The 71,706-nt window shown below is 44.0% G+C and overlaps 2 protein-coding genes across 9 annotated transcripts in view; one reads left to right on the forward strand and one right to left on the reverse strand.

The window, feature by feature from the left end:
* Window positions 1-5,045: 5,045 nt before the first annotated feature.
* Mael (maelstrom spermatogenic transposon silencer) lies at window positions 5,046-29,615 on the reverse strand. 2 transcript variants are annotated; one of them, XM_076831982.1, is made up of 12 exons: window positions 29,484-29,615; window positions 29,249-29,341; window positions 28,173-28,272; window positions 26,799-26,954; window positions 25,667-25,708; window positions 17,906-18,030; window positions 17,112-17,166; window positions 16,870-17,011; window positions 8,410-8,472; window positions 7,549-7,681; window positions 5,773-5,848; window positions 5,046-5,233 (listed from the first exon to the last, which is right to left on the reverse strand). In XM_076831982.1, the coding sequence occupies exons 1-12, from the start codon at window positions 29,613-29,615 to the stop codon at window positions 5,046-5,048; spliced, it is 1,305 nt and encodes a 434-aa protein (XP_076688097.1). The 2 variants fall into 2 exon arrangements, with proteins under 2 accessions (XP_076688097.1, XP_076688098.1); XM_076831983.1 differs by lacking the exon at window positions 29,249-29,341.
* A 13,203-nt stretch (window positions 29,616-42,818) lies between these two features.
* Ildr2 (immunoglobulin like domain containing receptor 2) overlaps window positions 42,819-71,706 on the forward strand; it is a 56,200-nt gene continuing 27,312 nt past the window's right edge. For 6 of the 7 annotated variants that reach the window (XM_076832447.2, XM_076832451.2, XM_076832448.2 and 3 more), the window contains exons 1-3: window positions 42,819-42,955; window positions 57,954-58,286; window positions 59,110-59,229. In XM_076832447.2, the coding sequence (XP_076688562.2) occupies window positions 42,910-42,955; window positions 57,954-58,286; window positions 59,110-59,229 (499 nt within the window). In that variant the 5' untranslated portion in view covers window positions 42,819-42,909. Of the gene's footprint in view, window positions 42,956-47,167; window positions 47,226-57,953; window positions 58,287-59,109; window positions 59,230-71,706 lie in introns of those variants that run through there. The other variant, XM_076832449.2, reaches the window with a different exon arrangement.

A 71,706-nucleotide genomic window follows, 5' to 3' on the forward strand; every position in this document is an offset into this window, starting at 1 on the left:
TCTACGATGTTCACACAGGGACAAAACTGTGTACTGACACTTTCCTTTAAGTGAAAAGACAACCCCAAAATGGCAGAAAATATTCCCACATCATTTTTCTGCCAAGAGTCAGATTCCATACAGAACTCTCAATGGTGAAAGCAGCAGCAACATCTCCACAGCATGATAGAGCAAGTGCTGGTGTGCAAGTGGCACTGAGTTACCCACCAGGTCCAGCCACACTCACAGCAGGTTTCAACAGATAAGAGCCATGTTTTGGAAGATGATGCCATCTAGGATTTTCATAGCTAGAGAATTCAAGGCCTGGTTTCAAAGAACAGACTGACTCTTTTAAGTTAGGAGATAGTGTTGCTGATGACAAGTTGAAGCCAGTGCTCACTGAAAATCCTTGGCCATTAATCCTCCTCTGCCTGTGCCCCATAAATGGGACAACACTGGGATGACAGTACATCTGTTTACAACATGGTTTACTCAACACTTTAAGATCTACTGCTCAGGAGGAAAGAAATTCCTGACAATGCATCTGGTCATGCAAGACCTCTGAGAGGTTCAAGACTAACGCTGTTTTGATGCCTACTAACACCACATCTGCTCTACAGCCCATGGGTCAGAGTAACTTTTACTTTCAAGTCTTAGGAAGTCCCTTTTATAAGGTTAAAGCTGCCACACAAAGTGATTCCTCTGATGAAAAATCTTCTGGGAAGGATTCACTATTCTAGATGACCCTAAAATACCAACACCCAGGAAGTTTGGAAGGAGTTGGTTGCAACCCTTGTGGTTGACTTTCAGTGAGGAAGTAACCTGATGTGGCAAAAACAGCAAAAGAACTAGAATCAGAAGTGGAGCCTGCATATGTGACATAATTCTACAATTTCATGATAAAATTTTAATGGACAGGGGTTGCTTCTTAAGAACAAAGACAGTGTTTCTTGAGATGGAATCTACTCCTGGTGAAGATACCGGGAAACACCAGAGATAACCAAAGACTAAGACTATCAACTTAGAGGACAAGGCAGTGGCAGTGTTTCAGAGAATCAACTCCAGTTATGAAAGGAGTTCTACTGTGTTAGAATCTGAATCTGAAATGTCCCCCAAGAGCTAATGTGTTGATGGCTTTGTCCCACTGCAGCAGTGTTCAGAGGTGGGGTCTCTGGAGGTGACAGTATCACGAAGGCTTTGGCCTCATGAATGAACTGTTTCCATTATAGCTTGATGGCCTGCTGGATGGTGGTACAACCATAAGAGGTGGGCCTAGTTGGAGGTGGTAGATCATTTGGGGCATACCTTTGAATGGAATATCCTGGTTTTGGCCCCCTTTTGCTCTTTGCTTCCTGGCTGCCATAAGATAAGCAGCTGCACTACAGCAATGCTCCCTGCCACAATGTTCTGCCTCACCACAGTCCCCACAGAAAAATAGCCTGAAACCTATGAAACTATGATCCAAAATAACCTTTCCTTCTTTGATCTTCTCAGGTACTTTGTCACAGTGACAGAAAGTGAACACGGTGGGTGGGTAAAGGGGTAACAGCATCCCATGAGAGTTCTTTCATGAAAGGACCAACTGATGTGCCAAATTTTTAAGAAATTGCTATATCCAACTTAACCTTCAGCAGTCATCACACTCATCAATCAGCAGCCTTCAACATCGAGGCAAGACCCTCCACTAGCAAAAGACAGACTCCCTGAAGGCTCAAATGATACTGGCATTTTTAAAAAATATTTATTTTTTTAGTTCTCGGCGGACACAACATCTTTATTTGTGTGTGGTGGTGAGGATCGAACCCGGGCCGCCCGCAAGACAAGCAAGCGCGCTACCGCTTGAGCCCCATCCCCAGCCTGATACTGGCATTTTTAAGTAATCAAGTATTTTTTTTTTTTTAACACCCAAATGCTATCACACATTTAGTCTAGTATAAGCATAAGTTTATATGGACTGGGAAACCAAAGTCCATGTAATTTGCAATATGGCCACATATTTACTTTATGCAGTGATCTAGAACCAAACAAAGAACATCTCTAAAGTTTGCCTGCAGACTTCTAACTTCCTTAAACTTCTGAAGATATTACTGCTTTGTCTTCTTACAACCAGTTTGGCTGACAAGAATCCTGAGGTCAATCTGATTATCAACTGCCTTTTGTAGGCAATTTACTCCCGTCTCTAATAATTTTCAAGGATCTTCTCCTGAAGATCTTCTTTATCCTGAAAAAGATAAAGCTACAGACAGCAGGTCCTTGTTAAGGTTTTTCTCTTTCTTATGCCACTTGAATTTCTCAATCTACTTTGTTCCTCAGTGTGGGCTGTACTGTCGTATGTATTATTTTCAGTTATTTTGGAAGAGGAAAAGTAGACAGTGCTTGTGACTTTTTTCATTTTTGGGGGGTGGGTGGGAAGGTTATTGGGAATTGAACCCAAGGGTGTTCTACCACTGAACTCAATTCTCCAGACCTTTAAAATTTTTTTATTTTGATACAAGTCTCAAAAGGCTGCTCAGGCTGGAGTGGAACTTGTGCTCCTCCTTCTGCAGCCTCCTGAGTGGCTGGGATTACAGGAATGCAGCAGCATCCAGCTTTAGTACTCTACCTTGAAACCTGTTTCTGGGCTTTGTTTTATCAGCACAAAGGCAAACAGTTTGGCTTGATGTACTTTTTCTCTTTCACCTCTCCTGCACAAGCATTCAGGTTTCAATCAGGGAAAAATTCTTAAAATTCTTCAAATGTACTACTTCATTTCAAATACATATTTTAACAAGTGCTATTCTTTAAATTCCCCTCTCCTCACTTCGTCTATTCTGAAACTTTCTCACTCTTGTAATTTTAATCTCTATAAAATTGTTCCAGATTGACCTGGGATTCTGTCCATCACAAATGGGGAATCTTTCTCTGTCCCACTACTCTGACTTCCACATAGCACCTTTCCTGAGCATTCACATACTTTACAACTCACTAAGAATACAACGACGTGGTTTCAATACAATGGCAAGGTTTTAGAACCATCATCGTTATTTAATTCCAAAAAATTACCACCATACTCCAAAGAAACCCTGTATCCAGTCACTCCTCATCATCCCCTGGCAATCATAAATCTATAGTCTTCATGAATTTGTCCTTTCTGGAAAATTCATATGTACACAGAATCATACAGTATGTGGTCATGTGTGTCTGGCTTCTTTCACTTATCATAATGTCTCCAAGGTTCATCCACGTTGTACATGTAGCACTCCATTTTCACAGCTGAATGATGATTCCCTTGTATAAATATACCACATTTTCTTTACCAATTTATCAGTTAATGGGCACTGGGGTCATATCCATTTGGGGGCTATCATGTCCAAGGTTCTGCAGGAAAACACTTTCAGTTCTCCTGGGTATAAACCTAGGAATGGACTTGCTGAATATATGGTTACTGCATGTTTAAATTTTTCTTAAGGAACTGCCAAATTGGTTTCCATAGCAACAGTATCATTTTTACATTCCTATCAGCAATATTTGAGGATTCAAATTTCTCCACATTCTTATTTTCCATTTTTTGATGATACCATCCCAGTAGTATCCTTGTAATTTGTGTTAAGCATATTTTAAATTTTTTTTCATGGTACATAATAATGCATCATAGTGGGATTTACACACGTGCATAACAATTTGGTCAAGTTCACTCCCCAGTTCCTCCTCTCCTTCCTCTTCAGATCCCCTTCCTCTACCCAACTTGTCTCCCTTCTACTTTCATGAGATCCCTTTTTATCCTTTTTTCTCTCTACAAATGAAAGAAAACATGGCTAGGGGGCTGAATTATAATGTTAGACCTTCCTTCCTCTTCCTCAGGAAACCCAATTATTATTATGCTTTTTTAAATTGATAAAATGATTCCAAAGCTTGAATATGAAGTTTTTAGAGAAAAAAAAAAACCCTGTTATTAGAAACATACAGTCTACTGTTTCTTATTCAAACCTCTGGTATTAGTCATGGGGGGGGGGGGAAGGGAGTTAGAGGGCAGGATGCTATGTCAGGAGCATGGTATCTGGAATCAGAATGACCCGGGTTAGGAACAACTTTCATTTCCTTAACAGCTGTGCAACTTGAGGGCTGCTGATAGTGCTATTGTTTTGTATCTCCTTCAGAGTGGTTGATAAGGATTTCACAAGATGATAAACATAAAACATCCACTAAGTCGGTACTCAATAGTTAGTAAAGGAGATTTATATGTATAAAGAAAAACCTTTTCCCTTCAGAGTCTCATGACACACCTTAAGTGATTCTGCGTAATCAGAGGGACCAAGGTCTCAGGTTGGACAGTCCTAAGTAAGAATGCTGTTTCTGCCTATGTTGAGTATAGTCTTGGCTCTGGTTCCAAAGGAAACAAAATTCTGTGTTCCTCCTCTGGGACTACTTAATACTCCACACTAGGTTAAGAATATCAGCCAGTGGGGGTCAGTCACTGGGTAGACACCTGATACAGTATGATATTTCCTTGAGTTCTGTGGTCCCAAATCCTAGAATTCAGTCATTATCCAGCCAGGTGATTAACTTACATAATTTTTCTCCTTTTGAATTCTCATCTTCAAATGACTCCTTTTGCCAGAGTAAGCTTATTTCAAAAACTTTTTAAAGTAGCACAACTTTATTTTTTGTTAAAGGCTAAATTTCTTAGGTATCTGCAATGCAAATAGCCTCAAGATCTCCAGTATAAGGTTCTTATATTTCATAATAGGAAGAAACAGATTAATACTCAAAATACCTTTATTGCAGGGGAGAGAATTACTAATTTATAACAGTCCCTAAAGCACAGTTCTTATAGAATACTGAAGTTCAACGGCATGCCCATCACACCATCAGAAAACAGAATAAGCTTCAAAAGGAAAAAAGCAGGAATGCCAAGATCTTCTCCCACCACAATTATTTTTAATCTATGAAACAGAGTTTCCTTACAAATTACATAGTCTTTAGAGTAGTGACATTTATCATTGATGTGATCTATGTGTTTAATACGACTGTAGTCAGAAGGGAAGTTGGGCCTGTTATTTTTCCAGAAATTGAAAAAAGTACCATCATTAAGACAAAGAAGAGAAAGATTTATACCCGTCTTTTTGGGACATGTAAGGTGAGAGTGAGGTCTCACAGTTGGAAAATTTGTGGATATTGCTGGAGGAATTGGAGATGCTTTCTAGTAAGCGGGTAATCCCTCTTCCTCGAACACTGCTGTTTTGGCCTGAAATTTTCACCCCAGATGGGTAATCACCTAGGATATTGAAAATATAATAAAAGGAAATGTAGTGATTTTTCTCTAAAGACTACTTTAATTGCTGACTCTCATTCTACTGTAGGCCTCTAAGCCTTATTTACATAGATAATGAAAAGAAAAATTCTATGTAAAGGCAAAGGCAGAAAAATGTTCCCTTTTGTTTTTAGAGCAGAAAATCCTAATTGAAGTTCTTCAAGCACCACTTGAAATTTCATGTTACTAGTTTTTAAAGTTTCTCATCTCCCAAAAGATATATCACCACATCAAAATTATACAACCATAGTGGCTACAATCTTTTTTTCTAATACCCTGAACAAAAGTCTGAGGAATAAGTTATACTCCATGAAAGTGATAAAAAAATGCACATATCAAATTGTATAAGGTGCTAATGCCAAGCAAAACACCTAATTCAACAAGCTTCCTATATCCTAAAGCTTATCTGGGAGCATCTGATGCTTAGTAAGCTAGGATCTTAGTAAGCTTTAAGGCCCTAAAACCTCTGTAATGTACTTTCTTATAAAATTTAAGATGCTTACCAGTGGCTGTGTTTGACCTTTGTTCCTGATTAGAAGAGTTGAAATGAGAGAATCCTGGACTCTCAACCCTTAGCTTCTGTAAAGTAACAGGAAAATACCAGGGGTGGGGGGAAATGTTTATTTCTTATCAAATATTGGATGGTCTACTTCAAATTACTCTTTACAAATGCAAACTAAGACTTCAAATAGTTTTCCTGTGTCTATCAGCTTTTGCTGCAAAGGGAAGGAGAGATATAGGGTACTCTGGAGGGACATCAGAAATTACAGGGTCCTTTTTTTTTGGTACTGGTGATTGAACTTAGGGGTACTTAACCACTGAGCCACATCCCCAGCCTTTTTTTTTTTTTTTTTTTTTTGTATTTTAATTTAGAGACAGGGTCTCCTTGAGTTTCTAAGTGCTCCACTAAGTTGCTAAGGCTGGCTTTGTAGTCAAGATCCTCCTGTCTCAGCCTCCAGAGTCACTGGATTGCAGGCATGAGCCACTGTGCCCAGTATTTTTTTTTTTTTTTTTTTTTTTTAAAAAGATGAGGTTGTTGGCCAATAAGATTCAGAACAGAGTGAAACCCTCACGATACAAGAAATAAGAATAAGTTACTGTGTTATGTATGTCCTTGATTAGTAAGAGAATGAGATCTAATATATAAACAGATTGGTTTTAGATAGAAAACAGACAATCCACTCATTAATACAGGAATGAAAGCAGAGGACGTGGTGGGTGCAGTGGTAGGAATAGGTGGAAAATTTCTCCCGATTGCTTCTATTTTCTTAGAGTTAAAGAGGAGTCATCAGGGTCAGCTAGAGCAGAGGTGATGGAAGATACAAGAATGTCAAGGAGAGTGAGAGAGCAACCAAACTAGAGGCATGGGTAATAGCCAGGCAACATCAATGGCCCTCTTGAGGTTGGTGGTAATGAAAATGAAGAAAGACCAGTCAGCATACTGGTTTATTTCCAGTCTCATGTAGCTCCACAGGGCAGGAAGAGTTAATCAGGGTTGTTTCTGTCAACCAAGTATGATTAAGAAAAGAGGCCTAATGGAGCTGACAATGTATGCAAGGAACAAGTGACAGACCAGGGAACCTAAGGTGGGACAGAAGGAGGTAATGAGGCTGCATCTTCATATGTGTGAAAGGTGCCCTGGGGTTGTGCAATGCATGGTCCAAAGGAGTGTAAAACAGTGGAGGCATAAGTAATTGTATAAGTAACTACATATGTCAAATAATCATTGGCACTAGAGTACCAGAGGAAGATAGTCATAGAGGATCATGTCTGAAATTGAGATTATGAAGAAAATACCTTTGGGGTCTAGGGTCTGATCCCAGGAATGGAAACTTCCATGGTGGAAGACACTGGAGGAAGGGAAGTTCAGAAATTCAGAGGTCAGGTAGCTGAAAAGATTACCTATGGGGAAACTCAAAGAAGTTTGACAGGAAAACTGTTTTCCCAAACCAGTGTTGCTCTAAGAATGAGGACCAACTTAAGTGTATATTAAATCCAAAAAGGGTTGTCAGGTACTCTTGCCTAGACAGCATGAGAGTCAAAGGCCTATAGGTTTTAGGGAGAAGGAATGAAGAAGTCTGGAAGCTGAAATCAAGGTCAACTACTTCAAATGCAAGCCCATGATGAAGGAAGGGGAGGATGATGTCATCATTTGAGAAGACTAACAGAAGCAGCATCCGGAGAGGAAAGTCAGTTTATTTACAAACAAAAGGGTAAACAGACTTTCCTCAAAGAACTGTCAAAAGATCTAGGTTTTTCTGGTAGCCTAGGGTCCTTACCTGGTAACGCCCTGCATCCAACACAACCATTTTGGGTGTCACACTATTGCTGGCCTCATAATCTTGTAGTGGTACATGAGCTCCTGTAAGCTGGATTCCAAAGAGAGTGGCCAGGGAATTGCTGATGCAGTACCTTTAAAATGAAGACAAAAAGCCCACTATATTACTCTCATCCAATTCACTATGAAAGCATTCATATTTTAAAATTCTCAAAAAGCAAGCATCTGAGAGACACTGCTTTTAATTGCACAGGGGAAAAAGAAAATTTAGAGATTTAGAAATAAGTTGGAAATAGGCAGTAAAATTCATATCATAAAAGATTATTACTGGGTAAGCAATCTTCTGATTGCCAGGTTCTATTTTAGGTATGTTATAAAGGAATGGGAATGAGGTTAAAGATGACCAGGATTCTCTAATGTTTAAGGCAATGAGAGGGCAGAAGCAGATATAAAACTAAAACCATGAACAGTTAATCCTCAGAACTCACGACTGCCTGCTAAGTGAAGAGACTAGCAGAACCCCCAGAGATCCGGGACTCACTATAAGGTGCTTTCACTACAAGAAGAGAGGAAAGGTCTATGCTTTTGGAGCACCTCCACAAGGAAGTGCTGTCCTTAAGCACTCAGGACTCCGAGGAGGAAAGGTTTCAGTGCAGGCTTCTGAAGATTTACTAAAATGCGTCGGTGAATAGTGACATGGGCGGTAGGCCAGAAGTAACATGAACAACCACCTTTTCTTTTTAACAAAAATATAGTAAGGTGGGTGAACAGACCCACCCACCTGCCCAAGAGTAAGCAAAATGGACACCAAGGAACTCAGCACAAAAAGCAGCATTATGAAGAAACTCCTTCCCCAACTTACGCCATCCTCTTGCAAACAGCTAAAGCACAGAAGAGAATGTCATTTTCTTCATGCCACTTGCACCTGTACAAAAAAATGGACCTTAATATCCTCACTGAAGCAGCACTGCTGAAGGGTCTTCACATGCCAGACTTCTAGCTTGCCTAGCTGAAATAATTTAAGAAAAACTCACACTATTACTCAAAGATTAAGGTTTCTAAATTTAATACACAATAGATTTTTTTTAAAAAACCCAGATTTTATGTTATCTCATTTGATGCAGAGTCATGATACTACACAAATTACACATAACCCTAAACAGAAATAAAATGGGTGTTCCAGAGGCACAGCAGTGACTAAAGATAACACGTATTCATTTAACATTTATTGAGAGCATGCTATTTGCCAGTCATTATTCTAGGCACTAGGGATACAGTGTTGAAAGAAACAGATAACACAAAATTTATTTTTTAGTGGGGAGAATAACCAAAATATGCAAGCATAATACATAGTAAATTAGATATTAAGTTATAATGATACAGCCTAAGGAGGAAAAAGTAAGAAGGGATGATATAAACATTAGGAAGGGGCTCACTGAGGTGGCGATGTTTGAGTGGAGACCTCAGGAGGTAATGCTGGAGAGGAAATGAATAAATAAGTTGTGTGGTTCAACACAATGTTACTTGATGAGTACCACTACAAAACCTGTGGGTCTTTTCATTGAGTACACAGTCTTTTGAGATTCAGAACAGCATTATTTGCATAATGCAAAACTGGAGTAAACTTAGCAAGAATATTCATCTCAAATTGCAAACATGCTCTGCAGTAAATATAAAGTGTCAGTGATATGCATTCACACTGATGAGTTATTTAACAGAATGAAAGTCTTATCTAAAATAAGGTTAAAACTCCCCCACTATTTCCAAAGAAACGTGATCCAGGAAATGTTCTTCATAAACCTCCAAATCCTAAACTTAAATAAAAAACTAAACCTAAGTTGTATGCAACCATACAGAATTACGTAACTTTTAATTTCTAACTGGTTTTGATCCTTGTCTAGAACTTGAGGCCCAAGAGTATCTACCTCATAAACACATTTTTAGGCAATGAGAGGGCAGAACTGAAATGAAGGATTAGAACTGGAGATCAGAACTGAAATGAAATTGAAAAACTAACAACATATTCAAGGATTAAAACCAACCAACCAAACCTACAAAATACTGACCCCAGGGGAAAACATCTTCAATCTGATATTGTACTGCTACTAAAAATAGCATTGTTGGGGCTGGAGTTATGGCTCAGTGGTAGACCGCTCACCTAGTATGGGCGAGGCCCTGGGTTCAATCCTCAGCACCACATAAAAAATAAATTAATTAATTAAAAAGATATCCAACTACAACTGAAAAAATAAGTATTTAAAAACATAGCATTGTTGTGATCTGTGATTTCCTACTTCCAAATCATACCCATTCCCTAAAAATGAGTGTTCTTCTAATAAAGTTCACTCTATAAATCTGTTGAAAATCAGATTGGCTATGTACTTTGTTAAGCTATTAATACTTGCTGTGCAGCCTCCAATCTAGCTCCTATTGTAACCTGTCTCAGATGTTTCCTTTATGAATGTCCACTCCAAAATTCTAACATCAGGCCCAGTGTCTCACATTTTCTGAGTAGGCTCACAGCTTTCTCCTAAATCCCCCATACTGTTTCCCTCCACCAGAGCCGTTGACAGTCCTGGTGTTCTCTTGCCCTCCTGTTTCAGGGTTATGATTCCTTCCGCTTTTCAAGGCCAATCCTGCCTTCAGAACCATCCAGCTATAGCTACGTAATGCTCTAGTCAAACGGACACACTGGTTTTTCTTCAACCATCTCTGTGCTTCACTCTGAAGTCACTGTTCAGGTAATTTCTGAACCTTATGGAAAAATCTTCCTTTTAACTGAAATCTCTGCTCATAAAAATTTTACCCATCTTTCCAGAGGAACCAAATCAAACATTAATTCCATATAACATTTCAGAGTTTTTAAACTCATATAAAGTGATTTCTCTCTCATTTCTATCATCATCTTTTGAACCTCTCTCATCACCTGAAAATGGGGCATCCGAATGGTGTCTTCACATGCCTACTGCTCCCACGAGGCAAAAGGCAGAGGGCAGGGATGCTCATGTCACTTCTCCACACTTCCCTCAGAATTTAGTTTAATGCATTATGTACAAAGAACTACTCAAATTTTTGTTAAATATAAAAACTGGACTAAAGTCATTAAACTGGACTAAAGAAAACAACGTCAAAACATAAACTACTTCTCTGAATACTACTATTGCTGGGGCTTCTAGTTTAAGGTTGTGAATTAAATACATGTACAAAATTATTTCCTATTGTTTCTGAGACCCTCTGAAAATGACAATGAATACAAATGGTAAGCTGGGTGCATTGGCACATGCCTGTACTTCCAGCTACTTGGGAGGTTGAGGCAGGAGGATCACAAGTTCAAGGGCAGCTTAGACAACTCATGGAGACCATGTCTAAAAATAAAAAGAACTGGGAATGTTTATAAGTGGTAGAGCATCCCCGGGTTTAATCCCCAATACCTACCAATCTAAATAAGGTAAAAGATAAATAAGACAAATAGATACATAAACAATACATAAATATAAAAAAGGGCAGGGAATGTAGCTCAGTGGTAGAGCACTCCTAGGTTCAATTACCAGTCCAAAAAAAGGTAACATGTATTCATTTAACAAAAAAGGGGAAAAAATCTCCATGGAAGAGATGAAGAGATTTAACAAATTCATGAAAAATGAAGAACAGTAACTGATATCCTTCAGTGCTAACAGAGAAAGCAACAGGAGAAGATCTATCTATTAGAGGCACTGGACTCTCAAGAGGACATGTCCCTCTCCACAGAACAGAGGTAAGAACTGAGGCTGAACTTCTGTACGAAGAACAGAGGACCTCTCCAACTCCAGGCAAAGGGGTGAACAAACTAAACTTGGAGAACCAGGCAGCAAAAGTGGTTGCTGAAACCCTAAAGCAAAGTCTCTATATTCTGGCAACTAGGATTCTACCTCTAATTTATTATCAAGCTTGCTTGTCTAATTTCCTAACAGCCAAGCCTAGTCAGTTGATATCCCTACTGAACACAATGGATACTTACTTGGCTTTGAAGCCTCATTTCTAATAATGAACATAACCAGGAACAATCACACTTGAAGGAAAGCCTGCAACATGAAAACATCCAGAACAGACTGCAATTTACAACTCCCCCCCCCCCAAATGAATTAATCCAGGGAACGAAAACAAATAGAGGGCTCAAAGAGTAACTCAAGGAAATCTGCAGTTACTGCATTCAGGATCCCCTCAATTAACACTGATGATGGCTATGAGAACTTTCCTAACATCACAACAACTGTACACTGAGAGATACTACAGTCTCAAAAACTCAGCTTCTGCCCACTTTAACATGTCAAAACTGGTTAGAGCTGTGCTGAATCATCTTCTCTTTCTGCCTTCTGTCTAGGTGATCTCATCTGCATGCTGCAGGGTCCATCTGATCCTCACCAGTGTCTCCGAATGTATTAAATGTGCTCCTCTCTATGTCATCTGCCATTTTCTTTCCATTCTCTCTCCCTGTGCCCAGGCCACCAGGAAGGCCTACTTTTAAACAATGTGAAATCAACCTATTCCCCTCCATCTCTGATGTCACCTATCTATAAGCCAAGTCACTGCTTGCCTGGTTATCTAACCATCACAGGCTCCATATTTCATTTGTGTCCTTCCAATACAATCATGAAATACTCTGACATCTTTTAGAAACCTAACCTACCACCCTTCACTATTTGATAAAATTCCTTCCTAACAAGGCCTTGAGCCCCTCCTCATTTCATCTTTCTCTTGCTTCAGTTCTCAGCTTTTTTTGACCATTTTATAAAGCAGTCCAAACACCTGTTAAAAGTATCCTGTTGATTTTTTTAGCACTTACCATAAGCTAAAATTACCATTTCAAAACCACTAACCCATGTCCTTTTCCCATTTAACTGGTAGCTTCACAAAGGCAGGGATCACATTAATTTCCTTTTTTGGGTGACAGGGATTGAACTTGGGGGTACTCAACCACTGAGTCACATCTCTAGCCCTATTTTGAATTTTTTGTTGAGGCTGGCTTTGAACTCATGATCCTCCTGTCTCAGACTCTCGAGCTGCGGGATTACAAGTGTGCATATTACTTTTTGCACCGTAAGCACAGTGAGTAGCATAACTGTCTGGCACCAAGGATATGCTCAATAAATATCAGTTAAGTAAAGGATACACCTGTTTTCATCAGTAGGTTAGACAGTGAATTAACCCAACAGGAATTCTTACAGGAAGCATAAAGATAATAACATAAAGATAATAATAAATACTTGCTTTGTCTAGCTGCATTCATTTCACCAATATAAACTTGCCCCTTAGTCCTAGAGTTAAGAGACATTTTTCAAAATTTTACTACCAACTACAGTCTTCTTAACATATGTCTCAGAGCAGCGTTTGAAATGAGTCCTCTTCATTTATATTAGCAGGTTTGAATCAGTTACTAGAGTTCACTGCAACCCAAACTCCCTTGTAAAATATCATACATTAGAATCTTACTATGTTATGGAGCTCCGTGACAGGCCCCTCCTATGCAAAGCATTTCCTTACTAATGTGCCTAAAGTATCATAGGAAACAGTTTCCCCTTACTATTCCTGTGAGCCTTTCATCAATCCACTAATACCAAAGTTCAGCAAACTTTTTATGTACAGGCACCAAAAAACATAGCAGCTAGCCCAAACTGCAAAAGATATAATGACACAGAAACACAGTAATTACATGAGACTGTAAAAATGCCACTCTCAGTACAAGATAGAGCAATTGGATAAGTCAAAGTAAAGCAACAAGAAAATCCAAACAACATAACTGCTATAGTTTGGATCTGGAACATTCCCACAAAGGTCTCTGTACTAATGAAGTCCTGATGTCCAGTGGGGTACTCGAGAGGTAGAGTCTAGAGGGAGGTCACCAAGTTCCTGGGGGTGTGGCCTCCAAGGACTGTGAGCCAAGTTTCTTCCCCTCTCACTTCCCCACTACTTACTCCCACCACGATTCACTTTCAACACAGGTTCAAAAGCCCTCATGGATTGGAGTCCCCCAAACTGTGAGCCAAAATAAAGCTTTACTCTTTATAAGTTGATCATTTCAGGTATTTCACAGTAACAGAAAGCTGACTAACACAATAATCAATGCAGACCTTATGAACATACAGCAATGCTGTGACCTCAAAAATAAACATATTCTCACATGCCCATACAACAAGCCACATAAATTGATTATATACTAAGCAAAAACAAAATAAAACAAACTCCCCAAACCTAAGGCCAAGTGACTCCATAAAATTACTAATGTTACAGAAAACACTCTTTGATCATAATGCAAAAGCAACATAATTTACTAACAGAAACAAAACTCAGGAAGGCTTACCTGGACATTTAAAAGCTTTGTCATGAAAATTAAAGAACTTATTAAAAATGACCCATGAAAATACTGCATTTCAGAATCAATAGGATCCACTGAAAACAATGATGAAATACAATAAAAACCAAACAAGAGGAGTGAATTAAAGTTTGACCCCCAAAGTAGAAAAAGAACTACAGAGTACAGAGAACAAAAGCTGAAAATGAGAAAAAACAAAAAAACAGATCTAGACCACACACACTGGCTTAAGTAAAAACAAGATGGCACAGATATACAAGAAATAAGATAACCAATGAAACAAGAGAAATTTAAAATTTTTTAAAGAATACCTTCTTTGCAAACCTGTAAACAAATACACCTAGAATTCCACATAAAATGCATAATTTCCTACAAAAATACAATTCATCAAAATTTATTCCATTAGAATTAGAAAGCCTAAACAAACTCACTTTCATAGCAAAAACAGTTATCAAGAAACTGCTCCCCCGTCCCCCCCCCAAAAAATTTGCCAATTCCAGATATACACAATCTGTGTGGGAAAAATTTCAAATGTATCTGAAAGACACAAAAGTAGATTTGACCAATGGCAAGATATCCCTGTCCTTGGATACAACTCAGCACTATAAAGAGTCCAGTTTTAAGTTATGGAGATGGCCTGAAGGGACACATCTGCATATATCTTGTTTGAAAAATGATCATACTTCACAATTTCAAACAATAACTAAATCAACAAAAACACAGAATATAAACAAGCAAATGAACTTATTTTAAACACATAAAACTTATTTTAAACACTTATTTTAACTACACTGAAGTAGAAAACAAAATAACTCAAATAACTTTTGAACATTACTTTGACTCCATGCCATCTGACAATTATAAACAAATCATAATTGCCATTTCTTTTGTTTTATAACAGTGCCCCATTTAACTCTGAACCTACTTTCAATGCATTCTAGGATCGAACAAGGAAGTAAAAATATGAGATCCAGGTTTCTCACTTTCAAGAGAAAGGAAGTACAAAAATAAGAAAATGCAACACAACTCTATTGTACTGCATTGGAACTTAGGTTCAGTACAAACTCATAGCAAGATACAGAGAAAAAAGAGAAGAGATACATGTACATGGAGGGTGTGTGTGAACACACACACACATTTCCTGACTGTCTGCACTAAGACCTAGAATCAATGACATTCTAGTAAGGAATCAACAGCACGCCTAGCACCCAGATCCTAACCCTCAATGCCATCATTAGTGAATAAGGAACCACAGATGGCTGGAATCATAGCTAATTCAGGGTGGAGCAGATTACAAAGTGAGCTGGAAAATAAGGTGCCAGAAATCAAAAACACCTGAAGAATGAAGAGTCAATGTCAGGACACAGAAACCACTGCTTGAAGCTGGGCGCAATGGCACATGCCTGTAATCCCCGTGGCTTGGGAAGCTGAGGCAGGAGGACTCCAAGTTCAAAGCAAGCCTCAGCAATTTAGTGAGACTCCATCTCCAAAAGGAAAAAGGTGAGGAGGGGTTGGGGATGTGGCTCATTCTAAGTGCCATAAACAAAAACAAAAATAAAAAACAAAACCACTGCTTTAAAGGACTTCCCACTGGCCATATATAGAACAATCTGAGCATAAAAATAAATTACTGTAATAACAGATTAGATTCCACTGAATAAAACAGGAATCCATGAGTCCATGCTAATGTCAATATATTAAAAAAAAAAAAAGTGAAAAAGAAAAGCTCTTTCTTACAGAATTTCAACTAAAAAATGCAAAAGAAATAATCAAATTAGAAAAACCACTATTTCACATAGTAGTAAATGATTTAGACTAAATCATCAATGGATATGAAAATTCAAGCAGCAAAATAGTGATCTAATCTCACAGCATTTCCTGGCAAAATATTTATTAATAAGGTACAAAATAGTAACTTTTCAAGAAAGAATTCTGACTGACACTATTTTAAAGAAATAACAAAGTTATCATGATCATCAGGAATGAGACAAACTGGCATCATACTGCCACATAATGGCACACTGAGAAGACACACCACCATTTTTGTAGTATTCCTGCCTGAAATGCATAACCTTAAACTAACAATGAAGAAAAACAGACCAACTCAAACTGGGAGACATTCTATAAAACAACTGGATTGTACTCTCAAAAAATGTCAAGATCATGAAAGTTAAAGAAAAACTAAGGAATTGTTTTTGAAAGCTTTGAAAGAGACAAAGTACTATTTGTGTTCTTGGATTGTACTCTGGCTTGATTTTTGGTTTTTTGCTCCAGACACTATGGAAACCTAACTCTCTAAACCACTGAGACCATGAATATGGTCTTCAGATTAGGCAGTGTCATTGGCGATATCCTGATTGTGTAACTGTACTATGGTAATGTAAGAGAAATGTTCTTATTCTTAGGAAACACATGGAAGTATTTAGGTGAAATAATCATGATGACAGCAACTTACTCTCAAGTGGTTTACGAAAAGTGTGCAGAGACAAAACTGTAATGAGAATGTACTAAAATGTTAACTAGGAAATCGAAGAATGGTGTGTGTAACTATTCTTGCAACTTCTCAGTGAATCTGAGATTATTTCAAAATAAAAAAATGCTTCAGACAATGTATTCATTTTACATGTTCCTTTATCAGTAAGCACAAAAATGTTTCATGCAGTAAAAAAGAAATCTAATAAATTTAAAAACACTCTTTTCATTGTACAGAAACTCTAAGTGATAAGAGAGAACAGTCAGTTTATTTGGCAGTTCCATTTGTTTTTAGTGGTACACAAAGTAACAATTTATCTTATAATCAATGGAGTCTTATGTTCAAAAAAATACAATACAAAGTCTAATAGAAAAAACTGCTCAAAAAGGCAAAAACAACTAGCCCTACCATATGTTCTCAGAAAAAAAATACCAATTCTAAGAAAATATAATTCAGTAAAAAAGCCAAAGTAACTTTCTTATCAAAATCACTATTAATACCTTGTGTTGCTAGAATAATCCCACATGGCCACATCTAGGAGGCTTCGAACCCAGGTCTTTGAGGGCTCCTTGAGAAATTTTTGCTGGTAGATCCCTACTACAAGATCCTCTACAGTGAGAAGTTCTAGATCTTGCCTGAATTCTTCCATATGTAAAGAAAAAAACACAATTAGTGAAGGTGTGTATCAAAATGGAAACAGGTACTATAACACACTTCTGCAGTGACCCATAGTTTTACTTACCTAATGCTCGTGCCATTCGTTTCAAACACCAATTGACTCTGGCTCTATCATCAGACTGGACAAGGGGAAAAAAATTATTTGTATTGTATGCCTACCTTAAGTTGCTTTTAATTAATTAATGCTGTCCTCTCAAATGGGTGGAGGGAGATATAGGGAATAAAGACTGAAAAATTTGATAACTAAATGAGAACTATTAAAAAAAAGTGACATACATTAGAAAAAAACTATTGTTACTACTCACCAGTTACATTTACATAGCAATGCTAACAAAGTGAGACTTAGGATACGCAAACGCATAAAACTATTAAGAAGGAAAATATTATATAATCTGCTCATGATTAATAAGTACAAAAGTTAAAACCCAATTTCTCTGACTCCTAGCCTAGAAGAATTCAGATAAAATAAATAACATAGTTTTCTCTCAGTATTACAAAAAATGGGGGGATGCTATGTTAGACTTTCTGTAAAAGACAATTTTGTGTGGAATAATAGATGTTCAGAATACAGCATCCATTCTTCAGGTTAAAAAGACACTGCAGATATTTCAAAAGGAAGAGCTCAGAAAATATGTTATCTATCCAAGTGAAAATATATTCAGCTTTATAGTCTTCAAAATCTCTCCCAAATCAGTGAAATTTAAAAGAAAAGAAATTATATATTAATCACTCTGAAACTACTCAGAATTAATTTCACAAACAGAGTTAATACACAGACAAGAATTCTTTTTCTAGGTGCTTTCTGTGGATGTTCCGGTATCTAAATGGATACCTTAAGAACTATTAACTGGAAATTACCTTGCAGTAGATAGGTGGCCAGTTCCCTGGGTTTGGATGAATAAATCTATACAAGTTTTGTAATACAGTTGCTTGATCATGCCCCAATTCAAAGTTTGAAATAGGAATCTTGTGACTAGAATCACCTGAAGGAAATAAAAAGGAGGTAGAAGTTCAAACTTTGAACAATATAAATATTAGGGTGTAGTCTAGAAGTAGGAGTAAGAGAAGAGAATAGTGGGTAGTTCATATTTAAGCACTTGTACCATGTGCTGGTATGCTTAGGTACTTAACATTTTAATTCATAGTCTTAGTCACTTTAGGAGATTGATGATATACAAAAGTAAAGGCCACTGAGAATCCCAGAAATGGGTAGAGAAAGATAACAGTTGGTAAATGTGGGGTCAGGACCCAAAACACAGGCTTAAGTGAGTAAGCCTGCAGTGTTTTCACTATTCCCATGTTGCCTCTTGGGAATATTTTATTAGTAGGGCTGGGGAACACTGTAGTAATGACTACTTTTTAAGAGGTTGTATGATGAAGACTTTCATTTCCAGAATAGACCAAATAATTTGAATTATCCAGGAAAAAAAATAAAATCCCTTGGGAATATTAAGAGCATATGACAAGAGTAAAGAATTACTAAGTCAAGGTACACAAGAATACAGAAATCCAGAGAAGCAAGGCTAATTTTGGAAAAGTTTTCCCTTGGGATATTTTACCAGTTCCAAAAGAGAAAGCAAGTGGCTGAGCAGTGTGCTTTTGCAGTTTTGGGGTTTCAAACTTTTAGAAGCACAGTTTCTAGAAGCCCAGCTAAGATAACAATATTACAGGTCCCAAATTACTCTGGAGGAAGATTACAATATTACAGGTCCCAAATTACTTACTTTTTCAAATACTTTATAATCAAGTACAAAAAGACAAGAATGAGAATCAAAATAAAGTTGATAAAGATCCACAGGTACTCCAGATAAATAATTATGCTTATGTTTGACAAGTTCAAATTATGAATTTCAATGTAAAATTAAGAACTATAAGAAGAGAATGCAGGGGGCTGGGATTATGGCTCAGTGGAAGAGTGCTTGCCTTGCACATATGAGGCACTGAGTTTAATCCTCAGCACCACATAAAGTAAATAAATAAGCAAAATAAAGGTATTGTGTCCATGTTCAACTAAAACAATTTAAAAAAAAAGAGAATGCAGGATGAATTCAGCCTAAGAAGATAAACAAGACTGATCATCCCCTAGCAAAACCAAAAGAAAGAAGATCCAAATTAATAAAATTAGAGATAAAAAAGGAGAAATCACAGAGACATCACAGAAATCTTGAGGAACATTAGAAACTATTTATTCTCCAATAAACTGGGTAGCCTAGAAGAATTGGATATATATAGATATATACAACCTGCCAAAACTGAATCAAGAAGACAGAAAACTCAAAAGACCAATAACTAGCAATGAGAGAGAAGTAGTAGTAAAAGACTTCCAAAAAGAAAGGTCCAAGACCAGATGGATTCTTAGCTGAATTCTACAAAATTTTTAAAGAAAAATGAATGCCAATGAACCTCAAATAATTCTATGAGGTAGAAAGGGATGGAACACTTAAATTCATTCCATCAAGCTAGTATCACACTCATACTAAAACCAGATAAGAACACATCAAGGAAAGAAAACTACATATAAATATCACTGATAACTTAGATGCAAAAATCCTTAATAAAATATTAGCAAATAATTTTCAACGACAAAGTAAGAAGACTGTACATCATAACCAAGCTGGTTTTATCCCAGAGATGCAACTATGACTTAACATAAACAAATCAATAAATTAAATTCATCATGTAAAAAGAAATACTTAGTCATCTTGATAGGTGCATAGAAAGCCTTCAGTACCCATTCACAATTAAAACAAACAAACAAACAAACAAAAAAAAAAACACTGAAGAAACTAGGGATAAAAAGAACCTACCTCAACACCATAAAAGCTATCTACAAAAAAAAAAAAGCCAACATTATAGCAAATGGGGGAAAACTGAAAACATTTATTGAAAATCAGGGACCAAAGATGTCCATTCTCACCACTCCTATTTAATACAGGAGTATAAATTCTAGTCAGAACAATTAAATGACAGAAGAAAATAAAAGGGATACAAATAGGAAAGGAAGAAGCCAAATTATTACTGTTTGCAGATGCTCTAATTCTATATTTAGAAGATCCAGAAAGCTCAACCAAAAAGACTGCTAGAGTTAATAAACAAATTCACCAAAGAGCAGATTACAAAATCAAAACACAAAAATGAGTAGCTTTCCTACATAACAATATTGAATCTGCTGAAAGAAATCAGAAATAAAGTCCCATTCATAATAGCCTTTAAAAAAAAAAAAACCCTAGGAATAAATCTATTCAAGAACATGAAAGACCTCTACGACAAAAACTATAGAACACTGAAGAAAGAAACTGAAGACAACCCAAGATAGAAGACTTCTCCTGTTCACAGATAGGCATAATTAATACTGTCAAAAAGGCCATACTACCAAAAGCAATATACAGAGTCAGTGCAATCCCCTCAAAAGATACCATGAAGTTCTTGACAGAACTCAACAGTCCTAAAATTCATTCTGAAGAATAAAAGACCCAGCTGGGCACAGTGGCAAACACCCTTACTCCCAATGGCTTGGGAGGCTGAGACAGGAGGGCATCGCAAGTTTAAGAACAGCGCAGTAACTTAGTGAGACGCTCTCAAAATAAAAAATGAAAAGGGCTGGGGATGTAATGTAGCTCAGTGGTACAGACTCTCTGGGTTCAATCGTCCATTCAAAAAAAAAAAAAAAAGGCATCAAAAGACCCAGAATAGCCAAAGCAATTCTAAGCCAAAAAAGCAATGCAGAAGGCATCCTAATTCTTGACTTCAAATTATACTACAGAGCTACAGTAACAAGAGAAGAGTTAACCAGGCTGGGTGCCGTGGCACATGCCTGTAATCCCAGCAGCTGAGGAGGCTGAGATAGGAGAATCACAAGTTCAAAGCCAGCCTCAGCAAAAACAAGGCACTAAGCAACTCAGTGAGAACCTGTCTCTAAATAAAACACAAAATAGGGCTAGGGATGCAGCTCAGTGGTCAAGTGCCCCTTAGTTCAATCCCCAGTACCCCCTCAAAAAAAAAAAAAAAAAAAGATTTAATGGGACAGCACCAAATTAAAAAGCTTCTGCACAGCAAAGGAAACATTAAGAATATGAAGAGAATCTACAGAATGGGAGAAAAATCTTTGCTAGCTATTCTTCTGGCAGGATTAATATCCAGAATAAAGAACTCAAAAAACTTAGAAATAACCCAATTAATAAATGGGCAAATAACTAAACAAACACTTCTCAAAAGAAGAAATACAAATTGCCAACATGAAAAAATGTTCATTGTCATTAGCAATTAGGGAAGTGCAAATCAAAACTACCCTGAGATTTCACCTTACTCCCGTCAGAGTACATAGCCATCAAGAATACAAATAATGCTAAGTGCTAGAGACGATGTGGAGTAAAAGGAACACTTTTTCACAGTTGGTATAAATTAGTACAACTACAATGCAAGTCAGTATGGAGGGTCCTCATCTAGCAATGGAACCACCGTTATGATCCAGCTGTACCAGTGGTTCCATTTCTAGATGAGGAATATTTATCCTAAAGAGTTAAAGTCTTCATACTATAGAGGATACATGCATACCCATGTTTATGGCAGCAAAATTCTTAACAGCCATACTATGGAACCAGCATAGGTGTCCATCAGTGGAGGAGTAAATAAAGAAAATGTGGTGTATATACACAACGAAGTTTTATTCAGTCATCAAGAAAAATCAATTTATGTCACTGACAGAAAATGGATGAAACTGAAATAAGTCAAACTCAGAAGGGTGGTATGTTTCTTTCATATGCAGAAGCAAGAGGGGAGAAAGGGATGGGAGGTTCTCATGAAAATCAAGGGGACATCAGTAGAGTAAAGGGAGCAGCAAGAGGGAGGAGGGGCAAGAGAGGAGAACTACTGGGGAATGACATTGGATAAATTATATTGTTATACTGTGTGCATGTATGAATATTAACAAATCCCACCATTATGTATAACTATAATGCACCAATAAAAATGCAGCAAAAATTAGTAAGTCGGGCTGGGGATGTGGCTCAAGAGGTAGCGTGCTTGCCTGGCATGCATGCGGCCCGGGTTCAATCCTCAGCACCACATACAAAACAAAGATGTTGTGTCCACCGAGAACAAAAATAAATAAATATTAAAATATTAAAAAAAAATTAGTAAGTCACCATATGAACAAAGGACACAAATCACTGGAGATGCAGAGAGCATTCATTAAAACACTGAGCTGACATAACCCTAGGCAAAATGGGAAGAGAAGGAAATTTCTCTTGATAAAAGTAAAACAAACAAAAAAAGGAGATAGGCTGAGAGAGGAAAAAAAAAAGGAAACTACAGCAAATGGCATCCTCAGTCCTTACTGGTGAAACATCATCAATTAGAGGTCCTAGCCAACATACTAAAACAAAACAGATTAGAAAAAAAGTGACTTCACAGATAAGGAATTCACAAAAACTCAAAAGTTTAGTGTTAGGCAGCAAAAAAAATATAAACAATTAGAAAATGTAATTTCAGATGATATCACTTATAATGTAGTAAAAAGGTAAGACAAAATATAAATTTAACAGAGGTATTAAGACTACTATAATTATAAAATTGAAAGACATTACAGGCCTCAAAATTAAGAATGTGCTGCATATTCATATAAATATTATAATGATAGCATTTTTCTCCACAATGAGCTAAAGATTTAAAGGTGATTCCAATTTAAATCCAACAGGCTTTTTTGTGAAAATGAATACCTAATTATAAAACTGAACATGGAAGAATAAAGAGTCAAAAATAGCCATAATATTCCAGGACAACAAGGTGTTGGGGATTGATCTGAAGTATTGCCAAACTATTATGTTTAAGAGTATGACAGTGGCACCAAAAACAACAGAATAAAAAGAATAGAAGACATGTGTGTCAACAGAAGCCTTATAGGATACAGGTGGTACTGCTTATTGATGAACCAACTGATTACTCAATGAACCAACTGATTACTCAATGATTCTGAAACTACTGATGAACCACATGGAGGAAAATGAAACTGAATCTCTACCTCAAACCTACACAAGTCAATTACAGATGGAAAGGACTTGGATACAAAAAACAAAACTCTATAATTTTTGGATTAAGATGAAAACTGACTATATAACCTTCAGGTACAGGAGAATTATTAAACAGGACCTAAAACTCACAACTGATAAGATTAATACATTTGGCAAACTGAAAACAAAAACTTTTCTTCCTTAACAGACCAAAAAGAATGAAACACACAAAACATGAACTGAAAATAGGTATCTACACGAAAATAGGTATCTATACAATCATAAAATCAGTAAGCAGGTAAAATACACAATAAACCTTAAAGAAAAATACTACAATAGAAAAATGGGTAAAAGACAACTTGCAATCAAATGCAGGTACAGAAACATGCACACAATCTGTTTCACCTCTAAACTATATCCCCAACCATTTTTATAAATATTATTTTTGAGACAAGGTTTTATTAACTTGCCATCCTTCTGCCTCAGTCTTCTGAGGAGCTGGGATTATGGGTATCACCACCATGCGTGGCTGTCCATTAATACTCTTTACCCTTTAAATGAATGTTATATTTTTGTGTGTGTGTTATGAAGCTTCATTTGAAAAGCTGATGGAGTTTTAAGGTTGAAAGCTAACATCAGTATTCAAATTCAAAGCTTTGTTTCTTTCAAAGTAAAGCTTGTAAAAAGACAAGTTTTAATATTAACCAGTAAAATGAACAAAAGCAGAGATGGTCTGGTTGAAGTGAAGAAGAGCCAAGACCCTATGCTCACACAGAGCCTGCAGTACCTCTCCAGAGGAAAACAGTAGTGGGCAGGGAACTGGACTCCACATCAAAATCACTCCAATCCTGAAATTCTTTGATTCTAATGCCCAGGAAGCATTCACTTATTGTTACTTACTACTCCATGAAAGATCAGAGAGCAGAGACAAAAGGGCTAGATGCATGATATTTAGCTACTATGTAAATGGATCTCTTTCTCTTTCTCTCTCTCTCTCTCTCTCTCTCTCTCTCTCTCACACACACACACACACACACACACACACACACTCACACATATATTTGCTCCAGTGTACTCTGTAGATAACATGGTCTCCTCCCAGTCAGTTCAATTACCTTAGCACAGGCATTTTTAGTTATTATGTCGACATAGCTGTCACTCTGTCATTTATAATATTTAATTGGCACATTTCCCAGGGTTATTAAATTGGTGAGCTCCAAACATTTTGAGATTACCTCAATGAGAAACACTGTGCTCAGTTTCAACTGGATTAAATAATTAAGAAAATATTCCTGGGCTGGGGTTGTGGCTCAGTGGTAGAGTGCTCACCTTGCATATGGAAGGCACTGGGTTCGATCCTCAGCACCACATAAAAATAAAGGTATCATGTCCATCTACAACTAAAAACGTATTTTAAAAAAAGAAAATACTCCTAGTCTTTAAAAGACATTTTTTTTCTTAAAAGAAAAAAAATACACTTGGTTAATTTGAAAATGTTGTAAAAGTAGCCTTAAAATAGATTTTTAAAAAGGATTTATCAGCATCAAGACAGCACAGGAACAGTAAACCAGTGACACTCACAGTTGATTATCTGGTACACAGTAGGGATTCCAATGTACGAACAAACCAGAAACAAAGCATAAGTAAAAATGTGAAAATTAGTTTACTGGCTAAGTTTCTATTTTTGTTTTTTTTTAATTACCATTTTCTTTGTTCAATAACCTCAAACTATTTTTCATCAAAAACTACATTAAGAGAACTACTAAAAAATAACCTTAAACAATATATTCCACAACTTATAATACTGTTTCAAAGATAATCAAAAAAAATGAATTGGTACATATTTTTCACAAGACTAGGAAAAAAATCATTACAGAGAAGTAAAAATGGGTCAAAATATTGGCATTTATAGGAAAGACACCATATTACAAGAATCACAATATACCTGCTTTTTATGGCAGACTTGAAAATGTACTTCTAATTATAAACACTTCTACAGATTACTTATCTACGTTTGTTAACTAAAAAGAGAGAAATAAAAACAGGAATCTTTCAATGGTCCTTAACCAAACAATGACACTTTTTAATTAATGTAAATTAAAAAATAAACCTATTATGACTATTAATCTAATTCAACTGGAAACTGCTTAAAACATAGTTTCTAGAAAGGAGTTTAGTTTGAAAGGGTAGGTATACATATAGTCATACCCTTTGGTTGCAAAATATTTAAAAACTTGCTTTTCTCATCTAAAAACTCAAACTACTTTCTTTTTTCAACTCTATTATTTTGAACCATAAACTTAGAAAATATTTTTTTTGAATGGACTTCCCTTATAAATGGTCCTAAGCTTGATAATGAGACCTTCTCAAAAGACTTTTCCAAGTACCTGGCCACTAATAGCAGCAAACCTTGAAACAGAGGATATAGAGCATATGATAAATAAAACCACCCTCTGAAAAGACATCACACTACAGTTTATAAAAGTTTTAAGTTTCCAAAGATTGCAGACACCATCTACCGTTTCCATGAAGTCCATCTTCCCAGCTAAAGGTACAATCTAACCAGACAGCACATATCAACTACTACATTCTCCCACTCCTTGATACTTACTTGCAGCCTGACAATGAAATCGAAATCCTCGTGGAATTTCTCCTGTAATACAAAATATTTTGAGAAGCAGAAATTTGGAAGTTCCCTACTTGTACTATAGTAATATTCCAAGTTACAGCATGCGTAGGAATTTTTATTATGTGAAAATACAAAAAACTAAACCTTCAGTGTTTGTTTTTTAACCAAAGGCAAAGACTACCCAAGAACTTGGCATATTGTCTAAACTACTTTCAAAAGTTACTCCTTACAGACAAAAATACTCTAATAAAAAAGCTTTTGGCCAGCTGGGTTTGTGGCCCAATGGTAGAGCATTTGCCCAGTACGCGTGAGGCACTGGTTTCGACCCTCAGCGCCACGCAAAAATAAATAAATAAATAAATGAATAAATAAAAGTATATATAAAAAAGCTTTTACAAAAGGAGTCTTAAAAGTCCATGAATGGGGCTCTGGGTTGAGGTCCTGCAGGAAAAAGACCTCCACAGTTTGCCTTATAACACACAAGGAAAAAGAAACTGCTCAACTTGTTCTAGGCAGCAATGCTCACAAGTGTGAGCAGAATGATTAGTTTTTCAAATATATAAAAATGAAAGATCATCTTAGATATAAAATTAATTTAAACCAATGACAAAACTAAAGCCAAAGTTCTTTTCTCAACCTTCCCTTCTCACCTTCAAGGAGATGACGCTCCCTTAACTTCCATCTACCCTTTTGGAAACTGAACCAAATCCTATGTCTTCAGAACTACCTGGCTATTACTGTGGGTGGAATCATGGAAAGCAGAGATACTAATAAAATTTGAGAGTGCTAGCTATTTCCATACTCTCATCTGTTTCCTGTAAAGGCCACCCAATGACAAGCTAATGGTTTCGTAGTTTCCTCAAGGTTACAAACAGCAACTTAATAAAAAACTAGTGCTCCAAATGTAAGGCAACAGAAAAGCAAGAGGCAGGTTTCACCAATGCTGACACTTACTTAAAGCTAAAAGCTACACCAACAACCCCATGTCAACACCTAAAACCTCAATTTTTCTTATTATAAGAACTTGTTTGTATTAATGCTTTTAAGAATACAAATACAAATTTTTTTAAAAGTACGCTCTTTGATCTAGCATCTACACTCACTGGCTACTTACCAGGACTAATGAAACTGTGGAAATCAGCCATGATACCCTCCTGGAGGGAGTACTTAACACAGCCAATTTCACAGGGGAGGAAACGCTGTTCACAATGAGGTGGCAGCTCCCCGTGGCTAAAAATGTTCAAAAAGTAGAAAATGCCTCCAAGGAGAGCTACAAGAAAAAAAATCATAAGACAAAAAGAACAAATGAGTGTCTTATATCTATCCCTCCCCAAAAGCCTCTTTAGTTTGAGAGGAAGAAAGTTTTGGAACCAATGCGTGTTCCTAAATTCCTGAGTGAGCTGAAATGAGAAAAAAATTCACAAAATTTTGGCTTGTATCACCATAAGTAAGCCAAAATTTTTATAATTACATTTATCAAGAATTATAGTAACCACTCTTTGTTTAAAGTAACAAAATTATTCAATTTTATAAATTTATTATACAAAATTATATAATTTATATATTATATAAAAATAAATTTATGAATAATTCAATTTTATAAATCAGCTACACTCAGTCTTGACTCTCAGGACCCATATTCAACAAATAAAAAGCAAATACAAATCAAGCAGAATGGGTAAATTCTGTAAACTACAGAAAATTTAGTTCATTCCTTTTATGCTTTTTATCAATATATGTAAGCCAAGTATAAATGAGGAAAAAATGTATGAATGTGTGAAGTGTTTTATTTAGCAGGACTGGCCATATTTAAGACAAATATTAAATATTTATTCTGTGTTAAACAAAGACCACAACTGTCAAAAACAGCCAGAAGAAAGAGCAAGGGCCCTTTATTAGCTATTTCTCTTCTGTTAGCTCAATAATTCACCTTTACCCTTACTATTCCCCCAGAATATTATTTTTAAACTTTATTTTTAGTTGAAAAATAGTAATTGTATATCCTTTTGGGATATAATGTCATTTTGATATTATGTACATTGTAGATTAAGCTGCACTAATTAACATGCTTATATCCATCACTTCCCATATTTAGTCATGCAAACATTTAAAATCTACTCTTAGCAATTTTGAAATATACATTACACTTTTATTAACTACAGTCACCCCATGATACAATAGATCTCAAAAATTTATTCCTCCTGTCTACCTTTATAACAAGCGTATTTAGTTATATACAAATAAGTATCTACATTCAACAATATTTGGAATGATAGAAATCAAGAGACAACATTTGTTACAAAAAGCTCTCCAGTAAAATTTTAAAATTTTCTTTTATTAAAGGTTATACAAAGCTATAATAAATATCTAAACACTTATAGTCAAGTACTTTTAAATGGAGGATCAAAATACAATGTTTTTACTGACCAATACATCATTAGTGTTTTGAGTGTCTAAATTCAAACAAAATATTTTGGGAATACTTTACCTTGATCACTTTTTAGAGACAAACTTGACATATCTGGGGGTGAAACACTCTGCTTTGGTACGAGCATGCCTGGCCTCCTTAGTGGTGTGGAAACAAGTTTCTGAAGAAGAAAAGAATCATTCACACACTTAAAAACTGGATGGATCAAACATTTTAATTCATCAAAATAATTTCTCAATAACCTATAGATTATGTCAGAAACCTCTCAGGGCCAATAAATCATATATGAATGAAAAATCATATATGTCACTAACACCAACATTCAAAGGCAGCGAATGCTGCAAAAGCTATAAGTATACTGAACCAGAAGGTGAATGGTAAATAACAAACTCAACAATAGTTTGATTTAAGCTCATGTTCCTGAGCCACCTATGCCAGGCCAGTGGCCCAAAGAATACCTTTCCCCAAAGAACTCTAATATTTAAAAACCAGACTGTGCCAACTCCAAGTCCCACAGGAGGTATATATACAACACACCTTAAGTTTTGAAGGGAAACAGAAGAAATCATAGTTTAAAAAAAAAAAAATAGGGGTCACAAATATAAGTACAAATTCAACTGACTAGAGCTTCTCCTCAAACATAAATAATAAAATCTCTCAAAAACAAGCAAAACTCTCTTGATTTCATTCAGTGTTAACAGTGTAAGAATGGAAGGAACAGAGGGAAAGGGAAGACCACCTTTACAGTTACCTTGTACTTTCCTGAAACAAATAAGCAACACAACAAATCTCAGTACTCCGGCGACATCCGACTGCTCGGAAACTGCGCTGACAAGCTCATTCAAACCTGTGAGATACCCCTGGCCAAGATATCCCAGTCCCCTGCTCCAGCCTTTAAAACACAGCACCTGGCTTGGTTCTAGGGAATGTTTTAAAATAATCCTCCAAACTACCTTTAATCATCCAGAATTGAGAGCTGTCATGGCCCCGGGCTGCGGGGGAACCCGGGGTCGTCCAGCGCAGCCCCACGCACCACGCACCCGGCCGACCGAGGCCCACCGTGCGGCGCTCAGGCAGGGTCCCGGCCTTCCACCCGCCCTCGGCCTTCATGGCGCGGCCTCGGCCGGTGGCCTCACCTGCTTCTCGGAAGGCCCGGAGTCCTTTCCCTGGGCGGCTCTCCACTCCCGAGCCATTTCTGTGTACTTCTCCTTCTCTTCCTCCCTCAGGAGCTGTGGGAGGAGGACCAGAGGTGAGGACCTTGCCGGGCTGCTCCCTGCCCGTCCCAGCCTCGCCTGCCCGTCCTCTCGCAGGCCCAGGCGAGGCCCTCGGCCTCCAGCTGCCCAACTGCCCAGCCACCGCCCTCGGCCTCACCGCCCAGTCCGCTGAGCAGTAGGGTATGGCGTCCGCCACACGGGCCACAGGCAGGCCTCGCCTGCGCAGTTCGGGAATCTTCTCCTGCACGAAGAAGTAGTAGGCATTGCGGCTGGCCCTGCGGTTCGGCATGGCGAGCGTCCAGGCGTCGACGCGGGCCTGAGACGGAAGAAGCCGCCAGCGCCCTCGCTGGGCTCCCGCCCTTAGTAACCGAGCAGCGACTGCGCGCGCAGCCAGCCAGCTCTCGGCCAATCAGAGCGCAGCGCGCAGCCGCACTGGCCCGAGGAGGGGAAAAACAGCCTGAAACCGGAAGATTCCACCACGTGCTGCCTGGGGTGGGGAGGGCCAGTGTCACACATGTGAACTGTTCTAATTGGCCAGGAGGGATTGGGGGCGGAGCATTGTCACGTGGTAGGGTTGCCGCATTTTCCGTACATTGTTGCGTACCACGTGTGCAAGTAGGTAGAGAATAAGTACTGGTGGGCGCTTTGGGTTCCTTGGTGTTTTACAACTGCAAGTGATGATTATTTGCTGAGCACTGTGAGAGGCATTCGGTGGAGACAGAGTGAGGAACGCCACAAATAAGGTCCTTCCCTCAAGAAGTTTACTGGATGATGAAACAAGTGAAGCAACAAAGAACATTTTAACTGCATTTAAAAATGTGATAAGAAGGAAACACAGCAAGAGGCTGAGATTTAAACTAAGTCTTTGAATAAATTTTTAGATTCCTTATGAAGGTATGGCTCAGTTTTTGTCAGTTTTATTAATAGGTCACAATACTTTTGGAGCTATTATGAAAGATTTCTTTTTTTTCCTCTTTGTTTAATTGGTTATTACTGATGTGTAGAGAAGTATTGATTTCAGTGTTGATCCTGTGTATTTAGTCATACTGAACTGTCTGCACTGGTTCAAATACTGCCAGTGGATTCTCTTGGATTTCCTTGTTAGATGTATTTCCCAGAGTAAATGCTTTCTTTCTTCATCTTATTAAGTGTGTGTATGAGTATTATATGTATATATGTATCTTAAAATAAATAATGGCAGTTGAAATTTCATTACATGCTTTCTCTACATTTTTCATATAACCATACAGTTATATCTTCCAGTTTGTTAACATAATGACTAATACTGCTAGTTTTTTCTAATGTTAAAGCATCCTATCATTGTTAGCATGAGCTCCTCTCAATTATGAGGCATTGCTAAAATTTTAAAAACATACCTAATATAGAATTTTTATTTCTTTAACTATAGTGATACCAAATTACAGATTTTGGGTGTTGACCTTAACAAACGTTGCGCGTTCAGCATTGTCATAGCCTCACAAAATGAACTACCTTTTTTTCTCCTTTCAGATTTGAAAATGGATGGTAATTACCTATTTCTTGACAGTTTGGTAGAAGTTCTTAGTAAAACTCTCTAATCATAGTGCATCTCTGGAGGGTGGGATTGGGGCTGACCTTTGACTACCATCTCAGTATAGTTTATTAGTTTTTTCAGTTTTTCTAGTTTTCCTCAGCCAGTTTTTGTAATTTTCTTAGAAAATTGTTGTGATAATCAGCTTTTCATTGCTGTGACCAAAATACCTGACAAGAAAAACTTAGAAGAAAAGTTTATGTGGGGCTCAGAATTAGACACCATTCAGTCCCTGGTCAGCTGGCCCCATTTCTCTGGGCCTGAGGAAAGGCAGAGCCTCATGGCAGAAGGGCAGTCACAGAAAAGCGTTCAGCTTATGGCAGCCATGAAGACTGGAGAGAGGGAGGAAGAGGCTGTAGTCCCCAAGAACGGGATCCCAGTGACCTGCTTTCTCCAGGCATGCCCCGTCTGCCTGTAGTCATTACCTGGCAGCCTATTCAAATTATTAACCATAAAGTGGATTAATCCATTGATGAGGTGATAGTTCTCAAAATCCCATCATTTTCTAAAAGCCCCACCTCTGAACCTTGCTGCACTGGGGTCCATGGTTGGAACATGAGCTTTCGGGAAATATTCCAGATCCAAATTGTAACAATGATCTATTACATTTGGGTTTTCAAGTATTGAAAATTTGGAAAGGGGTTGAAGCAACTGAAACTTTCATACATTATTGCTGGGACAGATGCTTGACAGTTTCTTACATTTATCAGAGGAGCCAGCAATTCCACTTTTTTAGAAGGAATGAAACTATATCCATACAAAGCTTATAGATAATTTTTATGGCCTCTCTATTCATAAGAACCCCAAGCCAGAAAATCCAAATGTTCATCAACAGGTGAATTAATAAGTTGCAGTCTACTGACAGATGTCTACTAAGTATATGTCTACTCAGAAATGAAAAGGAATGAACTAGCACTGATACTCATCAGCATAGATGTGTTTTGAAATTTTGTTGAGTAAAAGAAGGTATACATAAAAGGGTACATATTATATGATATAAAAACTTGAAAAATCCAGATATGGCTCATGCCTGTAATCCCAGCAACTTGGGAGGCCAAGGCAGGAGGAGCCCAAGTGTAAGTCCAGCCTGGGCCACTTAGTGAGACCCTGTCTCAAGATTAAAACATTAAAAAGGCTGGTGACATAGCTCAGGAGTAGAACACCCAGGTTCAATCCCCAGAATCATCATTATCATAAAATAATATGGCTCAAGAAAAGGTGAAACCATAATTATAGACGCGATATCAGCCACAACCTGGGTCCAGGAGGCCAGGGAAAGAGGTTGACACAGGAAACCTAGGTTGGCAGAAATATTTCATGCTGTGTAGTTGTAAGTAGTACATGTCAAAATCATCTAACCATACACTGAATTGTGCATTTTATTGCATGTAATTTATAGCTCAAAAGTTGATTTTATAAACAAAAGAAATATTGGCTTAAAAGGAAGGAGATATTTGCTTGTAACTTAAAACAAATGTTTACAGTACTATTGTCCCTTTCCTTCTCATTCCTAATATTATGGGTATCTTTTTTTTTTTTTTAAGAGAGAGTGAGAGAGGGAGAGAGAGAGAGAAAGAAAGAATCTTAATATTTTATTTTAGTTTTCAGCGAACACAACATCTTTGGTTGTATGTGGTGCTGAGGATCGAACGCAGGCCGCATGCATGCCAGGCGAGCACGCCACCGCTTGAGCCACATCCCCAGCCCTATTATGGGTATCTTTTAAGTTTTTTCTTAGTACTGCCCAAACTAATTTTTTTTAGAAAAAAAATTTATAACTTTATCTTATTTTATTTATTTTTGCATTACAATTCTTAATACACCACTATACCATACCTTTATTTTATATTTATTTATTTTAATGTGGTAACATTAAAATAAATAAATACATAGTATTTATAATATTAAATATTAAGTAAATAAATATATAGGTGCTCAGGGTCAAACCCAGTACCTACATGTGCTTGGCAAGTACTCTACCCCAGTTGAGCTACAACCCAAGCCCTCCAAACGCAGTCTGTCTGGGCACAATTTAAGAGCCACTGAAGCAGGAACAAACTTTATTTCTGAACTCCACCAGCACACTCCACACACTATCCAGGGAACTCTATGAACACCACACACACAGGGTTCCTCCAGGAACACTACCAACCGAGGTGGACAGCAGGGGTCTAATATACACAGCTTAACATAACCATTATCATCTCAATGGCTTGCTGGCATCACCTCTCAACCACTCCTTCTGGCAAAAATGCCATGCGTCATTCGGACTTGGCTATGGCTCTCAGCACTTACCGATTGTTTTAAAAATTTGCTGGGGTTTTATTGTTAGCATCACAGTTTTCCTTTCCACTTTTAAGCTTATTACTCTCTTGTCTCTGCTCACCTCAGGCTGTTTTGTAATTCTTTTCTAGTTTTTTGAATAAAAAATGTATCCATTCTTTTCAATGTCTACACTATGTGGCTTATTTTCTCTTTTTTACACTAGTTGGATCAATCAATTTTTCTCTACTTTCTCTTCCACTGGTTCTGAAGTTCACATCTTATTGCTCTTCATCCTTTCCTTACCCATTAAGTTTTAAGCTTCTTGTTTCAAAACATACACTCTTATCACAGCTTCTATAGGTATCCATACTCCCGTTCCCAAGCAGGCAAGAAGCTTAGAAAATTAATACTTCTCCCTCTCCATCTCCTCTTCTACTGCTCCCCCATCCTGCTGTCCCTGTCATGCCTTGTCAATGTCATTCAGGATTTTAGTTTTAGGTTTGTTTGGTTTTAGGTTTTTAATAATACCAATATTGAGTCACAATTGAAGTATAACCAACTGAGTATATTGAAATTGTTGTTGTTGGAGTTTGATGATACATGTATACATGTATACACCTGGAACTGTTACTGCCATCAAGATAATAAACATATCCATCTCCCAAGTTTCCTCACCACCCCTGCGTTGCTTGAGGCTGCCCACAGTTCACGATGCTGTTCATTTTCCTTTAGGTTTTTTTTTTTTTGTTTATATACTTTCCTTATATTTCCTTCTATGTCTAATCTGCTATTAACACCATCCAGTGTATTTTCTCATCAGATTGTTTATAGTTTTCATCATTAAAAGTTAACTGAACCACACACACATATAGTTATTATAATCATATTAAACCTTATAACTATATTCCATGTTAAAAAAGGTAGAAAAGAGAGATAGACCATATTGAGTAGAGAAATGGAAGATAGTAACCTTTAATCATCTTTACTGGTTTATGTCATCTGAGTCATTTCTGGTCTGTCTCTTTCTACTGGCTGACTTTCTTCTTCTGGTCTGCATTGTCTTGCTTCTCTGTGTGCGTGTCTGGAAGTATCTGACAGGATGCTACTCTTGTAAACTTTAGCCTTTTAAATGCTGCATATTTCTGTATTCTTATAAATATTCTTGTGCTTTGTTCTGAGTCACAGTTTGGTACTCAGAAACAGTTTAAGGCTGTTTTGCTTCTTTTGAAACTTGCTTTTGTGGTTTCTTGTGTGAGATCCCAGCAACCGCTAGGACTAATTTCCTCCTCTATTGATACTGCACCCTTCTGAGGATTCCACCTGAGGACTCATGAGTCTGGAGATTTCTCCATTTTGGCTGATGGGAAACAAACTATTCCCAGCCCTGTGTGAATCCAGAGACTGCCCCCCCAATCCTTTCTCCCCGTCCTTTCCCTGGCACCGTGGTTCCCGCCCACGCGGCGATGATCAGCATTCAGCTTCAGCTACAGGGCGGAGGGAGTCTTTCCCTTTCTATCTTTCTGGTAGTCTGCCCACACACTCTTGCCACTGTGTCCAACCAGGACACCTGAGCCCATCCCCTCAGCCCCAGGAGCCCCCTGGCTCTGCCCAGGCTGCCCTTCCTGATACCACATCCTGGGGCTCTCCCCTGGCAGCAACCTGGGACAACCCACAGGCTCACCTTGTTTTCCCATCTGTTCCCTGATGTACCCTCTCTGAAAAGATTGTTTCATATGTATTCGACCAGGGTTTTAGTTTCAGGCTGCTGGATAAATCTGTTCCCTGTTACTCCATCTTGATCAAGACAACTCCCTTCTTATTTTAATCTTAAAACAGTATTTAGACTAAACTACTAAATTTTAGATAGGTGGACAAGGGAGACCTCCCTGCAGAGCAGGTGACCTTTAGAACCAGGTAGGATAGAAGGGAACAGAGAGAGGAGCATTCTGAACAGAGGGAACAGTATATGTAAAGGCTCAGATGACAAATAGCTGAAGACTGGTGCATGCTGAGGTTGGAGAAATCAACAGGATTGAGAGTGGCCACTAGGAGTGGTTCAACTACAGCTCTAAATAAAGCCGTTGCCATTTAAGGGTTTTATTTTGTGTATTTATCATTTGTTTTTGACAAATTACTACGTACAACATTCTTTGAAATATGTGCCCACTGCAGAATGGCTGAATCGAGCTGATGCAAGCATTACATCATGTACTTATTTTCTATGCTGAGAGCACTTGAAACCTACTGTAAGGTTTTTAAAGACATATCAATGTGTGGTTTGCAGTTTAGGAGGATCAGTTTTGTTGTTGAAGAAGGGCTCACAGCAGGAAGGATGTGCACAGTGAGACTGTTAGGAGGCTCCCTCAAGAGTCCAGGTGGCAGACAATGGTGACTTAGGACAGAGAGACCAAGGCAGATGTGGAGAGGCGAGGGAGGCTCAAAGGGCATCTCAGGGAAAGAGAGAGTGAGCTCATACGAGGAGTGTGTAAGAGAGAGAAAGGAGGGATCCCTAGGTTTGGGTTTGAGTAACTCAACGGCAAGTGATGCTTTTTCTAAGAGGGACAGAGGGGGGCAGCTAATGCCAAGGAGGACCCAAACCTTCCCCATAATTTCTGGTATCTGCTTCTCTCCCTCTTTGGTACAATTCATTTAAAGAAATCTACATAAACATAATTCTACATAAACAGAACAGCTTTCCCCACTTTCCAACCAAATCAGCTCTCCTATTCAGAAATTATAAAGGCTGGCAGGGTTTGTTGGGGTGTGTGTGGGAGGCTGGGGATGCAGAGTTCCCTGTGGTCATGTTGACTTCTAGATTCTACTGTGTATTCAAGTGGAGATGTCAAGTAGGCAGTCAGCCATGTAAGCTGAAGCTCTGGCTGGAGATGGAATTTGGAAGTAAGCCACGTAAAGATGATATTTAAATTCATGGAAATGGATGAGATCACCTAAGGAGAGATTGGAGAGGAGAAAAAGGATCCAGGATGGAGTTCTGAGGAACACTAGCATTTAGAAGTCAAAGAAGGAAGACCAGTAAATGTGAATAAGGGGGGACATTCTACGAAGAGAGAAGTGCAGGAAACCAAGGAAAGAGAACCATTCTGGCAGGAAGGCACACAGTTATTCAGTGTCTATTTAGTAAGAGCCTACTGAGTGCTAGGCTACCTTAAGCACAATAATAGGTGGATAGAAGAAAGCTTCTAATGAGGAAAATAGACAATAAAGAAATACAGAGTTATACCCCTACCAAGATGTCAGGTCATCTTAGAGCACAAGTTGAGTAAGAAAACTAATGCAGGATAAGGGAATAGCAACGGAGGGACTATGCAGTTTTAGGGTGGTCAGAAAAGACCATCTAGGAGGAAATGAAATCTGAGCAAAGACTGGAATGAGGAGGCAGACCATGAAGATATGGGAGGAAGAGCATTCAGACAGGGGACAGCAAGTCCATAGCTCTGAGGTGGGAGCACACCACGCACGTTCAGTGAGGCGAGCGGCCGGGGTGATTGGGTAGGGTGAAGGTAGAGAGGCTATTAGGGAGGGAGTGGGTGCCAAGTCCTATAGGGCTTACAAGACCACCATAAGGACTTAGAGTTCACCTACATGGGGTGAAGCCACTGGAGGCTTGGACGGCTTCCACTTTTTTTTTTTTTTTAACATGAAGTGTAAGGTGTAATTTCTAGCCAAATGTTATGAAAATCACCTGAGAAAACCAGTGTGTTCATGTAAAATATGTCCTAGTTTTTTCCTGATGCTGGTTTGCGTTAAGGTCCTGACATTGTTCACGGCGGGTCCTCCATCCTGTGGTGATGGTGGCACTGATGATAGGATACATTCGTTACTGTGTTGGATTCTTTGCTAAAGGCTCCTGGAGGGTCATTTCATCTCCTCCTCAGGCAACCCCATGAAACGGATTCTGTGATTTGGGCAGTTTGCAAAGGGGAAACTGAGGCCACACCACACACGAGTGACCTTGAGCTCTAAGCACTCCCTACTTCAACATTCATACACCAATTTGCTCCTCACGGATGCTCTTTTTACTACCAAATGCTGTGCCAAAGCAGAGGGGAATCTCCAACTACCTTCTAGACACCGCCTGAACACACCGCTGTGCTCTGCGGTGTGGAGGACCCTCCTGCCTGCTCAGGCTATACATGCAACTCTTGCCGGGTCGTGTGGATTCTGCCTGTTGTCTCCCTGTGGAGTCTGCTGGTTCTTGCTTGTGCTGTCCCATAGTGTAGTTCTATGCTTGGCCCTTCTAGGGATCTGGTAAGAAACTTTCCCAGAGGAGTGGCCTCTGTAGGTTTCTCTTCCAACTCCTGCTACACTCTGCAGCCAGATAAACTGCCCAAATACAGGTCTGATGTTCTTCTGCTTAGAAATCCTCATGAGGGCGTTCTTTGCCTGTGGAGTTAAGTCCACACCTGGTGGCTTGGTCTCCCCTGTGGGTCCCCAGCCTACCTGCCCAGCTCATTACTGGCTCTGCGCTTTGTGGACCCCAGCTCCAGGCAGCAGGTCCTGCTCTCACTTGCCTGTTCCTTGCACCTCTGTAGGACCTCCTTGTCCCTTTCTCAGGGTCACCTTTACATGAAGATATCTCTGACCAGCACTATTGATAGATAATTGATCCCTCTCCATCTCTTGTTTCTACATTATATCTGGTACATGTCCTACCAGACCCTGTCACACATCATATTGAAAGACCTCGTGTTTGCCCTTCCCCGTGCGTATGGATACAACTTGATTAGTAGCTCTTTGAGGTAGGAGGAGTAGTTCATTCACCTTTGAATGTCTATCTTGAATTTCTAGATATAATGGACACTTTTGTGTGTGGAAAATGGATGAACTTAGGCAACAGAAAGATGAGGAAAAGGAAGGTGAATAACCTGGAATAGTTTGTAATTGAAGAAATTTATGATGATTCTCTCCATGTGTAGGGCACCCAGAATTGGGGGAGGGGTACTGCACCAACACGTGTGAGAGAGCCCCCCTCACCACTCCAGCATGGTCCCTGGACCTAGAGCCCCCTTGCCCATTGGAATCAGAATTGCTCCGCTGATCATTTGGGGGCCATTAATGCTATCCAGGTCTCCAGAAGATGCTCACATCCCAACAAAAACAGAAGCAAAGGGAAGAACAGGCTCCTAAAGGAAGCAGCCTTACTTCATCTTTGGCTCAACTTACAAAGAGATTACAGTTGGAACTCTCCCTTGGTAAGGGCTCCCGGCCCGATGCTAACACTTAACCTGATTAACTGAGCACAATTGAAACATCAGGAGAGCAGGTGTACATTTGGGGGCTTTTGGGGCGGCTGAAAATACAGACCTGACAAACACCTGTCCCCCTTCTCCCTGCTTCTCTCCTTCCTCCGGGGTCGTCCTAGAGACTCAGTCAATTTTGCAGAAGCCTATCTTCTGACCAGCAAGTTTTTTACATTGTAGAAATGAACTTAGGCCACAGAACATAGTACAGTACATAGAAATCATAAAGAAGAAAATGTAAATTGGTGAACGGTCTTACCCAGAGATGGCTATTGTTACTCTTTTATTGTTTCCTTTGTCTCTTTTAAATGCACTTTTTGACATTTGAGTCCACACTGTAAATATCCTTTTATGTTCTACTCTTTTTTTCTTCACACTATCCTCTGATGGACTCTTGGGGAAAGCATTGGGGAGAGCTGATGCAGGGGAGCCTATCCCACTGCTGGTGGGGGGAGGGCGTCTGGCCTCAGGATGGAACCCAGAAGTACCCAGCCCAGCACCCACCCAGCATCCAGCCCTGCTGCAGTTGGACTGAAGCCTGAGGCAGCCGGCTCTTGGATTAGATCTGCCGCAAGCCGACTTCTCAGCATGTTCTCTAGTCTTTTACTTATTATATACTCACCACTGTTCTTGCCAGTTCATATTTTGGGGATGGGGTGGCATCATGCACTTTATATTTGCTTTTTTAAAAAAATGAAACAATTTTTTCCTCAACATGAAAGGGCTTCCAGATTAAAAAATGTTTCCATTTTCAGCATAGAGCCTCCATTTTTTAAATTTCTTTTGTTTAATAACCTTATAATTGAGGATGGTTTTGAAGGTTTGAGGGATGGGAAGGCAGCACAAGGAAGGAAAGATGAACCCAACTTAGATGAGAAGCATGGCATCTGTTCTTGAGGCACACTGCCTGTATTCCTCCTGGAACACAAGATCGGAGAGGAGCAGTGGAAATGTGATTCTATGCGTGTGCTTTATAAAGACCTGTGTTAGCAGGATTCGTGTGCGTGCACGCCTGTGTCTGCAAGAAGACTGTGTTTTAAAGGATTCGGTGGCATTGTATTTATAACTATGTGGTTGCTACCAGCTACCAGCATGTCTCCTTGCACTGGTTCACTTCCCTTTTCCTGTGTCCCAATTCTGTTCTAAAATGTACAGTTTTGAGGGAGCAGCCTGTTAGCCCACCCGCCTCCCCACCAAACACAACCCTAGCTGTGGCTTCCTGAGAATTCTGGTCTGGTCCCACATAGGACTTGTTCTGACATGTTGGTTTCCAGTTGCAGGAGAAAGTGTCAAGATGAGCCACTCTCTATTTAGGGTCCTGTCCTACGCGGCAAGGACAAATGGACAACTGGAGCTTAGCCAGAGGGTAGGTACATTTGAAAACATTAACTCCACAGCTTCCCAAGAGGTTAGGCATTGCTTCTTAAACATTAATGTGCATCAAAAGCACTTGGGGAAGGCAGATTTCCAGGCCTGCCTGGCATATCAGATCTCATCAGTTATAGTAAAGCCTGGGAATTTGACTTCTAAGTGGGCCTGATAATGTGATTCTGGTGTTGGAAATTCAAAAACCACACTTGGAAGAATACGGGATTCTGGGTGTCACACTCTACTACCCTCCATCAATATGGCAAAATAATATGCCCCACCCTCCTCCCATCTCCCTACCTTAGGCTGCATGCTTTGAATCAGTAGGTATACCCTTAAACCCTTAAAGCTTGTTACCTCCATCATTTTGGTAATAATGTGCATTTGGGAGGGGCACACACTAATTTAGGGGATGACCTGCAGCCCCACTCATGCAAGAAGACTCAGGATAGACCAACTATAGCTCTTTGGGTATAAAGTGGGCATGCAGGATGCTACACCGACTTCCAGCTCCTGGGATGGTAGACAAGGTGCCTGTCTTCTGTGATTCCCTCTGGCTGAGCTCTTCAGCACTCTACTTGCCTCCCCTGGAAGTGTGCACAGGCATGTACTCTGAGCACACATGCAAAGCTCACTTCTGTGGGCCTTCACTTTCCACTTCACCAGCACATCCTGGGTCTCTTCACTCAGTCCATTTCCTGTTTTCACCTGTAGAAACCTGTTTTTGTGTCCAAATTGTGTATAAAAATGCCATTGTTAAGTGTGCTCAGATACTGAACATTATTCAAATGCTTTTGCATACCAGGTATGCACATACATATAGCAGTAAATGGCAGAACATAATACAAACACTGCCTCATCTCAAACCTCTGGTGTCCTCAAACCCTTTTATGGTGCAGACTCGATCACTTTGGAGTCGGATGACCTAAGTTCAAATGTGAGTGCTGTCTTTTACTAGCCACCTGACCTCAGGGGAGTTACTTATACTCACAAGGCCTAAGTGTCCGTATTAGGATTAAATGAGAAATATTGTAGAACATGGAGATTCTATGCCTAGGATCTAATAAGAAACTCACAAATATTAGGTACCTCCTTGGTTTCTATATACTTTTTTTTCATATATGAAAGAAAATTGTTCTCAAATTTCTCTCACACAGCATGTTATTCAGGTTTCTTAGTGGTGTGCACCAAAAATCACCTTGGCAAAAATAAAACAGAGAGGAAGAGAGTTCATGAAAAGATACTAGGAGGCTCCAGCCAGGAAAGCTGGAGATCCAGATGCAGAAGACAGTCTGGAACCCAGAGAGGCTAGCAAAACAGATGGTCACACTGTCCTGCCTCCTGATGACTCGCTCCATATTGCTGCGACCCAGAGGCCAGGCTTGACCTGCCTGGGTCAAGGACCTGCACTCTGGCTGGAGCAGTCGGGAGCTGCTCTGGACTTTCAGCTCCTGGAGTTGGACTTGCTCAAAAATGTGAAGGGAGCTCAAAAGCCAGGTAGCCATGGAAGACTCCCACTCAGGGTCTCCTCCTGGTTTCCTATTTGCAAGTCACCCCTGCTTTCAGATGTGATTATCCTGAGGTGTGGAGTTAGGAACTCTTCTCAAGCCAGGGCCACTATTTTAGACCTTTCTGTGTTGTCTGCCCATAATGCCCCACACATGACATCTTTCCACTACCAATCCCTGACCGTCCCAGATCTTGCCCATTCTGCACATGCAGAATGTGCAGGTGCTATCTCTCCTTAGGGTGATCCTCACCCCCTCAAGACTAACTAGTTCCTTCCTTCCTGTTCCCCAGGAAGTTTCCCTGTGTCTCTATGACCATATTTGCTGGATTTTACAATGAATATGTATTATTATGACCCTAATGATCTGAATTTCTCCTCCCTTGAACCCAAGATGAGGTTCCCTAAAGGCAGAAGTCTGTCTTATCCTCGGATCCTTAGTTCTCAGCACCTAGGAGAGACGACACGTACTTGGTAAGCCAAACATATATTCCTTAGTTCTGTCTCAACACCCTGTGACAAATCCATTTTAGAGATGGGAATAATCCAATGAGCATGCCCTGCAAAACATACTGGACAGATGTCAGTCATAAATGTTTATTTCATTCCAGTTTTGCCTATTTTCTGTTAAAAGGCCGTATGCTCTTATTCTTTAACAGGGAAAAGTTGTGAGGCGGGATTCCCGCCTACCTTTTTCAATTCTGCCTGGTTCCTTGCATTGCCCAAAAGAGAGCCAGACTCAGGGGTGGGGGCCCAGGGAAAGCAAACCTCCTGCCTACCGGACCTGCAGCCTAATATCTGCCAAGACCCCACAGGTTCCCCAGCCTCGTCGCCCATGCACAGAAAGCCCGCTGCTGAGTCTCGGGCCCACGTTCTTGCGCGGTTTCCGCTCGCTGTCTCAGCTGGGGGAAACCCGAGGGTCGCTCCTGCTTCCCAGCGCCTCCCCTTTGCGGGCTGTCCGGGTGCCTCTGCGGCTCTGCGCTGACCCCGGGCCGCGGGGGCGGCACGTGATCGGGAAACTTTGGCAGCCGCGCGGCGGGCGGCGGAGGCGCGGGCGACGGCCGAGCTCCCCCACGCGGCAGCTCTGGCGGGCGGCGCCCCCGCGCTCGCTGCTGGGCGTGCAGGTCGCCGCGGCTGCAGGGAAGGCGCCGCCGAGCGCCGCGCACAGCCCGCCCGGCTCTCCGGCGCCACCAGCCCCGCGTCGCAGCCAGCCTGGTTCTCCTACGTTCCCAGCCCGGCTCTCCAGCGCGCCCAGCCGGCTCTCCTGCGTGACCACCCCGGCTCTCCTGCGTGGTCATCCCAGCTCTCCTGCGCGCCCAGCCGGCTCTCCTACGCTCATCAGCCTGGCTCTCCTGCGTGGCCATCCCGGCTCTCCTGCGCGCCCAGCCCCGCTCTCCTGCGTGGCCATCCCCGCTCTCCTGCGCGCCCAGCCCCGCTCTCCTGCGTGGCCATCCCCGCTCTCCTGCGCGCCCAGCCCCGCTCTCCTGCACCGCCGGTTCTTCGGCGCGAACAGCCCAGCCATCCAGGGACGCCTGTGCCGCCTGTCGTCGGACCCCTCATTCCGGCCGCTCTTTACTTTCCCGTGCCTGACCTGCATGGGAAGTTGGGGGAAATGGACAGGGTCGTGCTGGGGTGGATCGCTGTCTTCTGGCTAACAGGTAAGAATCGTTTTCCGCGGAGACGAGAACTTTACGTGTATTCCCCCGGCGGTGCGGTTCTCACCCACCCCGGGCTTCTCCTTAGTGACCCTGTCGAAGGGCTTAGCGAGCTGGTGGTAGGTGGGGGAGGGGCCGTGTGTGTGTGTGTGTGTGTGTGTGTGTGTGTGTGTGTATGTGAGATTGGGGGCGGGCGGGGGAGAAGCCCCACGTTTGACTCCTTGGCTCTGGGCCTCTGTTCTTTATGCGTTCCTGTCTCCATACCGCAGTTCTTCCTGGTCTTAGCCTGAGTTTGTGATGCCGAATCCTGGGAAAACCCTGGCTGAAAAAAAGGAGGCTGATTCTTTAAAAAGGAATGATTTTGGGGGAGGTGGGGGACGGGTAGGGGAGTGTCTCCCCAATTCCTTTCTTAGAGAAGGAGGAAGACCCAGGGCATTCTCTGTGACTCCCTGGGCTTCAGGGTTCAAATGAGGAGGATTGGGGAGGACTTGGGGACCCAGGCTTGATTGGTCGTGGAGTTTGGGCCTGGCTCTGTCACTGGTATCATTTGGGGAGTGGTTCCGTGGTAAAAGATAAAGACCCTTTCTAAAAAATGGACTCCTCTCCCCCCCACACACACTCACACACACACACACACACACTCACACACACACACACTCACACTCTCACACACACACTCACACTCTCACACACACACTCTCACACACACACTCACACACACACACACACACACACTCAATAAAGATGCTTTGCAGAGAGTTCCTGAGGCCGCGGCCTTCTCCCCATCCATCGCTGGAGTCCCCCTGGATCCTTGTGTCTTCTTCTCCTTTTTGTGAACTTTCTTCCCATTCTTCTGGGGCTGGGAAAGGCTCCTGGTGGCAGCTAACAACACTATGTCCTACCCCCAAGGGACAAATAGCCTAGGGAGTGACCAGCCCTAAGAGATTGCCAAAACTGCCCTAATGAGGGGTGGGGTGGCTTGGGCTGGGATTTGTTCAAAACCAAGTGGGGACAGAGTGATAGAGAAAACAGCAAGGTGTCAGAAAGGTGACAAGACAGGGTGGGGACAATGAGGGGCAGAGAGGAAAGGGAAAAATAGCACAAACAGGAAGAAGTTTTGCCCCTCTGAGTTGCCACCAAGTCTGGAAAAGAAAATCACATCACCTGGAAAGGGGAACCAGGTTAAGATAGCCCAGGCGAGCCTGAAGGAGGGTGAAATACATTTACAAAGAAAGGCAAATGCTCATTTCTCTTGTTGCAGAATAAGATTTTTGATTGCCTACAATTTTCTTCTATTTCAAATGAAAGGCCCCTAACATTGCTCTTGTGCCCCCTGGGTTTCAGCTGGAGAGGGTACCCTTAGCAGAGCTAGCATCTTATCTTGGCTGCTCTGAGTTCATCCCTCCCACGTTATTCAAATATGAATCATCTCTAATTTCAGGGTTTGGCTGATCCATGCCTCCCCCTCCCCTGGCCTCCCAGCGTTTCCACTGCCACCCTCATGATTCCGCTTCCTTAATTTGTCTCTTCTCAGTTATCATATTCCAGGTGCGCTTAGACCTGCAGCCTGTACCGGCAACTCGCATCTGGGGAGGGGTCCTGAGCCAGAGGAGCTTTTCCAGACCTGCTCCAGAGACGCACTCTGGGGCTGTGCAGGGGATGGGAGCAGCACATCTGGCCTCTCTAGATGGCTATCCGTTTCTTGAGGACTCCTTCCAGTGGCAGGGCCCCGAGAAATCTAGTTCAGCTCTCTTGGTTCTAGAAAAGGAGGCCCAGGGAAGCAGCAGGCACCCAGCACAGGGGTCATTGGAACTAGACTGCAGTTTTCCCAGCCGGAACCTCGGCCGGTCCTGTTGCACTCTCCCCTTCTGCCTTCCTGGGTGGTTGGAGGGGTTTGTTCAATCTGTGCTTGAGGAGGTGATGCCTGTACCTTCTGCCCTCCGCCCCTGGAGAGGCTGCTCCTACCTGGCAGCAGGCAACAGGTTCCTATCAGGCCACCTCGGCAGTCAGATGGCTGGGGCTGCTTTGCTGTTCAGGGAGGGTTGCTCCTTCCAAGCCAGTGGTCACCCCGGGCACCCTCTCCTCCTTCGCTGGTGTCAGAGGTGCCCAAGGACAAGCTGTCTCTCAGCCTGAGCCAAGGAGAGGAGCTAACGATGGCGTCTGGGGAGGGGGGTCGAGGAGAGAAGAGCAGTGGAGGATGAGTTGGAATCAGACTCATTGCTCACAGAGAGACCATGTGAGGAAAGGTCGAAGATTTTAGTCTAGCCCAATCAATGAATTCTCTCTTGAGGGGGTGGTAGAAAGGGAGGGAGAAAGGAAAAGACGGATTAAAAATGAGACAGAGAGCCAAGAAGAAAGCCACATGGTCCTGCCTCTCCTCCCTGTCCCACCCTCCCCCTCCCTGTCCTCTCTCCCTCTCTCCCCGCCCCTCCCCCTGCAGGCTGAGCAATTTCCAATCAACACTTCAGGTTTCCCCCTCGGGCTCTAGCAGCTCCTTCCTTCTCTCTCTGCTAAAATTCTGAATTTCTTCCTGCTACATATTTAGCCTCATGATTTCTTATTGTCATTGTGATACTGCTTCCTGCAGTAGATTGATTTTGCTGTTGTTGTTTTGGAAAAACAGAATGCTTACCAGCTGCCATTTTAGCAACAGGTGCCCTCTAGCTACAAGGCTTGAAGGAGGGTTCACTCAGGTCTTTGTTCCTGAGTACAGGTGGCGTCTCATCATTCCTGGTAGCAGGGTCTGGGGAAGGGCTGGGGGGGGGGAGGGCATCCGTGTGTTTCCTGGAGACATTGGCGGGTGTCTGAGATGAAGATTGCCTGCTCTGTCAGCATTTCTTGTAGCAGCCTTGGTGTCGTTCATTCATGTGTCCCTCCATTCTGCAAGCTTGTGTTAAATTCCTGTGGCTTCTAAGCCCCATGATAGGTGCTGAGAAGGAAGCACCAGAGGACACAGTCAGTGGCCTCCAGCGAGGGTTGTAACCTAGTGTTCAGGCATTTTGTTATGGTGATTGATGGTCCCTGACGGGCGCCACCTCGGTGCTTCAGGCCAGCATCCGGGAGGCACAGCAAGGCCACACTAGGGGTTCCTGCCCAGATCAGCTCTCAGAGGAGGCGATGGTCAATGAGGGCTTTTCCTCAGGCAAAGTTAGTGGGCTATTCCCACATCCTGGTCATTGTGCTGGAGTTAACAAGATAGACAGGAAACGGCCACTGCCTTCTAGGAGCCCAGTGTGGTGGTGTAGGTAAGGGTTGTAGAATTGTGGACACTCAAGTATCCTATTGTGGTGGGAAAGCAGCAATAGAGACCTGCACTAAGTATTGTGAGTGCCTAAGGGGCTCCTAACCCAGCCTCAGGGGCAGGAGGTATTGGGTAGTGGTCATTTCCTGGTCCCTTTTGCCCTCGGGTGGTGGTCTGGTGATGGTGAGGACTGGTTTGAGGGTGGAGACAGAGTGGTGTGGAGATGGAAGTGTTGCTTTTGGAGACTTCTGACACCAACTTCCGTGCTCTCCTGGCCTACCCTGTATCCCTTCCAATTTCTCTCCCTCCCGTATTCTGCTTTCCTCCACAGAAGTGACCTGTTCATACCAGGACATCTTCCTTTGATGCTTTTAGCACAGCCGTCCTCATGCCCACCATCCCCCAAGTGATGTTTCTCGCTGGGTTCGGAGGAGGTTGTCTCAGTGTCACTCCCTACAATTTGGACGTGTGCTTTGAAGGGTGGTGGCCTCATCCTGATTGAGGACTGCACTAGCAGTCTAGGTGAGGTGCTGCTAGTGCTGGGCTCAGAGTCTTAGTGCCATACTTAGTGCTTGGTTAGTGGAGAGATCCCTTGCATGGGAGATGTGGTTTAGATTCTAGTCCCAGCTCCTCCTTAAGCCACAGTAGGCTTGTATCTTGGTCTTGAAATGTGAGGAATGAGGTGTTTTTTGAGGTTACTTTTACTTCTAAGATTCTGAACTTGTCTCCCTTTAGTTTAGACTGGAAATCAGAGCTTGAGTGACAGGCCCATTCTTCCTTTCCAGGGCAGAGCCATCAGGGGGCCTCCGCTTTCTTCAGCCTTTTCAGTCCAGTTAACAACTGGAATGAAAAACACCAGCTAGGAAAGGCCTTTCAGAACAGATGGAGTCGCTCCCAGTGCTCGGTGGACAGGAGAGCGTCCCCTCGGAACAATGAAGTGTGGTCCTGTGGGGGCTGGTGAAGTAAGACAGATGGGACGACTGCTTGTCCAGCCAGCACGGATCTAGAGTGTCCCAGTCTCGTTTCGTTGAGGTAGGGTCTTGCTATGTTGTACAGGCTGGTTCTGAACTTGTGCGCTCAAGCAATGCCCCTGCCTCGGCTTCCCAGTAACCGGGACTTCAGGTGTGCACACCGGGCCCAGCTCCAGTCTCAAATTTTTGCTCCAGGGCTCACTTACTCTTCACTCCTTCCAACTTCTTTCCTCCAAGCAGGAATACAAAGGAAGATGGTGTGGTGGTGGGTTGTTCTTATTTACCAGCTGTAATGTGTCTCTCTGTGTTAGGTGATGTTCCTGCGCCTTATCCCATTTGAACCTTCAAAGTGAGGCGGGCACTGCCTACTTACACCACAAAGACAGAGGCTCAGAGGAAAGAAGGGACTCGTCCAAGCTCATGGTATCTTGCTGATTAAAAGCACAACACAGTGTCGTGGACTTAATGTGACCTGGTTGTTTTTAGTGTTTGAATCCAAGAGAAAACATATTTTCTGGTGGAAGTGGATCAATCTAGAAGTCTTGATTGAAGAGAACATATACAGTATCTATTATGGCACGTGGGGTCCTGAGGCTTAGAGTTGGTAGAAGTCAGGGGAGTAGAGCAGGGGAGAGTGAGGCAGGATGGCGGGTCATCTCCCCCAGAGGAGTGCTGAGTGCACGGGAAAGGGGCAAGTGAGTGGGCAGTGCTCCGGCAAGGCACAGGAGGGCAGGCTGTGCTGCTGGCCACCTGGGACCAGGCTGGTGCTGTGCACCCAGGAGCCACGCGGGGTATGGCTGCTGCATATGTGCGCTTAAAGTCTTAGTCTTTGAGACCATTTTTGGCTCTCTGAAAATGAAAGAAGGTATTTTGGATGACTAGAGTTCTTTATGGGCCAAGAAACGAGGAGGAACATGCTCAGAAGAACATGCTGCTTCTTCTGTTCCCTTCCAGCATCTGGAGCCCTGCAGCAAGCAGCACTCTGAGTTGGGGGCAGGACCCCCTTCCATGCCCTTGCACCCAGAGGCAGACTCAGAGGCAGTGAGGGGAGGAAGGAGGCTCTACGGGGCTTGGGTTGAATGATACCTTGATATAATTTTCTTTGGCTTTAAAATAGAAAGCTAACCTACTTATCATGTTGTTGTGATAATTAAAATGAGATTGTGTAAAACTCCTAGCACGATGTTAGACACACAGTAGGCCCTCAGTACTTATGAACCTAGGTGAGGCACATTAATCAGCATTTTGACACAGGATCAAGCAATTCCAAAATCTCAAAAGCTCACAGCCCCCTGTACTTGTTCTTGCTCATGTTGCGGGAGAGCTGCAGTCCACTGCGGGCAGCTGTGGGTTGGCGAGGCTTGGTGGAGTTGGCTCAGTTCCAGCTGTCTTGTTCTAAGACCCTGGATACAGGACAGCCGCTATCTGGGCAGGTTGCTCTCCTGGTGGAGGGCAAATGCTTAGGAGTGTAGGCTGGTGCAGAGTCAAGCCACACACGTACCTCTGAAGGGACTGCCTGGTGGCTCCTATGGCACATCTGCTCCCGTTCCACTGGGCAGAACAAGTCATGTGGCTGAGCACAGTCTATGGAGTGGCAAGGGTGTTCTGCCCACAGAGACCAGTGTGAGCGTGTCAAACAGTCCAGTACTTACTTTGCCCCAGAATCCTGCAGAAGGAGCTTGTTATTGATGGAGGACATAGAGGATTAAGCAGGACATTCTCAGGCCAGGGGACATGATTCTGTGGGGCCGCCATGGTTTCAGTAAGAGCAACTCCTGAAGAGTAAGTAGGTGTGAGCGGGGAATGACTAGGAGGGAAGGGAGATCGGCAGAGGGCACAGAAGGCACAGGAGCCAAGAGTCAAGGACGTGGTGCCTTCTGGAAACTAAGTAGGGTGGAAGCAGTTAGTGTGGCAGGAGGAAAGGCTGAGCAGCTCCTTCGTGCTCCTGGAGGCTGCAGGGTGACTTTGAAGAGCCAGAGCCAGGGAGTGTGCAGGCAAATGTGCGTTTTAGGAATGTTGCTGACCCTGGAGCAGAGAGTGAATTGCATGTGGGTGGGACTTGCAGCAGAAGCCAAGTAAGAGACCCTTGCAGAAAGCAAGGCAGGGTGCGCAGGACCCTGAGCCCTGGCCGTGCAGCAGGGATGAGAGGAGGGGAGGTGACGGAGAGGGAGGAGGCAGGACTGGCTGGTTATGTGGTGGTTGAAGGGGAAGAAGGGTCAAAGATGCCTCCAGTTTCTGGCTTAGGATTTCTGGGGCTCCCACTTGTGGGCATGAGTTAATTCAAGAGAACATCCCAGGGAGGGAGATTAAGGCCTCCCTCCTCTGCACCTCCATCCCTCCTTTCCTGCCTCCCTCCTTGCCTTTGCTCCTCGTTTCTTTTCTTTCTCTTCATTATAGTCCAAGCTCCGTAGCGAAGAGACCCTACAGTACAGTGAATCACACAGAGTACTTGATTTCTCTCTTGGTTCCCATCCGTGGGGACAAGTCCTCCATGCCCACTGTGTGGCAACCCGGACCGCTCTGGTCACAGGCACTTCTCAGCTGGAGGAGCAAGTGAGGCAGAGCAGGGGCAGCAGTGTTGGAGAGGTGGCCTGGAATCTGCACACATCTCTTCTGCTCCCCTAGCTGTGTCCTGAACCTAGTCACATGGCCACGGTCAGCTTCAGGAGGGGCCAGGAAATGCAGTACTTGGTTGGCTTTTCTGGCCAGATTAAAACCTGGGATGTTCTGTGACTGAAAGGGGACAGGGAGATGGTCGTCTCCATTCTGAGTGGTTGAGTGAGGTACTTCTGTGACTTCCAGGTGGGCAGCGAAGGTGTATAGTGGGGTCTAGAACTCGGAGGAGAGATCTAGACAGGAAATACAGATGAGGAGCTGATAAAGATCCTTAGGAACCTTCTTATAGGAGTTTTTTTTTTCCGGTTCAGATGACTGGTCCATCCCAGAAATCCGATCCACTGAATGAACCAGGACAGTTTCCCAAGTACCTCTGCCCTTTAGAGTAAGGACTGTCCCCCTTAGCACTGGCTTGCTGCCATTGGAGCAACAAGAAGGCCAGGGAGACCTTCCAAGAGCTCACTTCAGGTCTGTGGGGGGCAGGCACACCCGACAGAAGATCTGTTCCTGACTTACCCACACAGTGGTGGTGGAGACTGAGGCGGCATGGTTCAGTAGGACACAGACAGATGAGCTGGATGGACACAAGCTCTGTGAGCACTGGTGCCAGAGGTATTGGAGCAAATGGTGGCCAGGCCATGAGCAAAGCCCACCTGGGCAAGGGCAGCACCGGCATCTACCACATCCTTATGGGAAAGGGGACATACTGCTGCCCTTCGGAACTCTTGGAGAGAACACACACAAGGATGCTATCATGTATTTTAGGTCTCAGAATGGAATCCATCTGTTACTTGACCTGAGACCGAGGTTCAGGTACCGTGGTAGCAAACAAGAGAAACTGATTCTGGCCAGGGCAGGAATTGGCCGGAAGGAGGGTGGTTAACTCAGAGGATCAATGCTGGAGATTAAGGCCCAAAAAATAGGCAGACACTAGGCAGTGCTTACTATTCTAGTAAAGCCATTTATGTTTTAACCCAAGTTAATGAAGAACACGGACAGTTCCTATTTCTGGAGGAAAACAAGATTCAAGCTGCCTGTTCTTTGCCTTCACACCTTCAGCCTATAGGTCAGCCTAGTCCCCATCTCGACAGTCACTGCATTAAAGGATGCTCAGACCCTTCCCCTGTTGGAGGGTGGCCTGGTCCTGGCAGAGAGGCTAGCCCACCTCTTACACTTGGAAAAGCTACCCAGTCATTATTTCTAAAAGATGCTTTAGGAAGTTGGAACAACATGTTAAAAGTGCAAAAATGGAAGATGAATTTCTTAAAGAAGTCTTAACTCAAAGGCAGGAAAAGGAAGGATTGTATTGTCATACTGCGTAAAGAAATATCTTAGTTGTCTGAAGACCAAGATATCCTGGGGAATGAGCAAATTTGTCACATTCTGCTTTGGAAACTTGAGCTAAAGGATGGGTGAGCTTTATACAAAATTTCTAAAGATGCCTGTCTCTAACAATAATTTCCATGACCTTTAGCAGCAGTCTTTGTTTCTCTAAAATGGGGCTGTGGTTATAGATCTGCCTCTCAAAGGTGCTGGCAGGAAGAGCTTACAACTAGTGGGGAAAGGAATGGCTTTGAAAAAAATGAAAGTGCTAAAATAAGAACAGCTTTGCCTTCACGTCTGCTTTGTTATTCTTGCAAGAACACAGTTCGTCATATATAGAGTCCTTTGGAGAACTGGGGCAGGGCCTTATTTTACCACTCGCAGGGAGACCTTGCTGCCCTGGGGGATGACCTTCCCCAGCCGGGGATCCAGCTACCCCTCCACTGCCGAGGGGGCTGCTGCTCCCCGCTCCCACTTCCCACTCTGCCTTCAGGCAGCCCCCGGGGGATGGCCAGAACCCTCTCTGACTCTGGGTCCACCACAAAGAAAAGCCTCCCAGGTTCATTTCTTCATTCACAGAGTCATGCCACGGTTTTTGACCTTCAGCAGCCCCCTCAGCAGTCTGCGGGGAGCTGGACTGGTCCATGCCCTCAGGGACTTCATAGTTAAAAACCTAGTTCATATTAAATTTCTCAAGATCAGGGGCTGGTCTTATGTCTGTGTTGCCAGAACTTAGGGTAGAGTTTAAAAATGTCATTGATTGAATCAAAATCAGAGTCTTCCTGGGGATCGGGGCATAAGGAATGAAGTCGTTTTTGAAGGAGGACTCCCTCCTCCCAAGCACAGAAAACCACTCAGGGTCTTCAGGTGCCATTCAGGCTGCCTCTGATCAGGATTTCATTTTTAAAAGACCAACAAAAACAACACCACCTTCGTTTCAGAGGTCTAATGTGTACAGAAGTGCTGTGTACACTATGATCCTATATTTCACCTCTTCTGTCTCCTGCTCTCTTCTCTAAACTGCCTCTCTGGTTTTCTGGAACGATGCTGTAGTTTGGAGGATGAAGGACAGATTTTTTTCTGCACCTCTGCAGATCTAGTAAGAGCTTTGAGACTCGAGTTCCTAAGCTTGGCCTGGTGGGCCTCAGTGGTGCGGCCCTCTTGCTGCACAGCCTGTGGTCCTTGGGCAAGGCCCCCAGTGCCTCTCTCCCACTCCCAGGAGCGTCTTCAGTTACACGCCTGACGTTTCCCCAGTGACGTTTTCCCACACACCTGCAGTCCAAGGACAGAAGTATTTCAGTGTGGCTGGAGTCCGCGTGGGCTAGGTCCCAGAGCAGGCCACCTGAGCCTGGTCAAGGTGTGTGGGTTTTGTCCTGGAGGAACTGGGGAGTCAGTGAGACCTTAAGGCAAGAAACTGAACTGACATGATTGGACGATATGTGCTTTCAGAAGAAGACTCTGGGAAAATGCGGACAGTGGTCTAGCCTGGAAGAGGACAGGAAAGCACTGGTGGTGGTGAACTGTGAAGTGAGGAGGAGGCTTTGGAGCCCATCAGCCGGGATTCCAGCCTGCCACCTGCTGCCCTGAGATGCTAGGCAGGACAGACACATTTGCTCAGCCTCGGTGTCTTCATCTGTAACAACGCAGGGCCTGCTTTACAGGACTGTTTAGAGAATTCATTAAGATGTAGTGTGACTAGCATGGGCAAGGCCCTGAGTTCTGTCCCCAGCACTGAAATAAAAGAAAACAAATGCTACGAGAAGTTTAGCACAATCTCAGACACCCATGAGGTGCTGACAACTATTGTCAAGGAAGAGAAAATAGGAACCTGATTTAGGGAGTGACAGTGGGACAGGGAAGGATCGCTCGAGAGAGACTGAGACTTGGTGACCACCTGAATATAGTCAGATGGAGATTGTCCAGGCCAGGATTTATCTGGGGCCGCAGGGTAAATGGAATAGGCCAAAGAGCTCAGGAGGAGGCGGAGCTCCTGAACAAGAGCTGGTGGAGAGAGATGATCAGTGAGGCTTACCCATGTTCCACTGGAAGCACTTGTCGACAAACCAACGAGGCTTAAGGGACTTGAGGTGTGGGACAAAGCTGGTAGTTGGAACCACAGGGATGGACTCAGCTTCTTAGATCCGATGAGCAGCTTGGCCTAACAAAGAGGCGGGAACTTTTAGATCCATCCCTCTGGCCTTCAGTGGTAGTTATGCTTTTGTATCAGCCTGTATAGTTTCAAGCATAAGAAGTATTACATTTTTTGCTTCTGGAAAGTATTGGAATAGGGAAAAGATATATTTTAAAAGCTCCAAAGAGTCAGGACCCAGCTCAGCACACGGACGCAGTCCCAGCAGATCTCTTGGGAATGGGAGCCAGAGAGAGGGTGTCTCCAAGTCAACCCTGAGTGTCCCTGGGAGACTGGAAATCCTCATCCAGTCAGCCCTCACCCCTGAAGAGCCAGGTCTGTGAATGGGGCAGAAGTCCCCCGAGTCGGGTGGATCACAGCATTGAAGTTGGGTCAGTCCTGCATGAGGCCTACGGGGAGCAAGATCCAACCTTCAGGAGAGGGGCTGGTCCAGGGCTCCAGGAAAGCAGGCTGGCATTCAGGGCAAGGCTCTGTCCCGGTTGGGGGATGGGGTTGCACATCAGGACACCAAGGGGAAGCAGCTCCATGTAAGGTGGACATAGGTTGCAGGAAAGAGGTGCTGCTTGGGGTACACGAGACCCAGTCTCTCCCCAGGAGTCAGGGCAGGGCCAGAGCCATTCCAGCCCCATGCTAGAGTGGGAGGTGGGGAGGTGGAGGCCAGGCAGGCTAGCACCCTCATCCACTGTCCTGTCACAGTGCCCCTAGGGGGAGTGGGCATGATGTCACTCACGGTACTAGGAGGAACGCGAGTCTCATGGGGATGGGGTTCGTGGTAAGCTTGGTCGGCAGGCTTGGGATTGGTTGGTCTTACAGCTTGAGACCTGAAGCACCAGGCGGGGATCGGCAGTTTTAGCTGGTTCTTCTCTCTGTGGTCCTCACAGATCCAATAAGCTGCCATCTACTGAATCCCTAGCCCTGTTCTCCAGTTTTTCAGATCGCTCCTTGGTGTAGTCCATTTGTATAGGTGCGCACGCGTGTTCACATACGTGTGTGTGCCCATACGCACACATACACACACAGGGCACTCTCCCTGGTTTCCGGGGTGCCTGAGCAATGTGCGGTGAGAAGCACAGCGGGACACTGTCCCCGTCCACTCCTAATGACGAGGTCCAGCGTTGCTGGGCCGTTCCTGCCCGTCCCGCCCCGTTCACACTTCCTATCTCACCTGGGCAGCTTGCTTGCCCCGCTCTGGGTTCACAGCTTCATGGAAGTCAGAGGCTACTCTTGACAGCCACAGCAACAACGGCAGCAACCAGATTTATTGAGTCCTTCCTGTATACCAGGCATTCTCCTAAGTATCTAAGATAGCATGTCGTTTAACCCTCAGACGACTCCACAAGGTGTAACTGTCATTCTGGTTTCCCTCCTGAGTTGACCAGTCAGCCTGAGGCTGATACCTTATAAGGTGGACATAGGCTGGAGTGGTTGTTGAGAGCCACAGCTGAAGGGGCCCCAGCAAACTTCCAGCTGCCAGCAAACTTCCAGCTGCCAGCTGATGATTGGTTCACAGCAGCCCCAGCAAACTTCTAGCTGCCAACTGATTGGCTCCTCTGTGGTGATGCTCATTGGGCTGTTTCCCTGCCCTTTCAGACCACGGAGCTGCTCATTGGGGGACTTTTTTGGCTCCGCCCACACGACCCAGCCAATCGGCCTCAAGAGCAGGAGGAGTTGGGGAGGTTGAGAGGCTTGTGGGAAGCCGGTGGTGGCAGTTGGGCTCTGAAGGTTTTCCTGAGGAGCTGTGTGGTTTGGTGTGTGTGGTTCTAAAAATAAAGTTTGTTTCTTTTGACAAGTGGCTCCTGAATTGTGCCCAGCCAGACTGCGGCATTTGGTGGCCCATACAGGGATCGAACCCGCGACCTTGGCGTTATCAGCACCACAGCTGGAAGTTTGCTGGGGCCCCTTCAGCTGTAGCTCTCAACAAGTGGTAAGGCCTGGGTTCTCATCCAGGCCTGACTCCAGAGTCTGCGCCTTTAACTGTCATGCTGCAAAAAAGCAAATGTTGCTGAGAAAGCAGTCCTTATTCTTGGGAGTGCAAGTCTGTGTCTGTCATGGAAGAGGCTGAGGACTGACTAAAGCTAGTTAATAATTGCTTGAGAGTCCAGTGGCTTGCTTGCTCAATGCCTAATCTCATTAACAGAGAACATAGCCAGGGAGGAGGCTATTCTTCATAGTCATTTAATGAACAAAACCCCAACTCAACTCTCGTTCTCAACATAAACAAATGAATGATAAAGAACATTTAACCCCGAACCACACTGTATGGGGCACCTGTCTCCTTTGCTGGTTTATTTGTCCTGGGAAGCCTAAGAACTCTGCTTTACCCATGGAGCCTCGTAGGGAGCGGAGCAGAAGGGAGATGGCCAAGTATAGAGTGTCCCCGGGACAACGCCTGTGACTGATCATCCAGCCCAACCGCTCTGACTGAAGTCGCTTCACCTTCCTGTTCCTTTTTATCATCTGAAAAATTGGGCTGTGAATAAAGATTCGAAGAAGAATCACAAGACTGAAAATCAGTGTAAAAATCAGTGCAGTAGAATTTAAGGAGAAACTGTGCAGACGTGTGTTTTCCTAACGCAGCCTTGTGAGTCAGGAAGAGCAGAATCAGACCGCAACATCTGGGGGTGTGAAGGGGAGCGTGGGGACTAGTTTCCAATCTGTTTAACGTGCCCATATTCTAAGCTGGTGGTGGTGGGTGGTCTTTGGGATGCAGGAGCTTCAGAACGGGAGGTGGGGAGGTGAGGCAGGGTACACTCTCTTCTGCCTTCTATCTGGGTCAGCGCCCTCTGTGGAGTCCACTCTGTGGAGTTGCCTGATGAGGTCACATTTGCTAATGACCTGGGGGTGGGCATTATGATGATCACGAGTCTCAGATTGCTCTGTGGACATCACCAGGGCCTCAGGACTAGCACGTGGCCAGGAGACGGTGGGAGCCCCGCCTCTGCTACCAACGCTCTTCACTATAGTACACGGTGGTGGCTCATTAACCAGCTTCCCCGGAGAGTCCTGGACATGCTCCTGTAGCAGTCGCCCATTGGCTCATCCGTTCCCCGGGCAGTCACAGGTAGCTGTAGAGCAACTGCTAGGTACAGAAGGCTGAGATCTGGTACATCTCAAATCCTTGTGTTCACTTCCAGGTTGCATGGAATGGAGAAGCCTTTCTAGAAGGGGAATTAGAATCTAGGTTCTCGTTGTGCTTTTCATTGAAGAGAAACTCTGGGCTGGAAATCAAAAGACCTGAGATGTGTTATCTTGCCCTGGTGGAGGGAGCCTCAGTGAGGGAGTGGCTTTGTGGGATGTCATCGTGGGCAAGGACAGGAGGCACCTGAGACAGCAGACCTTGCTCGGTGTCCCAGGTCCCCACTGCAGGTCTAAGGCAAGACTCTGCCTTGGGTGCCTGCGTCCACTTCGGAACCTCGTCCCTCTGTCTTCAGATCCCATTTTTCTGCCTCTTGTCATATTTCAATTTCTGCTTCTAACAGATGTTCCCAAGCTGGAAACTCTCCCACACAACTGGGAACCTTCTGGTCTTGTTGCCTGGGACGTCTAAATCTTATGGTCAGGTTCATACTGGCCCTTCGTCTCTTGGACACTCTGCTGATCTCTCACTCACCGATGTTTCCATCTTGCTTAGTCACCAAGCCTCAGGTTGGATCTTTTTGCCACTTAAACTTCTAATCTGCTTTTTAGTTCTTCTTTTGGCTACCCTTCAAAGCTTTTGGACTTAGTCTACTGCCTTTGATCTGAAATAAAGACTTCTCTTCTCCTTCATCTCTGTTCGCTTTACTTGGTCACCAGCAGGAAGGGAAGTCACCTCCTCTTCAAGTCACACTTCCTGGCTTCTTTTTCACTATTTGTGGAACATATGTTGAGTATCTGTGGACTTCATAAGCCAGGGCAGCAAGGTAATCACCCTTCTTACCTGAAAGGGAATGAAAATAAATAATTGCAAAATTATTGTGATAAATGTCTAGAAGAGAATGCTGAATATTCTGATGCCACAAAGGAGGACATGAAAAACTGGGTTGGTCAAGAAGCCTTTGAGCTGGGTTTTGAAGGATGCAGAAGAGTTTCCCAAGAAAGTGGGGAAAGCATTCCAGAAGCAGGGAACACCGTGTGTACAGGCCTGGAGGTGTGAGAGAGTGCGTCCCTCGGGGAAACTGATAGGCATTTGATTGATACTCCTGGAGCCTGGTGCCAAAGTAGAGGTGCTTCAAAGAGCTGAGGCTGAAAGGGGAAGAGGAAGCAGGTGGGGAGCACCTTAGATGCTTTGCTGAGGGTCCTCAAGGTCATAGAGGAGGGGTGGAGCATTTCTAAGAAAGAGAACCAACTGTCAGATTTAGAAAGGTTACCTGGATTTTAGCAAGGAGGACGGTCCGGATGTAGACAGGGGGATGCAGGGAGATCTGACGGAGGTTTTCATCATCTTCTAGGCAAGAAACAGAGGCCCAAGCAAAAGCATGGGAGTGAGGTTAAAGAGGAGAGGGGAAACCTTAACAATGTTAACAGATCACGATGGCTAGACTCAGTGACCGACTGGACATAGGGAGTGAAGTAGGTGTCTGGAAAAGACCACCAGGTGGACCTGGATGCCATCAATTCCAATGGAGAAGATGGGCAGGAACGGTTGGGGCAGTAAAGTGGGAAGGCGGTGGTGGGCAGCCGGCTGTGGCCCTATGTGGACATGCGTGTTCTGTTTTGCAGCTGTGACCGAAGGTCTCCAGGTGACAGTGCCCGACAAGAGGAAGGTGGCCATGCTCTTCCAGCCCGCGGTGCTTCGCTGCCACTTCTCCACCTCCTCCCATCGGCCTGCTGTCGTGCAGTGGAAGTTCAAGTCCTACTGCCAGGATCGCATGGGGGAGTCCTTGGGCATGTCTTCCCCTCGGGCCCAGTCACTCAGCAAGAGGAACCTGGAATGGGACCCCTACTTGGACTGTTTAGACAGCAGGAGGACAGTCCGAGTGGTGGCTTCCAAACAGGGCTCCACTGTTACCCTGGGAGACTTCTACAGGGGCAGAGAGATCACCATTGTTCACGGTACGGATGCCCTTGTCCGGACTCTAGGAAAAGGGAGGGAGGTCAGTTGCATTCTCCACTGACACAAGGGGACACCAGCCCCTGAGATCCCACTTTATAGGAGGTGGGAGCATGAAGAGACCTAGCAGATTGCTCTAGGGGAAAGTGGCTGGGCATCGGCGGGCGGGTGCAGCCTCCAGAGAGCACAGAGGCCTGCTGAGGACAGTGCTTAGGTCGGAGCTGAGTCAGAGTCGGTTCCAGTGAAGGAACTTCAGTCCCATGTCCTAAGCCTCGACAGCGCCTTTTTTGGCCCTTTCCCAGCCTGGGAAGAAGCAGACTTTGCTAAGAACCTCCTCCCCAGGGAGAAGGGAGGTCGCACACAAGTTGCAGAGCCAGGGGACGTGTGGCCTGAGCCCCGTGGGTTTTTGTATCAGTTCCACCCTGTCTCCTGCTCCCTAAGTTTTGGGATAAAAAAAAAGTTCCAGGAGTCTGATACAAGCTGTTTGATTATTCAAACTGTGAAGAATTCCTATTAGATCAGCTGATTTCTAGGAGTCCAGGGTTATTCTGGAACTTGTCCGTCTCTCGGGGCCTCTGCAGGCCTGGGTGGAAGCCATCCCTCCCACAGCTGGAGCGAGACGCGTCTGCACTGTCTCTGGTTATCACCTGAGGGAGGCCAGGTTTTGTTATTGTTTTGTTGGTTTTGTTTTAAATAAAGCGAACGTCTTTCAATCGCCATCCAGGCAGATTCAGAGAACACTGCGACGCCTCTCCCGTCCCCAGTTGCTCAGTGCTTTCCTTGCTGAGGACAGAGTTTGAGAACTGGGTCCTTCTTTTGTGACAGATGCAGATCTTCAAATTGGGAAGCTCATGTGGGGTGACAGTGGGCTCTATTACTGTGTCATCACCACCCCCGATGACCTGGAGGGCAAGAACGAGGACTCGGTGGAGCTGCTGGTGTTGGGTAAGTGACCACCAAGGCCCGGGTTCGCCTGGACACTGTCCCTGTGCTCACATCTCTGCCTGAGCGTGTTGCTGGCTTGCATGCAGCCTTTCTGGTTTGTGCTCAGACCAGCCTGCTTTAGACGACGCGCCTGGGACCAGCAGCTTTATGGTTGTCTTGCTTCCTAGAGGCTGCAGCCCTGGTTAGCCTCAGCCCAGTGTTTTCTCCTCTCTTCCTTTCCTCCTCCTTTCCACTTTACTTTTAACCTGGACTTCGCTGTTACTCTTTACTTGGCCCTTCATCGGTGAACTGTGGAAGCAGCGTAGACACCAAGGAGAGATAGAATTCCTTGGTGTGCGAGTGGCTCTAGTGACCTCAGGGTCCTTCCCACTCACTCCCTCTCCTGAAGACAGTCACAGACGAGGTGGCTATAAACCAGAGTCCCCCAGCAGAGTGTGCATCACACAAAGAACTGTTTGGGAGATGTCCTCGTGTTTAATTGGAAGGCGAATTCTGGAAACCTAAAGGGGTCTGAGTGACTAGGAGCACATAGATTCAATCCTCATTACCGTCAGCCTCTTTGTAACGGAAGGCGTCAGCCTCTTTGTAACGGAAGGCTCCTCCTGATTGGTGGCTCCTTCTCTGTAGAGTCAGGAATGCGCCTGTTCCAGGAACGACCTCCTGTTGACACTGAAAACTGAGTGCATGTTTTGTGTTCTATAGATGTTGGCTGAATAAGAAAATTAGAATAAAGCATACGAAACTGCCTCAAGTGTAGGAGAAGGGGTGATTGAAGACATCCACTTGAAGCAATTTTTCAGAATAAATTACATTTTTTGTAGCTTCCAAGACATCAAGTGACAGCGATTTGGAGAATGGGTAAGGGCGCCTTGTTTTAAAGGCAGTCGAGGTTGAAGATTGATTTTTACCCTTTGTGGGAACCTGAATTGCCAGAAATAAAGTGGCATCTTCTACTTAGAATGTCTAAGCATAGTTTTAATCGCATAACTTTGGCAAAATAATTGTTCTGAAGCCTTAGTGTGCATTTTACAAATTGGACTAAAGGTAACGTTGGGCACCTTGCTAGAAGGCTGACTTAATCTTGGGGCCCAAAATACAAAGCGTAACTGCTGAGACTTTTTTTTATTTCCTTTCAAAAGGAAATAAAAACCGAAAGGCTTATATTAATGTTGCAAAAGAACACAGGAGGCTGAATTTGAGATCTGCTGTGGCTCCATGAATCAGAAGGGAATAAAGAAGATTAATTTTTGCTTAATCACACGACTCTAATAGCCAAGTTTGGAGGAACAAGTGGCTCATTGAGCCTGCAATTAGCTAATTGTGAGCACAGTTATTTGACCAGGCGGCCATTTGCAGAGAAGTAATTGACTGTGAAGGAGAACGAGGCCACAGGTAAGAACCACTTGAAAACATTGGTCCCAGTTGTTCTGCACACAGGGAAACGAACTGAGGGAAAGCAGTCCTCCGAATTCCTGCTGGAGTGGGTGGGAGCATTCTTCCACATCACAGCCCACGAAGCAACTGGGGTCAAGGATGCCGTTCTCAGGGCCAACGGGACCCGCAACTGGTGGGTGAGAGCAAGGCTCAGAAGAGCATGGTCACCAATGGCAGGAGGAAAGATGAAGGGCAGAAATCAGTGCTTACACTGAACAGAATCTTGAGGGGAAACTGGAGAAGCTGCCAATCAAGGTTCATGGCCGGAAAAGCAGCCCAGCTGAGCAGACCCGGGCGAGGGCCGGAGGAGGAACCGCATGGCTCTGCGTGGCCACGTGAGAACGCTCAAGTGGGACTGATGGGTCATGGAAATGTTAGGGCAGCACGACTTAGGTTACCCCTTGAGAGGGCTGGTTGGCAATCTGTGAACATTTCCTGGGTGCATAAAGTACTGAACGCAAAATTGAGCCTGGTTGGCCTTGATACTCCTTTGTAAAAAATTTCAAAACACTGTCCCAGTTTTGAACATCCTAGTTGTTTGGTTGTTGTATCCCGCAGGCCTCTTTGATAGGTGTGTTCTTTTGAGACCAGGAGAGTGACCTCATTTCTGAGGCCAGCCACTAAGGAAATGGAAACATCAGTGGGAAGATAACAGGGGTCCATGGTTGACCAATGACCACATCCATGAGTCACTAGTTCGGTCAGTCACTGAATTTTGTGAGGAATGCTTGGAGGATTTGTTCCAGTGTAGAGGACTCAGAGTGGGGCCATGGAAGATGTCTCCACATATTTGAAGTGACGTTGTTCAGGAGGGGCTGGCAGCACACTGCCTGGCTGGGCAGAAGAAGCTGGGAGTGGAGGTTCAGGGAGGGTCAGCCTCAGGTGAGGAAGGGCCCGTCAGCACCTGGAGACATCTGTACCTGGATCGAGCATCTTGGCAGCAGTGGGCACTATGGAGAGGAAAATCCACTCAACTTAAATAGTTGTGAGCTTTATTTGCAATTCTAAACTGTTGGGTTAAGAAGTAAAAAAAACAGACGTGCTGGTAAATAAGAAGGTGACCCCAGGAAATCCTTCCTCTTTACAGAGATGGACAGGGTTTCAGAACGTAGCGGGTGATGCTCACTCACAGGGACCAGAGGGAGGATGCTGTGGCCTATGCTCGAGAGCCAGGCAGATGTGTGGCCTGGCTGACAGGTCAGGCTAGCAGGACTGGTCTCACAGGGTGTACAAAAGAAACACCTGGCAGTGGCTGGAAGGAGCAGCCACCCTGGTTCTTGGAGATGATTGCAAAACAGGGAGCAGAGAACTGATTAGATTTTGGATGCGTTAGCGATGAAAGAGACAAACTACAGAGACAAACTGGATGCAAAGTTGAGGAGAATTTAGTTTCCTGAGTATATTCCCAAAGGCGAGGCTGGAAAGCTGATGGGCAAGACCGGGAGGTGTCAGGTAGGCAACACTCAGATGTTTGAACTTTGCCGGGTGTGGTGGCGCACACCTGTAACCCCAGCGGCTCCTGAGGCAGGAGGATCCCAACAACCCAGGAGCTGTGACCAGTGAGGAGACACCAGCCACCTCCCAGGAGGCTGTCGATGTTTATGGAGTGGACACTTCATGATCAACATGCACGTGCTCAGCACTGACTCTTAAGAGGCACAAGGTGAGCACAGCTCTGGGGCCTGCCCATTCGCCACGTAAGACACAGGCCCCACAGCGCCTTCATTCTTGGCACCTAGCTAGGCAACGTGGAGAGAAGGAAGCGCAGGAACTGGTCCTGGCCTTGGAAGCACTCAGAGTCAGGGTGCTCCTGGTGCTGTGGGGGAAACCAAGGCAAGACTCACCCAGAACCAAGGTACCACTCTCAGAGCGAGACTGGAACACGAGACCAGCGGGTACTGTCCTGGACCGTCACCCTATCAGCTCTGTGGCGCACTCGGCTCTTCTGCCCATTGTTACTGGAACCTGTTACTCTGATCCTACTGAGGTCCAGGCCTGCTTTCCAAGTGTCAGCGAGACACCACCGCTGTGGTGTCCCATGGCTTCTTATGGGATGTGGCCTAAGCCCCAGTCATTCTCCTGCCTCTTAACCTACTTTTCCACTGTCCTCCTTCTCACGTAGTGGCCAGCTGTGGCTCAGCAAGGTAGAAACGTGTCCCCTGTCTGACCCATCCCTCCTCATTTCCCTTTATACATTACTCACCCAGATCCTCTGCATCCATCTCGGGAATGTTCTAGGTTGCCTGTCCTCAGTTCCCCACGGGCTCAGAAGCCCACACTTTTCACCTGTGCCATGGCAGCAGCCCCGTATCTTACTCCTCTGCTTGGACCTCTCTCTGCGGCATCACTTACCCGCCTGCTGAGCACCGTTCTGATTCTGAGACCTAACTTCACTGTTCTGTTAGGGTTTCTTCACTGGCTCTCAGAGTCTTCAGGATGAAATCCAAACCTCTTTGGTTTTTGGTACCAAGGATTGAACCCAGGGGCACTTAACCACTGAACCACATCCCCAGCCCCTTTTTAGTTTTATTTAGAAACAAAGTCTGCTGAGTTGCTTAGGGACTCACTAATTTGCTAAGGCTGGCTTTTAACTCATGATCCTCCTGCCTCAGGAGCCGCTGGGGTTACAAGTGTGCACCACCACACCTGGCAAAGTCCAAACATCTCAGTGTTACCTGTATGACACCTCATGGTCTTGCCCATCAGCTTTCCAGCCTCACCTTTGGGAATATACTCAGGAAACTAAATTCTCCTCAACTTTGCATCTAGTTTGTCTCTGTAGTTTGTCTCTTTCATCACTAATGCATCTGAAATCCAATCAGTTCTCTGCTCCCCGTTTTGCAATCATCTCCAAGAACCAGGGTGGCTGCCCCTTCCAGCCACTGTCAGGGGGACAGTTTGTTCCCTGCCCTTTCAGATTGTGCATACGTCTACCCATCGATCAGTAGAGTTGTGACTTCTTCTAAGTGAAGAACAACTTTATGAGCTGCTTTTTCTTAAGAGCCCTGGGTTGACTGGATATCCAGATAAGGATATTTTAATTCAGTGTGACCTCTGCTGATCCCAGTGTCAGCACCACTTGAAGAGATACCACTGAGCCCTCCTTACTGTAGTCACCTCTGAGCCAAGCTCGGCCTAGTCACCCGTAAGAACCAAAACTTGTTCCAGTTGTTCTTTGCAGTTCCTCAAATCCCGGTGTAAACCCATAGTAAAGTTCTGATTCTGCTTTTATTTGCTGCCTTCTTTCCCCGGTTGTGAGGAGGTCGGGACTTGCTGCCTACTCACTTCCGCCATTTCCTCCTGGCACCCCACTTGGAATTCTTTGGTTATTTAAATTATTACTAATGATATTTCCTTGGGGGCTATGCTGAAAAGCAGCTGACTTAAGCCAAAAAGGAACTCGTTGGAAGGCTGTGGGAGTTGAAGAAAGGCGGAGACTCAGTCTTGGAAGTCAGGGTAGCACTCATTGCCTCAACCACTGCCGGCTCAGGGTCATTGCTTCATCTTGGCCAGACATGGGTTAGGAGGCGCCTGGGTAGCTCCCTTCCACGTGGTGCCAGTGGTCTACACTTTCCCACTCTTTGGCTCTGCTGTGGGGACCTTTGCCCCCAGCTACAGACACACACGCACACACATACACACACGCACACACATTCTCACTCACTCACAGGAAGGGAGAGAGGAAAGTCACGTGGAACTTTTTAGGGGCCAGAACTGGGAGTTCCAGGAGTCCCACTTGCTGTCATTTTGACTGTGCCCAGGAAGAAAATAAAAGGGTTTGAACACAGTAGTTTCTGCCTTGCCAGAGATGCTCCAGGGCTATGTCACAGGAATTTGTGGGTAATGTCTTTAGGGCTCTGTAGCCAGAACAAAACAGATTTAGATGTCATTCTCTACTCTTGCATTTTCCCACTTGAGAGTCAGTCTTAGGCCAGACAGCCCAATAGGCCCACTTTGGTCAGCTGTCTGCTGCTCAGCCTTGGGAGACAGGGGCTTTGGTGAACCGTCCATCAAGACACAGACAAGAATTAATCCCCTCAAGTGAATTGGGGCACTGTTGAAAGAAAAAAGGAATAGAAGTGGGGCCCAAGAAGCAGTAAATGTTCACCAGTGGTACTACTGACATGGTGTACAGGGAGGGCCAGTCAGAGTTCACAAACTGTTCTGCGATAATCTTGTAAGAGAGGAGGACAGGCATTATTTTGCTCATTTTCCAAACAAAGAAATTAATGTCCAGGTTTTATGACATTAAAAAAAGAACTATAGATAATCAAACCCACGTGTTCTGATTCCTGGACTCATCTCCTTCCATAATACCAGGCAACCTGTGTGTGTGTGGGGGGGGTGGGTGGGGGGCGTTAAGAAGCCATAGAATGAGCTGTGTTTTAACATGTGGCTGCTGCCTGGGGCCATGGGTCAATTTCTATTTGCCCCAGGTTTGTTTCAGCCTTTTACTTTGTTTCTTGGTGAAACTGCCTACAACCATTGACCTAGGCCCTTACTTCAAAGGCATGGCTGTTCCTGTCTGGATTGAATACCTCCCCACTGAGTGTGACTCACCCCTCCTTCCACCCGGTGCAGCTGAACCATCCACAAACTGCTGTGGATGCTTCTTTCAGAGGCTTCAGAAATATCCAAAGATATGAGATTCACAGAAATGGGAGGACAACCACCGATTCAACATTAAACAGGAAAACTATGCCGAACACCCTTCAATGTCTTTTTGATGATTCAGAAGGTAAAGTCATTCTGAAGCTGGAAATGCACACACTGTTTTGGGTGTTTTGAGATGACAGTGACAGATACCTTAGAAATATTTAGACAGCCATTTGGTATCCTAGGGCCAGACCAGTCAGAGGAAGGAGGGGAGCTTCCAGAAATGTGCCACCTGAGATGAGAGGTGCAGGATCAGTGGCAAGGGCAGGCTGTTTATAACCAGACCCATGCCACCGTCTGGATAGGCATCAGATTCCTTCGGTCAGCTCCAGCTGTCAGGAAGAGGACTCACCCTTTCAGGAAGGCTCATGCAGAGAAGTTGTTATTGTAAAATTTAGAAGTAACCTGCTCTTTCTATGAGGGCCTGACCCCATCTTTCTGATGTCCCATCTGGTAGCTTGCTTTTAAGACCTCCAATCAGGAAAAGGGGGAAGGAGCCCCTGCAGAACAGGGGCTGGATGGGCATTCTTGCCTCTGTCCTCTAAGAGGACATCAGCCAGGGGATGTTTAGATTCAGGCTAAGGAGGACATTCCTAAGGGCAGGTTGCACATTGGGGAAATGCAGGATGGCTGAGGGGAACTGTAGACCCCCTTCTCTGGGGAGCTTCGACATGGAACGGGTTCTCCTGTCTGGGGTAGTGGATGAGTGAGATGGCTTCCCAGAGTCTGCTCGGTGATTTTGACTCTATTTGAAAGGTGCACAGATTTCGAGAGTTCATTCTCCTTAGAGGGTATTGCTTAGATACTGAAGCTTGGTTTTATTTTAATATTGTTTCTGTCTCAGAAAAAAAGGATACAAGCTTTTTATCAATATTTCAAACAAAACAGAAAAAAAAAGAAGAAAGCATCTCCTAAAATTTTGCTGTCTATAGTCAACTGTTACATTTTCCAGAACTGGCTTGGTTGCAAAGGAGGGAGGCTCCCCCTGCTCAGGAGAAGTCTTTGCTCAAGTAATCAGGAAGCCGGGGAGTTCCTGGCTTCAGGCATGGCTGAGTGCTAGGCTCTGAGACAGAAACAACAGTAAATAAATAAAAAATATAAATAAATAAAACCAGGCTGTGCCTCCTTCAGGGGAACTCCACATCCCCACCCCCACTGCCCCTCAGGACAGGCAGGCTTTCTCCATGAGGGCAGGACGCCTCCCCAGGTCCAGTGTCCATGGTCTCCGCCCTCCCAGCTCTCTTCCTCTTTCCCTGTGATTTCTTCGAAGTCCTGTTGTGGAGGTGCCTGTGTGCCGGGGAGGAAGCAAGCCTTAAGATCTGAAGGGATGAGGGAAAGGAGTAGCTTCCTAAAGGAAAGCAGGCAGTTGTTTCCAAATGAAGAAGCAGCGCGTGCCAGGCAGGCAAAAACACACACTGGTGCCACGTTGTGGAATGCATCACCAGTTTCTGCTCTGCTTTAGGGCCAAATGCAGCACTAATCCCAGAGGCCAGAAATAGGTATGTTCTCAGCAGGCCCCTGTGAGCAGGCAGTGACTTGGGATTGATTCTGCCCCTCGAATGTGATGCTATGGAGTTACCTTTGCACTCCTGTCTCAGAAAAAAAATGCTTATTATCAATATTTCAAACAAAACAGAAATGAACCAAAAAAGGAAAGCATCTCCTAAAATTTTGCTACCTATAGTCAACATGCTCCTATTTTTTCTTCCATCTCCTCCTGAGACTTAGAAGTACATCATGTATTACCTAGACAAGTAGTGAAGAAATGGGTGGGCATGGGTTGTTGTTGTTGTTTTTGTTGTTGTTCTTAAATCAACCTGTTCACAGTTCTGTGCCTGAAATTGTTATTGTGGTAGAATATAAACTTTTCTGCCCAATAGTGTGAAAAAGCTATTAAGAACCTAATAAGAAGCCAGTGAATTTTTGGGAGAGGTATATCTCAAGAGGTGACTGCAGGGGTGTCTGCAGGAGTGTGTTTGTATGGCTTGCAGAAATGCCCTAGCACCCACCCCTGGACTACCACTGGCTGCCTCCTTTGAAGCCTGTCTGTCACTCTCTGGAGAGTAGTTCAGGCTGTTCAGAAAGGCTACTTGTTGCCAAGCTCCCCACCCCCCTCCCTCTTTGCCTGCCCAGCCCCAAGCTGCTAACCAGGGAGATTTGCCCATTAGAAGGGCCTCAGCTCCCAGGGTTCCCATGGCAACAGCCTCCTTGGAGGTCTTTGTTGCTTGCTAAAACTTTGATCTCTGAGAGTGGCTGCTGCTGTTTCTCTGGAAGATTTACAAACAGAGGAAGAGGGGGAAAGAATTGGGGGAGAAGAAAGAAAAAGTTTACTCCTGGCAGAAGGGAGAGAAAGAATTAATTACAGAGCCACACTCTAGCCATAAATCTGGAGACGACTCCTTTGGAACGTCTTCTGATTTGGGCTGTGCCCACATTTTCATTTGTCGCCCTGTGCAGAAGATTTCAAATGGAACTGGTCCTCCTAGTAGGGCAGAGCATCCTCCTTCAGCACACACCTGTGCCTTCAAGTTCCAGGGGGGCTGAGATAAGCCCAGAGGCTCCATGAATGGAGAAACACAGTGGCTTTTCAAGCCTCTGCCCCACTGTTCCCCACCCCCTGCCGTGGCTTGCTCTGCCCTAAGCTTACCCAGGCACCTCTGTCAGTCTTGTTTTTAGAAAGAACCAGAAAAAAAAATATGTTAAAAGTCCAGAGGAGGAGGAGGAGCCAGAAACCAGGCATCATCTAGAATCTGATTCTGGTTCATGACTGTGGTTAACAGCTTTCTACTGAGAAGTGGGGGCAGGCGGTCAAGGCCTCCAAAGTCAGGACCACGCCCTTTGCTCCTTACTCTTTAGATCCCTCACCTGCGTACTCTCAAGCTTGCTTTGATATCTATTTAAATTACAATTGAAATTTAATGTGTATTTTTGCATGCTATCTCCCTAGCACAGTCCAGCACAGTGAAGATAATAAATAAGTGACATTGTCTTGTCCTTAGAAAAATTTCTCTTTGTGAAGATTAAAGTTAGAGTTTTGAAGTAGCGAACAGTGTAAGAAAAGACTACCATTGTGTTTGGATATTAAATATCTAGGCCACTGATTCTCAGAAGGGAGTAGTTTTGCCTCCCAGGAGCATTTGGTGAAGTTGGAAGACATGTTTTAATTGTCACAACTTGTAGGAAGCCAAGTCATCTAGTGGGTAGGCCAGGGAGGCTGCTGAACCTTCTGCAACACAGAGGATAGCCCTCTCCTACTCAGCAAATAATTATCTGGGCTCCAAATGTCAACAGTGCCAGGTGGTGAAAGTCTGTTTGGATACTGGACAAGGTCCACTTGAACAGCAGAGGTTTTGGAGTCAGCTTTGGACTCTAATACTGTGACCATAGACAAGTCCATATCTATGAGCCTCAGTTTCCTTGTCTCTAAAAATAAGAGAAGGGTCATAAAGACATATGGAAGACCTACTGTGAAGATTCAATGGAGCATAATAAGCACTCAGTGAAGGTTAGCGTCCTTCCCCACCCCTTCCTGTTCCCCGCCTCTCATCATCAGTGTGCCATCCCTAGTCTGAGAGAGCCATCTTTAGGGAAATCTACATTGAGGAACTCCTGCTAAAGAGCAGATTTTCTTCCAGGGTGTTCCATAGACAGAGGCTTTAATGGGCCGTCTGTGAATTGGGAATCCTATTACTAACAGGTCCACATTTTCTCAGTGACATCTCCCTGTGCTTTGCCAGTGGTGGACCTAATCAGCCCTGTGGAAATCTTCCTGCTCGTGGATTGGCGTGCCTTCTGTCCCAGCTTGCTGGATTTTGGTTACTATTGGAAGCCCCCATTTTCTCAGTGGACGGCCCTTAGTTAATTACAGTGTTTTCTGCCTGAGCTAAATACAAGGATTAGGGGCCGGGCCAGTCCATGAAGCCTGGAGGAGTTTGGAGAAGACCTAGGACTTGGATTAGGATCTAGGTGGGCCTGCGAAGACTTATGCCTTTGGAATTTATCCTTCAAACTAGGATGCCCTGGAGAGTAAAAGCGGAGGGGAAGTTTTAAATAATTCGTGGCAAGACCACAGGCGTATACTGAGATTGTCCAGGCAAACTGGTATGATGGCGCCTTTAGAGGATGGCCACCTCCTGGAGTCTCCCGCCAACGGAAAAGAAGAGGCAGAGGACCTGAGGTCCCATTCTTGTCCGCGGGTCCGGCCTAACCCCTGCTGCTAGGTGGCCTGTTATTCCTGGAGACCAGCGGCGTCCGCTCGCACAAGCCCGGGGGCCCAGGGAGAGGTGATCTGACATAACGGTATTTCCAGAAAAAACGCTCCCGAGGCTTCTGAGGGCGGCCCCGCCTCGCGCGGGCGGAAGGCCAGAGGCCCGGGGCTCGCTGCCTGCGTTCGCGCTCCGCCGGCTGCGGCCGCGCGGGGCGGACCCGGCTGTCAATCAGCGCGCATTCCCGGGTCGTTGCCTGGCGACTGGGCGGCCGCTGCAGGGTCAGCCGCGAGCTCTTTGTGGTCGCGAGGCCGCGCGGGGGCGGGACAGGGAGCCCGGGTGAGTGGCACCTCGAAATCGGCTGCGCCGGGGACACCCCCCCCCCCCGCTCCAGACAGTGGGTCCCTTTTCCTCCCCCGCCAGCTGCGCTATTCAGGGGTCGCGTTCACACGAGCGGCGCCTCCGACTGGCTGAATCGCCTCTCCAGGGAGGGCTCTGGGACAGGCTCTCGTCCACGCCCCTCCAGCGCCCCTCCAGCGAGGGCGCCCGGCCCCCGGCCGCGGGCCTGCGTGCCCCTCCGCGTGGGGCCGGACCCCGGGGGCCCTTTTGGGTTAGGGAAAGTAGCCATCCTGCCCTGCCTTATGGGTGCGTTTGTGCTGGTCAGTGAGTGCGAAGACACACAGGCCCAAGAAACTCGACGCCCTGCTTCCGTGCCTTCCCACCTTCTTCCACTTCGTTTTTGAGTCAGGTCTGCCTTCTGCACTGCATCTCGGGCCAAGGAGAGCGTGGTCTGTTACTAATACTGTGCATCTGTGCACTCTGCCCGGAAAGGCTGCATCGCCATAGTGCTTGGCAAAGGCAGAGTACTCGCAATCGTTTTTACCCTTGTTTATGACTTTGTAGCAGCGCGGTGAATGCCTTTTAATTAGATCATACTGTGTTCTGATGTATTCAGTCATCATTTTCCAGTCGCAGCTTGAAAAGGTGTTGAGAATTTCAACAATCTCCAACATTTTCTACATCCAGAAATTATACTTTAATTATATAAGTAGAGCAATAATGTCACAAACACAAATTTCACAGTCACTCCCTGCAAATACTACACTAGAAAACGTCGCTGCACATTTCTAGAAGAAAGATAAGCAGAAGCTGGGGACAGTGAGATATTGGAGAAGGAACAGTGGATGGGATCCTCAGACCTGGGTTCTGTTGTCGGTTGGTCCTCAGCCAACTCTGCGGCTTGGGGTGAGATTCTAAACCTCTCCCAACTTCCTGAAAACATGGAGTGGGTATGGACCAGACCTCTGTGATCCTTCCTGGCCCTAAAATCTGATTCTAAAATTCTGTGTGAATAGAAGAAGTTAGCTCCTTAAGCTAAACTTATAATCACTGCCAAAAAGCCGGAAGCATTTATTAACAGTTAATTGCAGATGGTTCAATACTAGTCATTTTATGGAGAGAATTCACTGTCAGAATTATTCTCTTTTAAGATTATAATTTAAAGTGAACTAAAATATACAAGACACAAAAAGAAAAAGTAAACACAAGAAATGCTTAAATACACAGTTTATAAATACATATATAAGAGAAAAGAGGCTATATCCACATTTGTTTATTTATAGCTTATTCCCATAAACCATATTTATTGAATTTATGGTTGCCATGGGAATATAGAATAAAACCGAGGATGTGTGTGCCCCTGGGAAATTTCCAATCTATTTGGGATTTTGAATAGCCATGGAAACAACACGTGAAGCATAGCCATAGAAACATCTTCACACTTAAAAGGGCCAGAGAAAGGCATCTGCTCCCCCTCAGAGACACAGGAGAGAGACATTTTGGAGGCCTAGGAGCTGAGAGAAGAGGGGGTGGATACAGTGCATCCCTGAAGATAGATCCAGAGGAAAGCTTGGGAGTGGATGAAGCTGAGAAGTGTGTTGAACAGAAAGGAGAAGAAGGGGAGGCACGGCCCGGAGGAGGGGCGCTCCTCATCATCCTCATGTTCTGAAACGGGGGGCTCCCTAGTAGTGTGTATTGGCCAACCCTAGGCGGTCCTGAAGTTAAAACTCTCAGAGAAACAAATGGACGCGACGTGCTGTAGGTATCTGAGGGTGGAGAAGATGTGCTTATCCCACTTTTTCATGAGTTCCAATGCATCAACAGCTTGTCTGCTATCGTCAAG

The sequence above is a fragment of the Callospermophilus lateralis genome, chromosome 13, assembly GCF_048772815.1.
Source record: "Callospermophilus lateralis isolate mCalLat2 chromosome 13, mCalLat2.hap1, whole genome shotgun sequence".
Classification (NCBI taxonomy): domain Eukaryota; kingdom Metazoa; phylum Chordata; class Mammalia; order Rodentia; family Sciuridae; genus Callospermophilus; species Callospermophilus lateralis.

What these genes read in the sequence shown, in the direction of transcription:
- Mael (XM_076831982.1), bottom strand. Translation starts at nt 29,615, where the DNA reads ATGCCGAACCGCAGGGCCAGCCGCAATGCCTACTACTTCTTCGTGCAG. An exon ending in CCGGGCCTTCCGAGAAGCAG is followed by an intron (nt 28,273 to 29,248) that starts GTGAGGCCACCG and finishes TTTCTTCTTCAG; the next exon opens with AAACTTGTTTCCACACCACT. An exon ending in GTCTCTAAAAAGTGATCAAG is followed by an intron (nt 26,955 to 28,172) that starts GTAAAGTATTCC and finishes TTTTTCTTGTAG; the next exon opens with CTCTCCTTGGAGGCATTTTC.